This window comes from Triturus cristatus, chromosome 2_2, assembly GCF_964204655.1.
Source record: "Triturus cristatus chromosome 2_2, aTriCri1.1, whole genome shotgun sequence".
Lineage (NCBI taxonomy): Eukaryota > Metazoa > Chordata > Amphibia > Caudata > Salamandridae > Triturus > Triturus cristatus.
In genome coordinates this window covers 29,740,735-29,812,823 of record NC_140582.1, presented here as the reverse complement: position 1 = coordinate 29,812,823, position 72,089 = coordinate 29,740,735, and the positions used below count along the sequence as shown (strand labels likewise).

The 72,089-nt window shown below is 45.2% G+C and overlaps 1 protein-coding gene across 2 annotated transcripts; it reads left to right on the top strand.

Moving 5' to 3' along the window:
• Positions 1 to 22,304: 22,304 nt before the first annotated feature.
• Positions 22,305 to 66,254, top strand: CCNG2 (cyclin G2). Of its 2 annotated transcripts, XM_085640957.1 has the most exons (8): positions 22,305 to 22,842; positions 27,276 to 27,419; positions 45,378 to 45,515; positions 46,408 to 46,658; positions 49,737 to 49,815; positions 50,825 to 50,923; positions 63,489 to 63,694; positions 64,717 to 66,254. In XM_085640957.1, the coding sequence occupies exons 2-8, from the start codon at positions 27,282 to 27,284 to the stop codon at positions 64,856 to 64,858; spliced, it is 1,053 nt and encodes a 350-aa protein (XP_085497083.1). In that variant the 5' UTR covers positions 22,305 to 22,842; positions 27,276 to 27,281; the 3' UTR covers positions 64,859 to 66,254. The 2 variants fall into 2 exon arrangements, with proteins under 2 accessions (XP_085497083.1, XP_085497084.1); XM_085640958.1 differs by lacking the exon at positions 50,825 to 50,923 and having other exon boundaries at positions 22,306 to 22,842.
• Positions 66,255 to 72,089: the final 5,835 nt, after the last annotated feature.

Genomic DNA, 72,089 nt, shown 5'->3' with positions numbered 1-72,089 from the left:
GTCCTTCCACCATTAGATCCCTGCACCTCTTCCAATTTTGATCTGATCCCTAGTGCCATTAGGGACTCCTTTTAGTAAATGCTGCCGTCACCACGGGAGGGGTGGTGGGTGGGTATGGGGGGGTTTATTTCATTTCAGTTGTCCATGGTTAGGGACATGAGTATAGGTAAAGTGTATGCATCCGAGGCAACCTCTTTCAGTTGGGAAATGTACGGACATTGCCACCACAGGACACAGAAATGTCACCTAGGGACTTGCTTGCTCATAATCTCTGATCCTTGCATTTTGCACCAGACTCCAATATTCTTAGAAACTGTAATTTTCAATTGCGCTGCTCGTTAGCTAGGAGTTGGTTTCGCGTTGTACACTATATGCTAATCAGCGTTTATTCCCTGTTCGATTGTGCTGCTCCCCTGCGTGGGATGTCATGGTGGTATTCTTCTCGGATGTATGTTGAAAATTTTTTAATAAAAATATGTTGGACAAAAAAAAGAAGAAATCAAAGAAAGGAAGGAGAAAGAAGAAAGATTAGGCTTTTGTCTCTAGTTCAGTCCGCGGATCTCCCCGGGTTTGTGCTTTTGCTGGCTTCTCAGAGTTAATTCCAATATCTGCAAAAACCCATGAGCGGCACCCTCGAACCCCCCCCTTGGCCCTTGGCCTGGGCTGCGTGTGCAGGTGGTGGAGAAGGGCCCCACCCCGTGCACAGACTACCCGCCAATGGCAGGGCACAGGGGCGTGCACGTGGGTTGCACTGGGGCATGCTCAGTGGCTGCACACACTACAACCTGCACACGGAGAATACAAAGGGAACACGACTTTCATGTATCCTTCTAAAATATGAGCATGCCTGTGTACCCCTCTCTGTGTGTACTCCAATGTACCCCTGTGTGGTCTATGCCCCGTGTACCCGTATATCTACCTCCCTGTGTGTACCCCATGTCTTTGTGTGCCTCCCCTGCATTGTCTCGGCACACGGGGAATACAAATGGATTGCGACCATCAAATATCCTTCCAATGAGTGTACTTGCCTGTGTACATATCCTCGCGTGTTCGCTCCATGTCTGTCACCTGTATGTGTCTCTCCTAACAATGCGTGACTCCCATCTATGCGTACGGCATTGTATACCCGTGTGTGTAACCCTTTGTGTTTTTACCCAAGTTAGTGTGTACACGCTCCTTGCTTATGTTTTTGGCAATCTGGGTAAACAGTGAGCGCATGGCGGGGACTAAGGTTGGACTAGCCAACCTCTCCCTGAACCTCAGCAGGAACAGTAAAACACCGGACGAATTTCTTCTGTTGCTATCTCGCAGGCCCAAAAATCCTGCAGACAAAACCCCAAATTGAACACCGTGTCTCCGATGGAGAGTGCAAGAAGCCCTCAGAGTTGGGAAACACTGCAAGCGCTGCATGTTTTTGTGCCCTATGTTGCCGAGTGCATGGACTGTTTCACGCGTACACTCAAATTATGTAAATGAGTGTCGGAGTCTGCACCACGGAAAACAAAGCAATAAAAACGGCGGTGGAATATTATTACCGAGTAACCATGAGAAGTGGGGAGGTGTAAAGTGCTCCAATAAATCAGCTTTAAAGTAAAAAAAATAAAAACAACGACATGGCAAACGCAGCTATAAAAGAGTCTGTGGAATATGATTACTGAGGACACATGAGAAGTGAGGAGGTGTAAAGCACTCCAATAAATCAGCTTTAAAGTTAAAAAAACAAGTGCAGCCACGAAAGTCAAGATAATGATCAGGGAGGAATGCAGCTGGCACAATGTGCGCCGCTGCGCTCGCTCCTGAGACCGCTAGGCCATGGGAGTGAAAGTTTTGAGGAAAGGCGGGACATGCACCCGTCTTTGGCCATTTGCTTGCTTTCATTATTGAAAGCCACACCCAAAGGCCAATGGGATGTGTGGGAGGGGCAGACCAACACGGATAAGTCTCTTGGAAGTCTGAAGTGATTCCAAGAGGCCCTCTCATAGGGCACAGCATGCGCGCTGCGCTAGGCTCGACCTAAAAATATATGTTTTTAGTATAAACATGTGATGCGTCCATGTTGCATTTTGGGCTGTTTTCTGTTGCGGGCACTAGGCCTAACCAGACAAGTGAGGTACCACTTTTAACAGAAGACTTGGGGGAATGCTGGGTAAATGGAGGTTTGTAGCTCTTTGCAGATTCCAGAATTTGTCATCATCGACATGTGAGAACAATGTGATTTTTTTGTCAAAGTTTGAGTTTTGCAAGGGATTCTGGGTAAAACAACCTGGTGAGAGCCACACAAGTCACCTCACCCTGGATACCCCTATGTGTTCTGTTATGTTATGTTACTGGGTACTTATAGAGCACGCGGATACTCCCAAGAGTGTCCCAGCGCTAAGGAAAAAGAACCAGTGACAGAACCAAACAGGACGCCCCAAGGCCGCTGAACTATTGTGCGAACAGCCAGGTTTTTAAACTGCGTCTGAAGCTGAGGAGGTCCTGCGCCTGACGCAAGGCTGGAGGCATGTTATTCCAGAGCCGAGAGGCCACCACCTGAAACGACCGTCCGCCCAAACGAGAGCAGGAGAACCTTGGGATCTGCGAGAGTAACAGATTAGAAGACCTCAAACTTATAGATGGAACATAGTGCTGGCACCTGTTTCTCAGATTTAAGGCCCCAATATTGTGGAAGGCCTTATAAGCCAGCACCAAGGCCTTAAAATGTACCCTCTTGCGTACTGAAAGCCAAGGCAAGGACTTCAGGTGAGGAGTCATGTCAGTCCTGAGGTCCACCATAAGTATGGTTCTAGCCGCGGCATTTTGTACCACCTAAAGGCGGCTAATAAGATAATCCGGAAGGCCAGCCTAAAGAATGTTTACATAATCAAGACAGGACAGAATGAGTGCTTGTACTACTGTTTTCCTGTGGGAAACTGAAAGTAACGGGAGGAAGTTATGCAGCATTTTCAGTAGGCCAAAACATGTGCCATCCGCAGCCTGAACCTAGGATTTCATGGACATATCCGTGTCTAATTTTACCCCAAGATTCTTGACAGTAGTGGCTGAGGTAGCAGGAGGAGACATGTTCTGTGGACACCAGTCACGCCACTCTTCCCCCGGATTGTGACCGAAGAAAATAATTTCTGATTTCTCCAAATTGCACAGTAGTTGATTCTGTTTAAACCACTCAAATACTGCTGACAAGCAGATGTTTATCTCGTTCCCATTAAGGGCCTCATCCTTACCACACGTAAACAACAATTGTGTATCATCGGCGTAAGAAATGATTTTAGCGCCATAGTGTTCTGCCAGTGGCGCCAAATGGGCCATAAACACATTAAACAAAGTGGGGCTTAAAATAGATCCCTGTGGGACACCTACATTCAGTGGCTGGATAGGGGCCGCAAAAGGGGGTGACCAAACTGTTTGCTGACGATTTTCCAGATAAGATCTGAACCACTGCAGGACCGTGCCCCCAATACCACATCCTTGGAGTCTACCCAAAAGGAGTTCATGGGGTACGGTGTCAAAAGCTGTGGATAGGTCCAACAATATCAAAACTGCCTTCCTTCCTTTATCAAGTGTGGCTTTAATGGATTCAGAGATTTCCAAAAGGGCTGTTTCCGTGCTAAAATTAGCTCGGAAACCGGATTGGCTTGGATGTAAAACACAGTTGGTCTAAACAAACACCGCAACAACCTTATTTACAAATTTCTCCAAGACCTTGGAGAAAAAAGGCAGCAACGAAATTGGCCTGTAGTTGCTGGCTACAGAAGGGTCGGCGGAAGATTTTTTTTTAGACGAGGAAGAATTTTCCCATGCCTCCAACTATCAGGCATCACTCCTCCAGCCAGAGAGAGGTTCAAAACCTTGTTGACGGCCGGGTTTATCACCTCTGCAACAGATGCGAGAATTTTTGCAGAGCAGGGGTCTGAGGGTGAGCCTGATTTCAGTGATCTCAATATCTTTAGTGAGTCATCCAGCTTGATTGGAGGAAAGTGCAGTGTCTATTTTTCAAAAATTCTACTGGTTTGCTAGGCTTCCCTATGTGTTGGCTGAGCTACAGTCCAAAATCTACAGCTAGCCACATTGGAAAAAAAGTGTCCGTTTTGAGTGGGAAAATGTGATGCGTCCATGTTGCATTTTGGCCGTTTCCCACTGCGGGCACTAGACCTACACATACAAGCGAGGTACCATTTTTTTCGAGAGACTTGGGGAAATTTCCAGGTAGAAGGAAGTTTGTGGCTCACCACAGATTCCAGAGCTTTACATCACAGAAATGTGAGGAAAATTATTTTTTTTGTCAATTTGAGATTTGCAAGGCATTCTGAGTAAAACAACCTGATGAGAGCCACCCAAGTCACCTCACCCTGGATACACATAGGTGACTAGTTCTTAAAAATGTACAGGTTTGCTAGGTTTCCCTAGGTGCCGGCTGAGCTAGGGTCCAAAATCTACAGCTACCCACAGTGGAAAAAAGGGGTAAGTTATGAATGAAAAAATGTAATGCGTCCGTGTTGCATTTTGGGCCATTTCCTGTTGCGGACAGTAGGCCTATCCAAACAAGCGAGGTACCATTTTTATTGGGAGATCTTGGGAAATGATTGGTTAATGGAAGTCTGTGGCTCCCCGCAGATTCCAGAACTTCCCATCACCGAAATATTAGGGAATGTGTTTTTTAGTCAACGTTTGAGTTTTGCAAGGGATTGTGGGTAAAACAACCTGGTGAGAGCCATGCAAATCACCCTCCCTGTATACCCTTAGGTGTCTATTTTTCAAACATTTACAGGTTTGGTAGGTTGCTTTAGGTGCCGACTGAGCTAGGGTCTAAAATCTAGAGCTACCCACATAAGGAAACAAGCATTGGCATAGCCAATAGGTCTCGCCTTTGGGACCTTATAAGTGTTTAGCCATGCAACACTTGATGTTGTTGCACCAAGGATATTGTGCTGGATAACTAAACACTTATTAGGTCCCAAAGGCGAGACCTATTGGCTATGCCAATGCTTGTTTTGTCTGGTATTACCTCCTTAGTGAGCCTCGAATGCTGCCATTCTAGGCTTATGTTGGACACACAGCTTGTACAGCTGTTCGTAGTGCGCATATGATGTGTCTGTGCACTGCTGTAACTTGTGAATCACCACAATACATGTGTGAAGGGAACGCTGCATTACTTACTTGTGTCCATGGCATGTGTGTGATATGTGCGTGAGCCCAGCGTGTACTGCTGTACCATGCGATGTACCATTTGTGTGGTCCGTGTACGGGAGGCTGCAATACTTGTGTCAGTGGTGTGTGTGTGACTCGTTTTCACTGGCAACTAGTGATGTTTTAGACTTTGTGTAAGAAAAGTTGAATTGCTACTATCCGTGTGGTATGTAGGATGTCTGTAGGGGTGAAGTGTACACTTCTGTAACACCGGAGTTGCTATATATGCTGTGTGTGAAGGGAGCTTGCATTGGTGATGTGAGCGAGAGAGAGAGCGAAGCCTGCGACTGACAGGAAAGCCATCCATTCATGAGCAAAAGTTGACTTTGTGTGGTATTGTATACAATGCAGTCTTCAACGGAGAGCTGGATATTTTTGTAGCGAGATCCCAAAAAGGAGTAGTCCAGCATTCCAGTGCAAAACAGTCAGTGGGTGAAGTGGGCTGGTCCATTGCCGTATCATGAGGTGGGTAGAAGCAAAATGTGAATGATTCTTGAACAGACTAATGGATGATAGATTTGCTGCTGTTTGAGATGCTAAAGGTACAATAAGGCTCTGCCTGATAATAAAGTGTGCTGTTTATCATGTAGGCTTTAAAATAAAAGGTAGTACTTTAGGACTGCACAGGGAGGTAGAAGGAGACTGTGTTAGTGTGGATTGGTTCTTTATGTAGGTCTTCTGTTCTGGGACACTTTGCTGTAATGTTTGCTAGAGCGTGGTGATATAGATTGTGATATGTACGTAAGTAAAAATCTATGTCTGATTAGGGTCTCCTGGCTCGTATCCTCTGTGGCGTAGCCAGTGTGTCCTGAGCCCTAGCGCAAGGACTGATATAGGCCCCCAGACCGCTCATTGAACTGTGAAATACAGCAATAATCAAGGTTAGTGAGCCCCTCAGTGTCTGGTCCTGGTGTCACTGCACCTGCTTCACCAATGGAAGCCACGCCACTGTGTGTTGTCTTCCGATTTCTTTGCTTCCTACATAGACTCTACTTTGTCTCAAGCTCTCAATTATCAGTTACCTTGCTATCTTTGTTTTATAGTAAACTGCACCTTATCACAACTGTTAACAAAGTAGTAACCTGGTGGAAAAGTAGCAAGCACAGTACCCAGCACAACATGCATGGGCAAAGCCAATAGGTTTTGTCTATGCGAGATCTATTGGCTTTGTCAATGCTTGTATTACTATTGTTTAAGTATTTAGAGAACAGTGCATTGAAATAAACTGTATTTTGAGATTTATTAATAAAATAATTTGTAATGTGCATGGCTACTCCAGAACGTAGTGTTCCAGCGCTAGAGAGCGGACATAATAAGCACAAGATAACCCAGTTTAAGGGGGGTTGTACTCTAAATAAAATAACCAGGTTTAAAAGATTCTTTTTTTTTTATTCTGGTACAGGGGATGAGTAAATTAACAGTGAGCAGGAAAGGAGGTGGTGGTTTAAAATTGGGAGATGAGGTTGTTAAAAAGAATGGTGGTGGTTTAACACAACTAATGCATGTCGAAGGCAGAGCTGCCGACCTTGCAACTGGGGGACTGGGTTGGGATGTATGTCGTTACAACGCACACTTTTACAACGCATGCACTTACAACGCATTTTTTACAACGCAACATCCATTACAACGCATTCCATTACATAGCATGACACTACAACGCATTTTTAAAAACTACCTTTACAACGCATTCCATTACATCGCATACTACCTTTACAACGCATACCATTACAACGCATAATATTAAATTGCATTTAAGGTAAGTATTAGATAGTATAGGGGTAAAAATTACTATTCTAACTCCAGGGGGTGCAACAGTAGGGTAAGTGTTGGATAGTATAGGGGTAAAAATTACTATTCTAACTCCAGGGGGTGCAACAGTAGGGTAAGTGTTGGATAGTATAGGGGTAAAAATTACTATTCTAACTCCAGGGGGTGCAACAGTAGGGAAAGTGTTGGACAGTATAGGGGTAAAAATTACTATTCTAACTCCAGGTGGTGCAACAGTAAGGTAAGTGTTGGATAGTGTAGTGTAATATTATGCGTTGTAATGGTATGCGTTGTAAAGGTAGTATGCGATGTAATGGAATGCGTTGTAAAGGTAGTTTTTAAAAATGCTTTGTAGTGTCATGCTATGTAATGGAATGCGTGGTAATGGATGTTGCGTTGTAAAAAATGCGTTGTAAATGTAGTGCGTTGTAAAAGTTGCGTTGTAAATGTTGTTCCCCACTGGGTTGGAGTCTTGGCGCTGGCTCAACATCCAGTGATCCTGGACAAATCACTTAATTCCCCCTTCACCGTGTACAATAGGGATAACATAAAATGAAAGTGCCTGTGCTCATGTAAAGCACTCAAATATCCCATACTTTCGGAAACATGAGTAAGGAGATTCACTTACAAGAGACTTCTTCCCCATTCACTGAAGTGTTGACAATAAACGTTTAATGGAGGCAGCTCCTCGCCTGTCTCCAGACAGAGCCAGGAAGCTTTACACAGACCCTGAACTCAAGCTCCCCTTCAATGACCTCTCCTTGCACCGCCATGTTATAACAAAAAGATCAAAAACAACAAAAAACTACTTTTTCCCCTTTTCTGTAAAACATGCACATGTTCTCAGCTCAAGCACCAGCGCCCAGATCTCTCCAGTCAGTACTGGAAGCCTCCCCGTTTCCGATCACCGTTGCTTAAAAAAATGTTAAATACAGTTAATGCAATATTAATCACCTTTGGTGATATAAAATGCGATATTTGCAGGCGGCTATCTAGCTTTTGTAGACAGTGAGCTAGTGCAAACAGCCACAGCCCATTAGTGAGGAGGACGAGCCTGGTATTTTCAACTTTTGAGTGGATTTTGGGGAGCTGAGGCTGATGCAGTCAGGGTAAGACTTTATTCCCTCAGCAGTCCAGCGCCGGTCAGCAGGTGGGCCTGAGAACCTGTCCAGGGCTAGTTAAGAGAGAACCCCAGGACTAATAGTGATTTATGGGGAGGGGGCACACTGGCAGAGAAGGGCACGCTCTGGACAGGAGTTGGAGGGACAACTTTAGAAAAGAAGTTCGATGCATATCCTTCCCGAACTTTCGAGACAATGGGAACTGCAGTCGTTTGGTTACTTTTCTGACTCATTCTAGTTGCCCTGAATGGAAATTATTCGACAGCAATTTGTGGGAGCCGGTGGCCCCAAGTCGTACCATAGAAGTAGAAACTGGGAATATTTTGAGTTGAAGGCGAAGGAGGAAAGAAGACGGCCTGCAGGTGTCCTCCTATGGAGTGCTCCATAGCAAACATTTTTACAAATGTCAGCCGCGCAGCTGCAAAAGTGACGCGGCCGGACGAGAAGGGCGGGGGGAGAAAGGAGGGGGGAGTGAGGGGGTAGTGCAAGCAGAGCAAGGCTTAATGAGATAAGCATGGCAGATGGCGGCTGCGCGCGTTCACGTGCACATGCACGCAAGCGTTAGGCCAGGAAACGCTTGTGGGTAGGACTTTGAAAAGCCCCTTACTAAAAGTCGAGCAACAGTGCATGCGCTGCTGTAGGATCGACCTAAAAAGGGTCTGTTTTCAGTGGAAAATCTGATGTGTACATGTTGTGTTTTAGCCCATTTCCTGTCGCAGGCATCAAGCCTACCCGCATAAGTGAGGTACCATTTTTATCAGAAGACTTGTGAAAGCATAGAATAGTAGACCATTTGTTAGCAGCACCTGGATTTTGCTGCATTTGTGCCTTTCAAATGTACGCCAGTGTATAAGAAGATATTTTGAAAAATACCCTCTAAAGCATACGCTAGTACAGGTACGCACAAATTCAGAGATGTACAAATAACCACTGCTCCTAAACTCTGTATCTTGTGGTCATTTCAGAAATACATAGGTTTCCTTGATAGACATTTTTCACTCTACATCTTTCACTATATGCATTGGTCTATACCCGGTACTCATTGTACGGTGCAGCTCAGTTGTTGGCTCTGGGTACAGGGCACAAGTCAGGGGTACACGTGGGTGGACGTTGTCCACCCACTTTTTTCACAGGGTGGACGCCGTTCACCCTAGCAAGAAGTTGGGCCCCACTGAAAAAGATGCTGAATTCGCCCCGGTGAAATTTCCAAACACCGGGACACTTTCAGCAGTGCCTGCACGTTGTTATCTGCTTCGATCCTTAACGTGCAGGCGAGTATGGGATGGGGCTCTCTTATTTCTGACTCCTGCTGGGCCCATAACAAAGACCTAATGTGAGGGGTCATCAGGCCTCCTTTTGTTCGAGTCTCCTGGCTAGCAGCAGTCAGGAGCCTCTCACCTAGAAGCAAATGCAGCTGAGGGGAAACAAAGGCTCACACCTTCTTTGCACTTCACACATACTTAAGAGGGTCAGCTTTTCACTTTGTTCAGGCTCTGTTTAGGAGACATGCATGCACTGTAAGAACCTTAGATGTGCTGAACTTTCCCAGTATTTGCACAAAATAAATATCATTTATATAGCGCTTACTACCCCTGAGGAGGCGTTGTAATAATTTAAATATCACTATTTTTTCTTTTAAAGCACTATGGCTAGAGGAAGCTTTACACTCACAAAAGGCAAAATTGTTTTATGTGTACAAAAGTGTGAATCTTCTCCCTAAATCAGGAGAGTTTGCAAGTAAACTCGAAATGTGACCAATTTACTCATGATACACCTGTTAAACATATATGTGAGGGCTTAAGATCTGATGCCACTTCCTGTGATATCACACGTGTCACGCGCCATGATGTCATGCAATGTGATGCCACTTGCATACTGATTAACTAGGTTAGCCCCCCCACTTCTGATTATATGACTTGTGCCCTGTCTGGGTACTTTGTGAGTTCTTGGAGAACGTGCAACCCTTATTTATCCCCGCAACCAGAAGGGTCTATTGGACTTAACGGTATATTGTTTTGTAAATCAGCCATCGTGACAAGTAGTTACAGATAAAAATGTTGTTACAAATGGCTGTTTTTTCCTACTCTTTTTCAATATTTCTTTATTTCAACAGTTGCTTTTCTTGGAAAAATGTTGCGCGATCTACACATATAAAGGATTGATGAATTCAGAATATTGACAACTTTTAAGAAATCTATAGCTTCCTTAATCACCCATGGATTTCACACAGGAGCACAAAAAATAGGCAAAATGGAACACCTTTTCCAGAAATGCCAAAACTGTGGTACAAAATGAGTTTGTTTGATTCAGTTCTGCATGTTCCTGAAAGCTGCACAGATGATGACTTTAATGTAGCAAACCGTTCGTTAATGCCATTTTTAGGAAAAATAACAGACACTTTTATCTGGAGTACAGTTATCCTATTTTTCTCCCAAAACTCACAATGTTGCTATATTTTGAATATTTTTGCGATCCCTTCCAGGAGCATCCACAAACCCTGATTAACTTTAGAATCCCCAGAATGGTGAAAAGTAGGATGCAATGTGGCATACATAGCTTATGTGGGGAAAAATTATGAAGCCCTAAGCGTGAACTACCCCAAATATCCTAAAAAGAGCTCAGCACGGGGAGGGGGGGAATCAGTCTAAGGCATGGGTCTTCAAACTGTGGGGTGCGCCCCCCTGGAGGGCGCAGCATCCCCTCAGGAGGAGCGTGCACTCCACCCCACCACTTCACCTTCCATTGTTGCCTCCAGGCGACAGTCGTGGGTCTCAGCCATAGGTAGAGTGGAGATGCAGAGGCTCTAGGAAGGGGTGAAAAAACAACAAAGCCTTGTTAACACATGAAAGGTCTTTTAAGACCTGTGAAGTACTCAGGTGCGGCTGGCAGCTCAAAAACTGTGTGTGTGCCTTGGAAGTTCCCTCAGCCCCGGCTGACACACACAACTTCAACTTGTCAAAAGAGTATGCCTTTGTTCCGGATTTCTCTTATCTCTGATCCACACTTTGGGGACCCTCCTGCACCCACAGGGTGTGTCCGTACTGCGACACTTTGCAAGTCCGAACCGGTCAGACAGGAGGTCCTGTCTTCTTTTAAGGCCTTTGACATGGCTGCCGCCACCGATTCAGATACTGTCAATTCTAACATGATGATAAAATCCGTGGCCACAACATATCTTACTGTTGTGTCCTGCCTCACGTACCCATGCTCTTCAGCCATGTCTGCATGGAGGTGAGTTACAAATGGGGACTAAGGATTATCAGAGTTCAGCAATGCAATCAGACCCCACGGCCCTAGCTGCTGTTGAAACTTGCAGGGAGGGCAGAGATTGAAATGGGACAGCTCACAGGGGAGACTGCCCACTGGAGCTCTCCTCGATCCATGTGACGTGTAAAACCGGAAGCGTGGCCTTCTGCTGCAACATGTGCTGAGGCAGTGGCACGTGTCGCAGCATCACTGTAGCAAACCACAGTTGCACCCACAGTGGCTCCACGTCAAAGTGGGTGCTGCACAGTGCCCAGAATGAGATGCCAACAGACTTTATTCCAGAATCAAAGATAAATATTACTACATTTATCACTGAAACTTTAAACTAAGAAAACAAGGAATGGCACTTATGTCGGCTAACACAAGCAGCAAAGAAGGAGGACTAGAGAATGACGACATTGTCCCCATCTGCTTCTTTATGGATGTTCATTTGTTTACTTTGATCATGTTTGCTGTAACTATCATACTGGAATGCTGGGTATTGTAGTTTTTACTAGCGGCTGTGAATTCCAAGAAAGTAAAGTCTAATTTGAGCCTGAATCAAAGTCATAAAAAATTAAGGAAAGGCTATCTAGTTTAAAAGTTGCAAATTGCAGACAGCAACCAAAGTTAAAGATTATTTTTCTAAAAGTGAATTGGAAAACTTAAAAACACAAATGATTCACACCAGAGGCGCAACAAGAGCCAAACTTTTTTTCGGGGATGGTGGGGTGGCTAATAAACTTTTTGGGGAGGAGGGGCTAATTCAGAGGTGAAAAAACAACAAAGCCTCGTTAACAAGTAAATGGTCTTTTAAAGACCTGTGAAGTACTCAGGTGCGGCTGCGATAAGACGGACGCCAGATCAGCCAGCCTACAGCAGCTCAAAAACTGTCTGTGTGTGTGCCCGGGAAGTTATCTCAGCCCTGGCTGACACACACGACGGGGGTGGGGTGGCTGAAGCCCTTTGAGCCCTATGGGGGTTGCGCGCCTGATCAAGACCATGCGTATATTTACATACCTTTGTAAACGGATTACAGAGGCTGTTTGTTTTCTGGTTCCAGTACCCCCTGGGGCCCCAATCTGCCTATTTCTTACATTTGGATTTAACTTTTTACTGCCTTAGTGTGAGAATGCATTTTATTAATAGGAATATAAAGTACGGCCATGTGTTGTTTAAAGAGCCTGCAAAGGCCTTGTCTTGACACTGAATAGGGTTATAAATGAAATAGTATGTATTCATTTGTAATGTGACTTTTCAATCTTTGTTCTCTTTAATTATCAGTCATGGATCATTCAGGCAGCCTTAGAACACAATTAAAAATTATTTATATTTATTTTTTCTGGTCCAAGTATGCACAGATAAGTGCTGAAAATAGGCTGTAGGGGACTGCTTATTTTTTGTACGGTCTGGGACATCAATATAATGAGCTGGCAACCCTAATCGCAAGACTGGAAGTTTGTTGCAGGATGAGCACAATATTTATTTCCTCCATCCTTGATCCCTGGAGCCTGAATAATGCCATAAAAGCAATAGTTTAACTTATATCTGAAACCCTATGCCAAGCCTAAATAACATGCTGAGTAACTTCAACTGTGTCTGGGAATGCACCCTGCATTCAGACAACTTACTCCTCATTCTCGCCCTTCACTTTCACACTCACCCTGCAACCACAGGGATCACAATGTACTCACACTGATCACCATGCACTCACACCACCCGCTCACCCTGCACTCACAGTGACCACACTGCACGTATGCCACTCACCATGAACTCACACCGTTCTCCCTCCACTTACCCTGCGGTCACATGAACACATCGCACACTCTGCACTCACAGTGATCACTCTGCACTCACAATGCTCTTGCGCTGTTCCTCCTGTACCCCACCCTGCAGTCACATGAGTTCACCCTGTACCTCACCCAGCAGTCACACGAGCACACTACTCACTCTGCTCATGTGACACTTCACTCACCTGTCCCTCTCATGTGTTCGATCAGTGTTAGGGCCAGCCCTGGCTGGGAGTCTTAGCTCCCCCCCCCCCCCGAAGTTCGGGTATAGTTGCACCCCATGTTGCTTCCTACGTCGGAAGTACGTTTCACTGCAAGGAATTTACAATAGTTGTATACTTCCTGAAGATTCCATTCTCTGGCAGGTAAGAGTGAAGAGCTTTTTGTATTATTTTTTTTAAAGCCCACTACTAGTGGGAACGTTGGATGTTTCAAGGAGGAGCGGATTTGGCATTAATGCCATAGGTGCTGACTTTGGTTATGGGGACCCCGGTTCGAGTCTCGGTATCGGCTCAACACCATGTGATCCTGGGCAAAATCACTTAATTCACCAGTGACTTACGAAAAAGGAATTTGACCTTGATTAAAGTCGCTGGTGCTTGTATAACATGTTCCAATCCCTAGAGCTGAGTCCACAATCTTAATTTACCAAATATTGTGAAGTATACCTACCATCTGTCGTCACTTCTTTCGTAGACCAAATTTAAATGTTTTCTTGTGCGGCTATTTCTGAAGCTTTGGAAGGCAATCTTCTTTATAAGCCAACTATGCTAACAAATTGACTCTTGATGCTGCTACGGAATAAAGTAGGAGTGTGAGGCAACACACTTTCTCCCGGTGCCTGTGGAGGGTGAGGCTGCAAAAGACCATTCAGTCTCTTGGTCGCGCATTTTGTCCTCCTGTGTCTGGCAGCTGTGAGATCTCAGATTCCGCCTCCCGAGGTAAAACCGCTCCCATTGGCAACTCTAGCCATCACAGTCAAGCCCACCTCTTATTGGGATAGCTAACGAGAATGAGATAGCTCAGTGGGTTGGGCGCCTTCTGCAGAGATCTCTTGGAACCCTGCACGTGAGGGATTGAAATCCTGGCATGCACGGCTCAGCATTTCATTCTACTGAAGAGGACACAATGACCACCATTTACTAGGCTACAGCAAGGCGAGACCTAAAGAGTGAGATGTGGAGTCAAAGAGGAAGAGTGGTACAAAGTGAAAACAGTTTAAGAGAGAGAAAAGCAGCAGGAAAAGAACAAAACTATTAACAAACATTGGCAAAGCCAATAGGTCTCGCTTTTGGGACCTTATAAGTATTTAGTTATACAACTGTTGCATGGCTAAACACTTATAAGGACCCAAAGGCGAGACCTATTGGTCATGCTGATGCTTGTTTTCTTTCTAATCGCGTCACCGGTGCTTTACTTTTAACATTAAAAGTAAAGCGCGGGTGCCGCGATTATAGCAAAAGTAAAAAAATAGATGTTTGTTACATATAGTGCGACCTAGCACTCATTACCGCCCTGCTCTCGTTTTCAAACTGATTACGAAAATTACAAAGCTCTTCATTACCATGAAGTGCCACAAATATTGACACATTATTTAATGCTGTCAGTCTAAAAGGTAGCGAAAAACACCCAACGTCTTCAGAACAAAACAGGAGAACGGTCCTATTTTGTTGCTTCAAATACACATGTTCGAAACGATTACTGACAGCGCCCTAAGTTGCCTTCCGGCATCCCTAGTGCATAAATAAGATTCAGGTTGGTTTTATTGCTGTTTTTAACGTTGTTTTATTAACTGTTGAATGAATTTGCCTGAAAAGACTGGGACATGACGCAGGTTGGCTCCACTACGCACTATCATGGCGCATGTGCGGTCCAAAGTTTTGACAGGAAGTCATGCCACTCCAGACAGCTCTATCATCTGGAACTATCTCCAGATGACCCTCCAACTCGGAAAGAAAGGTTGGAAGGTATAGGGACAATGTATAAATGTATTTTTTCGGTCTACGAGTTTCAGCAACCCTATTGACTGCTTGCAAATGCAGCCGAGGTCTCAAAAACATGGGGACTGCGTTCCATACAGGCTGCCCGCAAAACAGAATAGCGATACATACATATTAATTATTATATTAATTAAACTATTGAAACGGATTCGGTTCAATTACATAACAGCATGCTGTGGTATTCGAAATCAAATAAAAGTAAATATATCCTTGAATGTAGGGGCAGCCCCGAGCTACAACCCCCGCCCCATCGCAGTAAGCGATAAGGCAAGTTAAGCTCTCGTTGATATGAACTGTCGGGCAAACTTTAATTAACAAGCATCAGTCCGATTGCATTGCAAATGCTTAAGTTTAAAACTGAGCGCAGCGCCGCTTCACGGACACTGAGCTCGGTTTCTTTATATATTTCTTAACTTTAACACTGAGCGCGGTGTCCTTGAAGCGGGTGCTGCGCTCAGTGCTAATGTTAAGAAATATATAAATAAACCGAGCGCGCTATCAGTGAAGCGGCGCCGTGCTCAGTTTCAAAGTTAAACAAGCGTGGTCCCGAAAGTTAAAGAGGAGCTCACTGCAACCGGAGCATGGGGATCTCTTTTCTTTATGGGGCCATGTGTTTCTAATTAGAAAAACATGGCCCACTAAAGATAAGAAATCGCGTTACGACAGAAGGAAAGCAGGCGAGCCATTCCGGGTGGGCAGGACAAAAAAGCGAAAGGGAGGCAACCCAGAAAGCTGATTTCCAATGGCAGCCCACCATTTACGATAAACGGTGATGCAAGCCAATGGAAATAGGGGCGGGCTTCAAGCTCTTCTCTTAAAGTCCTCCTTGACAATAAATTGCGGTGAGCGAGCAGCGCATGCGCTGCAACGCTAGGCGAGACCTAAAAAAGAGGGAATACCAGTTTACTCGAGAATATTCTAAAATATTCAGGCCAGCCAATCAGGCCCGGTTCTAGCGGGTGGGCGGGGTGGGCCAGGCCCACCCAAACATGAGCCTGGCCCACCCAAACAGGAGCCTTGGCCCTCGCAGTGAGGGCTTGAAGGCAGGCGCGCAAAGCACAGGTTGTGTGTGTCAGCTTCCCAGGAGCGCACACACACAGACACTTTTCGAGATTATCGCAGCCGCACCCGAGTACTTCACAGGTCTTTAAAAGAGCATTTACATGTTAACGAGGCTTTGTTTATTTTTTCACCCCTTCATCTCCACATGGCAAAGGCGACAAATCCTTTCTTTGGCAACAGTAACCTTTGCCTACTGTTCTGCTGCGTGGATATTTCTTTTTCTATGCAGCGCAGGAGAAAAGAAGTTTGTTTATTCGTATTCACCTTTCCTGGCCCCTGCAGCTGCTTATCACATCAGTCTGTGACACAATGTTTGACTAATGGAGTAGGTAAGAGAATGTGTTACTATTTGTTTTTCTTTTTAAAATCTGCACAGGCCCAGCAGGACACATACTTTGTGTGTGCTTCATTTAAACAGTTTTTATCATTTTCATGGCCGATGCAGGACAACAATAATACAAAATGCCCAGAAAACGCTGGTGATAAATGATCCTGCTGGAGAGCAATCATTTGTCTGTTAGTAGTTTTTAAATGCAGGTGAACTGTATTTTATGTGGAAGCTCAGTGGGTTACTGCCTCTGTCACAGAGATTATTGTGCTACTTGTAGTTCAGAAGTTACAATCCTAACATAGGACAGTGACCAATGCACTGTCATCAAAGAGCTGTATACAAACATGAATGGTATAGTTAGAACTTCGCTTTTTTTGTTTTGTGATATAGTTAGAACTTCCCCAGTCTTTCATTATTCTAATGTTGCTAAAATGAGTATGTTTGGGCAGATATACATTTTTATCAGTAAAGCCAACCCCTAACCACTGGAGTACTCTTTAAATCCTGAGTTTGTGCTTCTCCAGACCAAACCCTCTTGAAATATACTGCCCACCAGTATGGATGGCATGTGATACCTACACCTTGTAATCCTCATTGGCTTATGTAACATTCCCTGTAGACTGATTTACATACTTGTATGATTCATAGTCTCTGTATAATGTGTGGTTGGTGTAAAGTACTGACACACACTACACTGATATGAGTAGCACTATACAACAAATTAAATGCATATGAGAGAGGGGCTACGTAAAGATGAGGGGCACTGTTGGAGGGTGGCAGTGAGGGAATCTAAGGAAGAGGTCATGGGGTGGAGGGGGAGCTAGGGAGAGATGAGGGGCACTGCTGGAGGGTGTTAGTGAGGGAGTCTGAGGAGGAGGTCATGAGGGGGGTGGGCTACACAGAGATGAGGGGCACTAGTGGAAGGTGGCAGTGAGGGAATCCGAGGAGGAGGTAGTGGGAGGGGCTATGGAGTGATGAGGGCACTGTTAGAGGGTGGCAGCGAGGGAATACGAAGAAGAGGTCATGGGGTGGAGGGGGGAGCTAGGGAGAGATGAGGGGCACTGCTGGAGGGTGGCAGTGAGAGAATCTGAGGAGGAGGTCAATAGGGGGGGCATGGAGGGATGAGGGGCACTGTTGGGAGGTGGTAGTAAAGGTATTTACGGAGAAAGAGGTTTTTAGTGCGGTGCCAAAAAAGACTTTCGCATCAGCGCTGAAGCCGGCCCTGTCATGGCCTTTCTGTTTTTGTTTATTTAATTAGCAGTCGGGTCATAAGGGCTACTGTGGAACATTCTTTAAAGTGCGTGCTAATTATATTTACTGCTATATTCAATCTTTTAAGTTTGAAGGTTATTTTACTAATGTTTTTACCGGGAAAAATTAAAGTGGAGCCCGATGGAGCCTGATATGGGGCTGGGGCCCAAGGTCAGCTGTGAGAAAAGGTGCACTGGAGAGGAGCAGTGGATAATCAAGCCTGTATGGGAGTGCGTTGCAGAGTAATGAAGAGGGATTCTCCCTGAAGGCTCGCACTGAGGGAGCCTGAGAAGCATCACTTGCCTGACACTTCCACCTCAGAAACCTCCTCTTGTTATGTTATGTTATGTTAGGAACATTTGTAGTGCGCACAGCTGCCCCTGCTAAGGGGCGTCCTGGCGCATGACAAGGTAAAACACAACTAACACTGAGCATGGAAACAGAGAAAAGGGCACAGCTAGTAAGAGGGAAAAAATTAAAACAAGAAGGTTTTTATGACTTTACGGAACAAAAGAAGGTCTTCCATCGAGCGAATCTCAATCGGAAGAGAGTTCCAAAGCACTGCTGCTTTTACCCGGAAGGACCGGCCACCAGCTCGGCTGAGCTTAAACCTCAGGACCACAGCGAGCGCTTGGCCCAGTGATCTCAAAGAGCGGGTTCGGAACATAGCAAGACAAGAGATTCGAGAGGATCTGGGGGGCTGATCCCTTCAAGATCTTAAAAGCCAGACATAAAACTTTAAAATGAATTCTTGTCTTAACCGGCAGCCATATGCAAAGATCGAAGGGTACTAGAGACAGAGCAGGACCTGGGCAAGCCAACTATGGCTCTACCTGCGGCGTTTTGGACACGTTGAAGGTGAGTGATTTCTGCCTGGTTTGCCCCTACCAGGAGAGAGCTGGCATAATCCAGACGAGATATTACTGTTGCCTGAACCACCAGCTGCCTGGTAGGGGGGTCAAAAAACTTCAGGACAGGTCTTAATCCCCGAAGGACCCCAAAACAGCAGGCCGCGGTTTTCTTAGTGTGCCCGACGAAGCTAAGAGTGGGATCCAACCACACTCCCAAATTTCTCAACTCCGTTACCGGAATTGGAGACGGCCCAAGCTCCGGAGGCCACCATCTGTCCCCCCAGAGTTCCTACCCCTTCCCGACAACCATGACCTCGGTCTTCTTGGCGTTGAGCTGGAGACAGTTGGCATTCATCCAGCTCGCCACCGCCCTCAGTCCACTCTGGAACCTAGGGGCATCCTGCTCAGCATCCCCGCTGATAGTAACCGCTAGCTGAGTGTCGTCGGCATAAGAGACCATAGTCATGCCCCACTGCTTGACGACATCAGCCAGCAGTCTCACGTAAAGGTTGAATAAGGATGCGGTGTGAAACAGTATCGAAGGCGGCGCTCAGGTCTAATAATACTTGCGCCGCCGTCTGTCCCACATCCAGCACCATACGCAGGTGTTCGGCCATGGCGAGAAGGGCTGTCTCCGTGCTGTGCCCAGCACGGCACCCGTTTTGGGTAGCATCCAGAGTGTTGGCTCGGTTAAGATGGTCAGAAAGAACCTGGTTGACGTGGGCCTCCACAACTTTTGCCGGCCAAGGGAGCAAGGAAATGGGCCGGTAGCTCTCCGGTTTTAAAGGATCCAATGAGGCTTTCTTCAGGATAAGAGAGACCACTGCCCGCTTCCATTTAGCTGGAACCGTGCCCGTAGCCAGCGAGATGTTAATCAGGGAGCACACCATGGAGCGTCCCACAAAAGACTGGTCCCTGAAGAGGGCAGGTCTTAACGGATCCAAAGGTGATCCAGATTTGATTTTCTGGGCCAACCTATCAAATCCCTCAGGTAGAAGCAGGGGAAGAGAGTCCATAGTGGGGAGGCCAGGGATAATATCCAGGGCCCCCGGTGGTGGCCCCGTACAGGGAAAAGCCCGGTAGATGCCCTGCACTTTCTCCAGAAAGAAAGATGCCAAAGCCTCACAGTGAGAGGTAGAAGCCGTTGCCGGGGAGGAAATTCTTTTTGCCAAAAGATCTTTGAGGGCCTTAAATATGGATTTAGACGGGTTAGTACTGTTGCGGAATTCTACCGAGTAGAACGCCGCGCGGGCTCTACAGATGGCGCGGTGATAAACCTTAACGAAAGCCAGATACAACGCTTTCTTGGCAGTATCATAAGACCTCCGCCACTCTCTCTCGGCCCGCCTACAGCTCCCTTTCAAAGCACGAAGGGCGCTGTCATACCAGGGGCTCGACTCTCTGGAGCTAAGTTTGCTTGCCATGATGGGAATCAATGAGTCAAGCGCCCTGGTAATCCACTGACAGAACTGGTCATAACCCGTTTCTACGTTGTCCAAGGGTTCTAGCGGATCTACAGCCAAAACGTGGTGTAGGTCCTCTAACCTAAGTTTGTTCCAGTGCCTTCTAGGGACTAATCTAGCTGGGGGAATAGAGGGGATCTCAGGCAAAGGGGCCCGGATAGCCACTAAAAAGTGGTCCGTCCACCCTAGGGGTGAGATGGAAGAGACTGTGGCTTCCGTTAGATTGGTAAAAAAGGGGTCCAGTGTATGCCCTCCTACGTGGGTGGGTTGTGATACCTTTTGAGACAGCTGAAGGGCCTCGAGATCAGCTAGAATATTGATGACAGCCGGCACGCTCTGATTGTCAAAATGGAGGTTGAGATCTCCCAGGATGTAGAAATTGGCGCAGCCAATTGCCAGAGAGCTAACGGCGTCAGGGAAAGCTTCTCTGAACGCAACGTCACTGCCTGGGGGTCGATATACCACCATCCCCGAGATCGAGAACTGGGGGCTGATCAAGATCTTAAAAGAGGCGCTTTCGCACCCAGCAATATTTAAGGCATTCCAGCTACAGGAGAAGCTAGATTTAACAGCAAGGGCAATACCCCCTCCTCTAGTTGGACGATTTAGATTGAAGATGGAGTATTCAGGGGGGGGAAGGCCAGATTAATAATGGCTGCGTCGTCCTCCTGCAACCAGGTTTCCGTGATGGCAAATATATCTGGGGTCTCATCCTGCATGAAGTCCAAGATGGCTTGATGGTGTTGCACCAAGGACCTGACATTCAGGCTAAGTATTCGAAGTACATGCGCCGAGCCATTGCTCCGACAGGCGGTGTTGGAAGGCCTCTGGCGGATGTGAACGGGAGAGGCAAGTGCCAATCTCATGCAGGCACACCAATATGGGCCGCTTAGAGGATGGATATGTGCCTGATCACACTTTGGAAAGGTCAGTCCAATGGACCGCAGAGTCTCATTGGAGTAGGTGATCATCACAACACCAGAGAGAAAAGTGCCAAAGAGAAACCCGCTGCGCCCCGCGCGTCCCAAGCGCGGACGGGCAAGACTCTGGCAAGACTCTGGCAAGACTCTGGCTAAGCGACGGCGTCCCACTGCGCGGGGGGGAGCGACTTTAAATAGGCGTCCCGCGAGGCTGTCCGAGCGCAAGAACGCTCACAATGGCGCCCGCCGGGAGATGCAGTGCCCAAACAAAGATGGCGCCCAACCAGGACTACCCACGTGACCCGGACCCACCAAAACGGCGGTGTTTTTTCAATCTATTAAGTGCGGTAGGAGGGAGGGGGAGCACCCAGCCTGGTCCCAGTTTAAAAGCAGGGACAAGTAAATTAAATCAAACACAAATGCAAAAAACGGGAATTTTTAAAATAACAGAGCGCTAGCAGCAGCGCGAGCGCAGCTATGCAGGTACCTCTTCCCATCAAAGGAACATTACATGGAAAAAACACTTTTTGAGAGTGATAATATTTAGAAAGAGATTTGGAAAAGAGTGTGTTTTACTGGGCCTTGTAAGACTAAGAAGGGCTAAAGTAGGGCCCTGAAGCAGGCCTGCCTAGACATATATGCGACAAATCGAGCCCGCAGTGGCCCACCCAAATGCACCCTTGGCCCACCCAAATAACAATTCCTGGAGCCGGGCCTGCAGCCAATGCATTTCAATTGATCTTTAAAACTGGATAAGCAGTCCAACGGCACCCGCACGTAATCATTAGCAGACACAGAGCTACTCTTTTGTTCTGCATTAATCAAATGACACTTCTGCCATCCATGGCTCCACGTACCCCTAAATCGGAGCAAATACAATTACGGTAATGGCCAGTTTGATAAAAGTCCCGAGAGCGAGACGGTGTATCAAAGAGACCTATTGTGGATGGCTAATAGACTCAACATGGTTGTGTGATATTACTAAAATAACAACAAAGTTACGGCTTCGCTTAAGCTTTCGTGCAAATTATAAATTCAAACGTTAAAGAGGGAAGACATGCAGGACAAGTAAAAACACTCTCTCGGGGTCTCCGTCGAAATAAATTGTTTTATAGCGCCTATTGAGAAGAGGACCGTTGAACCCAACAGATGTTCTGCGCAAATCTCTCTGCTGTGCGCTGCTGTGGTGCCTAGCAATGCGCATGTTTAGGAAGGAGCCAAGCGACAGTCACCTCCTCTAATCTGGCTAGTGACAAAATCAAAACAGCCAATCCTAAAGCATGTCGGGTCTCGGACCAAAAACCAATCACAGGCTAGAAGAAGCATATGTTTTTCGACTCGGGGCACAGCTACCAATCAGAGTCCGTTCTTTTTTTCACTAGACTATTCGAACTTGGACCTTTAAAGTCGTGATTGAGGGGGGTGGGTTTGATCTTCTACAGAAGGGTCGCAAGTTACCAGCGGGACGCAGACGCCGCCTTCGAAACCCCTCTGCATTCTTCTCCACGGTTTGTACTGTAAAGTCCGGATACCTGTACCTTTGAAATTCGGGACTCTTTGCGGGAAAATAGCGCCGGGATCCCTACGCGTTGCTGACGTCGCTCCCTGGGCGTTGGAACTTGGAAACAGGAAAACAAAAACAAGCAAAGTCAAAGCGGCCGAGACTAGATCCGGGCAGCAGTTGCCGTCGTCGGAGGAGATTCCATCGCGCAACCCACTTAGAACCATGGCCTTGTGAGGCGGGGAGCCCGGCATGGCCCGGCCGCTCTGACCCGCCGTAGGTATCCGTTTATTTTGTGAAATCATCCGGATTAAAGGCGGAGGAGGAGGAGCGGCCGAGACCCAGTGAGCAGGTGAGAGTTGCTTTTGGGAGCTAAGAGGGAGGAATGGGAGTAGTTGTACCTGCATATTTCATTCTGTGATTTCCTTTCTGTACCTCCTATCTTATGATTAGCTGGGGTGCGAGCTCTCCTCGCCATTGACATAGAGGTCCTACTGTTAGCCGCCCGTACATTTGGGGGAAGGTTCTGAGGGGTTTAATGCGTTGCATCAGAAGCTGTGTTAAGGAAAAATCGTACATGTTGGTTAATCTCCCCTTGGCAAGTAACCGACTGACGGGCTTGGAGGCTAGATCACGCCCTCGTCTCGGGTCGAGTAGTTTCATCGGGATAGTCCGCGACCCACTCTTATCTGCATCGTTAGCTAGACTTCGAGGTAAACAACGACCGCTTGATCAGCTGACCGCCCCACCCCCCTACTGCTGTCTGGTTGTAGAGTCTCCGCCTCCGAGAAGCGGACGAATCTCCCTTTTGCAGTTTTATGTAACTCCAAACACGGCTCTAAGGTATTTGGAGCGCTTCACATGAGCAGCGGTTACACTCTACAAAGACACACATTTTATGGGATTGGACTCTAGGGGAACCCGCCCGTCCCTGCTTTGTGTTTGCGGACGTGAGGAACGCTAGAGAGGTGAAAACGTCACGACAGACGCCCCTCCCTCTCAACGCACCCCTAACGTTGTCATCACTACGATTGTTCACCTCGATCTCAAGGTTAAGAAGCAGAGGTTAGGGTCTTATGCTGTTCTTTCCCCCATATTCGTACAATGCCCACAAACTGGGTTTTGAAATTGATCGAATACAATGCGGAAATGAGGAGAATTTTGTCACACTTCCATGGAGTCTCACTTGGACATGTCACTGCTTTTATTAGCCAAAGCAGCCAACATTCCCCTTTTAAAGGGACATGCATGATTGACTGCATTTTGTTGCTGGCCTTATTGAGATTACGGGACTGCTCTTGATGAGCAGGGAGCAGTGTCCGAGACCAGTTAATTTGGGTCTTGCCTACGGCCACATTTTAGCTGTTTTGTCGAAAACCAGTTGTGAATACTACTATTAAGTAGAGTGGGCTTTGGGTCCGCCTATTGGTTAGCATTTGCATGCTTTCTTATGTTCGTTCCTTCCCTAGAGCAAAACTTCTTTACTATCCTTTTGATTGGATGGCGTGTATTGTTCTGCAGCTCCGCACCAGATAACTGCTGTTTTTGGTTTTGCTTTCAGAGCTCCATGCGACTAAATGTTTTTGATAGACTTCTAGCTTCAGATTCCTCCTCTTTTAAAACTTGTCAGGCATCCGACTTGATCTTGAAACCTTTCTGCAGTATCTTGGCACGCAGCCCCCCTTCCCAAAAAGAGAAAAAAGCAAAAGACGGGAATTCGCCTGAGGCCCTGCCCCCATTATCCTATACTCTGTAAACGGGCCCCTGGTGCGCTCCTGGTCGGGGGATGAAGCCCCCTTGGCTGCTGAGAGTCCTCGTGTTACCCCCAGTAAGCCCCATACAGTGGGATTGCTAAGAGTACTTTGGAGGCCATGTCCCCTTTCTCCACCACTCAGCAAACACGGCTCCCGGCGCACTACTGGTTGGGAGATGGAAGTTCATTTTACTCCTGAGGGACCTTGGGGGCCAGTAATCCCTCCTAATTTCGCCTGTAAGTCCTACACAGCGAAATACCAGAGAGCTGGTCGGAGGCCCAGTTCCCCCTTCTCCTCCACTCTGCAAACGGGACTACTACTTTAAAAAACACAGAAATTAATTGGGAAAAAAACAAAGGTCACTGGGACGTTATAGTTAAGAATTTGCATTTTTTTTTTTACTTAGAAATTCACTGAAAAAACCAAAGAGGTTACAGGGACGTTATAGTTGGGCATAAGGATTTATAAAACCGTAGAAATCCACTGGAAGAACCCAAGGTTACAAGAACGTTATAGTTGGGCTGACACTTCACTTGTACAAAACCAGAGAAATTTAGCAGTTCATGCCCTGCAATGCACTGCTTATGACCTCACACTACACTCATGACATGGTCAGTGACATCACTGATAACATCCAGTACCTGTGTTTTTAGAAAGCTTATCAGCAAGGTGTATTGGTGAATCAGTGGCTGTATGAGTGCCTGCATGGATGATTCAGTGGGTACGTGACTGACTGTATAAATGAGTAATGAGTTGTCTCAGTGAATGTATGGGTGAGTGACTAGGTTGTGCGAAGGTCTTTAACAGTCTGTCAGTTGGTGTCTAAGTGGCTGTATGGGTGATTGGTGACTGTCTGAGTACTTGTATTAGTGTCTGGGTGTGTGTGACTGCCTGCATGGATGAGTTAGTGGGTAAGTCAGTGACTGTATGGGTTAGTGGGTGCGTCTGTGAGTTGCTGTATGGATGACTGAGTGTGTGTATGGCTGTGTTGGTGAGTGAATGGATGTGGCGTGGTATATGGGTGAGTAACTGCATATGTGAAAGGCAGTATAGGTGACTGTTGGGAATATATGATTGACTGAGTGATTGCAAGAGTGGCTGTATGAGTGATTGTGTGCTTGTTTTAGTATCTGTATGAATAAGTGAGTAAAAGGCTGTGTAATTGACTGTATGGGTGTGTGGGAGTAGCTCTATGGGTGATTGACATTGTGTGAGTGCCTGTATGGGTGGATATATCAGTGGCTGTATTAGTGAGTGAGTTGGGGCATGTGTGGTTGTATGGATGACTGAGTGGATGTGTGTGTAGTCATGAAATAAGTGACTGGGTGCGTAAGTACAGGTTTGGGTGTGTCAATGGATTTGAGAATGCTAGTGTGGAAATTGGAGTGGGTGTATGAAAGTTTATATTTGGGTGTGAGTGGGTGCATTGGATTCTGTGGATGTCATTAGTGATGTCACTGACCATGCTGTGAGTGATGTAATATGTGATGTCGTAAGGAGTGCATTGCGTAGGCACGAGTTATAGTTAGCTCAGCTAACTAACTGCTGAATTTCTCCGGTTTTGTACGAGTGAAATGTCAGCCTCCCTATAATGTCCCTGTAACCTTTGATTTTCGTAAGGAGTGCATTGCGTAGGCACGAGTTATAGTTAGCTCAGCTAACTAACTGCTGAATTTCTCCGGTTTTGTACGAGTGAAATGTCAGCCTCCCTATAATGTCCCTGTAACCTTTGATTTTCTCAGTGAATATATCTATCTCGCTCTCTCATCAGAGGCCTCTGGTCTCAGATGGATTCCTGGCCTTCCTTCTGTCCATCACGGGGAGGCTGGTTCAGGTGTTCAGACAGCAAATCATGTGGTATTGCAACAAACTGAGCCTGCTGGGGTCTTAGACCCTATGCAGGAGGTGTTGCATCTCTAACAAGCATTGGCATAGCCAGTAGGTCTCGCCTTTGGGACCTTATAAGTGTTTAGCCATGCAACAGTTGCATAACTAAACACTTCTAAGGTCCCAAAAGCGAGACCTATTGGCTGTGCCAATGCTTGTTTTAACTGCTGCAATCTATTGAAGCCTCACGGCCGCGAAAGTGATCGCGATCAAACATCAAAGCGGCCGTGCGGCCTCGAATGTGGAAGTAATAGCGGTAAAGCTCGACCCGCGCACATGCACTGTAGGTCTAGGCTGGCCTGGTAGCACTTTTTGGAGCCCTCACAAAATGTCTCGCCAGACCAGCGCTTGCGCTGGGTCAGGCGAGACCTAAAAATGGCTTGCCTGCCAAGGAAGTTTCTTGATGGCAAACTACCTGATATGCTCTTTCAATACCAGGCTGTCTGTTCCTAGGGGATCACAAGTGGTGGTTAAACCCTGAGGTGGCGTAAGTCCTCTTACACGTAAGGGGCGAAAGAGAAACCTTGGTTCTATACTTTTGCCTCTGCTAGGAAGGCACAATGTCAGCGCTTCTGTGCTTGTTCGAACAGTAATGTAACTTGAAAAAGCTCCAGTTTTTTACCTCCAGACTCTAGTGATTGTTGGAAAAAAGGGTGTGTATGTATATGTATTATATAGTTTTTCCCCGTTCTGTCACGTGGTGTTATAACATTTCACCTTCTTTGTGCAGGCGCAGTGTCTTGAGTTTAAAAGGAAAAAAACAGACCAAAAACGTAGCAGTGGTTACTCCAGTTAGCTTCCACTGGGACAGGGTTGTAACTGTGAAGCCCATATTCTGCTTCATTCTTTGTAATATGTTCTGTCTAAATTGGTGCTTGTATATTTGGTCTGTTAATGTTAGTGTGGATGCCTGCGTTCCTTAACATTCTGTTTATGGATGGGTTTCTGTTATGGTCTTTGTATGTATGCACTCCTTTATTCTGTAAGTTGGTTCTTGAACTTGGTCAATGTCATACTAATTTTCTACATGAATCGTTGTTTTTCTAGGCTGTGTTATATCATGAATGAATATAGTCTTTTAATATAGTACTTTGTTCCTGCAAGATTGTTATGTTATTTATAAATTACCTTAATTTTCATGTAGGAGAAAATGAAGGATTTGGGGGCTGTGGAACCGAAGACTAATGAAACCTTCCGCTTACTCAGGCAGTTAAATCTTCATTTGGAGCAGGAATCACGGTACCAACCTAGGGAAAAAGGCCTTAACCTTATTGAAGCCACTTCCGAGGTGAGCAGTGTCTCCCCTACCTCCCCACCCTTTCAGTTGCATTGTTACTTTCTGACGTGTATTAGTTTTGTGAACATTTTTGAAATGCTGGTTCTTGTACCCACAGTATTTGCTTAGCAATCGTTGTTCATGGGCTAAAGTGCCTCCATCAGTACAATATTTGGGTCTGTCGTGTTTCTGTGACATTCCGTCAGATGGCAAATCTGTGTGATGTCCTAAAGATATGATACCGGCTCTTGATATTGTGAAATGGGGCCAATCAGCAGGTGTCGGCTTACCGGGGATAGTCATCAAGGGACTGTTAAGTTAGGCTGAATGATAGTCAGAGTAATATTCTACCTGTGGAAGAATACGGATTAGAAATTAGATTGTCTTAATTGGGCCAATTGATTCGGGCATTACTTGCCAGAACAGGAAGTTACAAAATTCCATGAGAATTTTAAAGTTATGCATATAACCTAATATAGCAGTCGAGTTAATGTTTAGAGAGCAATGTAGGAATACAGTTTCATACGGAGGATTCTCAGGACCCATCTGATAAATTGAACGTAGTGCGCCTCCAAGCCAAAACCAAACCATATGATAACAAGCATTTACAATGCAACGGAACTTGAACTTACCTGAGCCGCCACCGCCAAGAGTCCGTGCAGTCCACGCCTCAACGCCGCCACCGCCAAGAGTCTCTTCCAGCTAGAATCTGCGCCGCCGCTCGGGACTACGAATCCCGGCAGCACTCGCGGCGGCGCACAACAACGCACGCACGCGCCAACAGCGCCAGGAGGCGCATAAAATCAGCGTCAGGTCGGCGGAGCGGGGGGAACTTGAACTTACCTGAGCCGCCACCGCCAAGAGTCCGTGCAGTCCACGCCTCAACGCCGCCACCGCCAAGAGTCTCTTCCAGCTAGAATCTGCGCCGCCGCTCGGGACTACGAATCCCGGCAGCACTCGCGGCGGCGCACAACAACGCACGCACGCGCCAACAGCGCCAGGAGGCGCATAAAATCAGCGTCAGGTCGGCGGAGCGGGGGGAACTTGAACTTACCTGAGCCGCCACCGCCAAGAGTCCGTGCAGTCCACGCCTCAACGCCGCCACCGCCAAGAGTCTCTTCCAGCTAGAATCTGCGCCGCCGCTCGGGACTACGAATCCCGGCAGCACTCGCGGCGGCGCACAACAACGCACGCACGCGCCAACAGCGCCAGGAGGCGCATAAAATCAGCGTCAGGCCCGCTCCGCGGGACGCGTGCGGGACGCCCGGAGCGAAGCCCGGGCAAAGGGCGGGCCCTCAGTGACCGAGGTAGGCCGGGCCGGGCCCGGTCCCTTACTTTATATTTGTATTATACTTTGTTACTTCTTGAGTGTTTGTTTGCAATCGTGCCCAATAGAGTAGTAGGGTTATGTGATGCAAACACTGTGATAGTTATACTGCACCCTTCCTGCTGTGCCAGTGTCTGAATCAACTCCAGATTTTATCTATTTTACATTGCTATATTTCTTACCAATTACTGTGGAAAATGTCTAAAACTTTACGCTCAGGAAGAGTAGTGGGAGAAAATCCTGCCCAGACTACAACTACCTTCCATATAAAAGACAAGGATGCAACCATTCCAATTTTAAAAAGACAATGTTTGTTACCTGAACTTTGGATGCTATCTGGTATTAAAAAGTCAAAATGCGCAACTCCACACGACCTTGATACTAAAGCCTTGGAAGTATATGCTCCAACTACCTCTGTGCCTCGATCTTTCCAGGTCCAGCAGGGGGCCCCCCAAATTATGGTAGAAGGGTCTCCCGTGCGGGACTCTACAGATGGGAAGTTGTTGAAGATAAGTGACCCAGTGCACATACCATCGACCCCTCAGCTCTCAATGAATGACAGGCAGGGGGATGACCTGTCTGCACTATCCATTGATTTGGAACTTTGGGGACGTTACGTAAGCCCTGCCAAAGTGGAATCCCTGGAGCAATTTAAAGGTCAGGGGGGAGCCACCCCATCAGGGTTAATGCTGTATAGCAGCACCCCGTTGCTAAATAGCCATGAGATTTCTGACTTGTTAAACTCGTCCAAGAGCCCTGACCTCAACCTCCTGGATAACATCCGTACTGCAGAAGCACGAGAAAAGCCGATCTCCGAGTCTATGATCGCGCTGGAACAACTCCTTGCTTCCATCCTGCTGCTTTTAGGGAAGTTTGTTGGCAGCTCGGACTGCGTCCTTGATTCAGTTACCCAGATTTTAAAGGTATTGCTGCAGAAAGTCCCGGATGCGAGTAAGGTCGTTCCCCCTAAGTCTGAACAAGCTGCATCTGAGAGGAAACTTAAAGATAATAAAAGCGAACTAAATAAAAAAAATGAAGAGTCTTCTATGGTCCCTCATAAGGAGTTGACCTATACTGCAGCCTCTAACTGTATTAAGAATTTAGTCCTGGAGATAGAGGAGGAGGATGAAGTTTTGCCAGGACCCAAACCGGTTCAGGAACTATTCCCAATCTTTGTCTCGGATGGTGCAAAAGACCTCCTGGTTGATAAATTGGAGGTCAACAAAGAAAAGAGAACATATGGTAAACAAAAAAGTACCAAAGCCAGCAAGAGGAAACCCACACGAAAGTATAGAAAGAAGAAGCAACGAAGGATCATTTTCCAAAAAAGCCCAGAGACAAGGGAGAATGAAATAAAGAAGGGGGAATCCTTCTCTACTGCTTTAAAAGTGGACATTGGTGTGAATTTACCCTCTTCAGCTTTGGTGGAGGAGGAATTTGAACAAAGCAACTTGCCTCCCCTGGAGGATTTACCACTTATTGGGGGCTCCCTCCCTGGCTCTCCTTCTCGGAGTGCTTGTGTAGGTCCAACTTCTAACTTATCTGGGTTTTTAAACCCTTTGGCCCCCCCCTTTGTGGTAACTATTGACTCTGAAAAGACTTGTCCTCCAGCCCGGTCTGCAAGTATGTTTAAGGCTCCTGTGGATGTGCGTGTATTAGACTTTGTCCCATTATTTGATACTGACCTCTTATTGAATAGAGCCTGGCTTCTTAAGTGTTTTAGTGAAATTGAATGTCTCTATCACATCCAGTCTAGAGACATTGAACTGGTAACTTTGTTGGGTAGTAGTCGGGTTCTGAGTACTCGGGTGAAATTTTACTCTCCCATTATAGCAAATCTGGTACTAGAACAGGCCGAAAACTTTCAACGCTTAGGTATTGATATACTACCTATATCTACCCCAGGCAAGCCAAATTTTTTCGATAAGCAGGGGTTGAGGGGGGGTGAACTAAACGGGGTAACCTCTCCTCCTCTGAGAGACCTGAAAATTTGGGTAACCAGGGGAAAACGTATAGTATCGCACGTGAAGCCTCTTCCACTAATTGAGAATTCTATACACAATGACGATAATAATCGGTGGAATTGGCTACATAGTGCACTCTCAACAAAAAATAAGGATAACCCCAATTTGTTCCACCATCTTTAACCCAGCCTTAAATATAATTTCCTGGAATGCGGCCGGATTCCATAGCAGCCCGGAGAAAATGACTTTTTTATCTACTCTGGAGGCGGATATACTATGCATTCAGGAAACATGGTGCACAGATAGGTTAACGCCTTTAAAAGATTTTTACGTTCTGGAAGTTCCGGCTGCGCCCTCAAAGAAAGGGCATGCTAGGGGGGGGCTTGCCTGTTTACTATCAAATAAGTTTCAATGGAGATTTGCACATTATATTGATCCCAGTGGACTCTTCCACACAATAACTTTAGAAAATATGTTCTATGATAATATAAAACATTCCATGGTAATTTTTAACGTGTATATTCCGCCTGAGGAATGTTTTAATGATAATTTGCAGCGGGTTCTCCTGTACATGGATAAGATAAAAAATTCGCCTCCTTTTCCTGTAACTTTGCTTATCGGTGACTTGAACTGTAAAGTTTCAAACGCTAGTCTAAACCTTTTCAGGGATAAAGCTAAGGAGGAAGCATATGGCATCCCCCAGACGCTTTTCCCTGAAAATTTAAAGACAAATAAAAGGGGGAAGATTTTGTTAAAAGAATTAGTGATCGGGGATGGCATTATTTTAAATGGTAGATTTCCATCCGACGCCCCCGCAAGCCATACCCATAAATCCCCCTTTGGGTCATCAATATTGGACTATGCTATCGCCAGCTATAGTCTTTTCCCCCAGATTCTTGACTTAGAGATTATACCCACGACCCTGAGCGACCATAGTATATTGTCATTATTAATTACATTAAACTCTATGAATACGGCGTCCTGGTCGCTAAACGGCAGGGAGGCTACCTTCCAATCGTCAACTGGAAGATGCTTCTGGAATAATGCTGCCATTAATGGGGTCCAGGAGTTACTGACCGATACCCTTAGGGAATTAGAAGAGTGGAACGGAAATGAAATAGTTTGTTTTGAGGAACTCATGGCAAAAATCTTATTGAATGCTAATAAAACCATTCCCCCCAAGAAAAAAGGAGAGGTAGTTCCTCTAACTCTCCGTAAGCTGAATAGGGAATTAAACAAACTTATCCGGGCACAGTACCTTGAGAGGATATTGGAACGTGGGAAAGATATCGCTAGGTTAAAAAGAAAGAGAAGCAGACTTAAGAGAAAAATTAAAAGGGACAGGGAGGATGAAGTATGGATTAAATTAAGGGAATCCGCTGCTCATGGCAACAGTAAAGATTTTTGGGCAATAATCGGGAAAGGATGTGGTACGCGTCACTCTCCTACTCCCGTAGCTATATCAGAAGATCTATGGTCCTCTCATATTCGAGAATTGTATGCAGGAATTGGGACCATGGGTGTGGATAACTTCATGCATGTCGCACCTGAGGCCTCAGTCTTTTCTCCCTCTGAGAAGGACATTGAGTTGGCTATAAAAAACATGAGAACCTCTGGGGCTATGGGACCGGATGAGCTCCCGATGACGGTTCTAAAACAAGACCCTTCAACCTGGAGTAAAATCTTGTATCCCCTGTTTAGGGCATGCCATTTCTCTAAATGTGTCCCCGCATCGTGGAGGGGAAGCATTCTGGTCCCTATCTTCAAAAAGGGAGCAAGGGACAATCCCAGTAATTATCGTATGATTGCGCTCCTCGACTCCATCGGAAAGGTCTTTGCTAAATGCCTCTTGAGATCTCTCTCCGATTGGGTCGAGGAGCACAACATTTTGCCTCTGGAACAGACTGGCTTCCGCAGGGAACATGGCACTCTGGATAACCTTACAACCCTTCAGGTTATCACTGACAAATATGTCCAGGTCAGAGGGGGTGTTGTATATGCCGCTTTTATAGACTTCTCCACAGCGTTCGATAAAGTGGATCGGGGCACGCTGTGGAGAAAATTGATGGGGATGGGTGTCCCTCCTCCCCTACTGGACTTAATACGGGCTTTACACACTGAGACCTGGTGTAGGGTCTTAATGGGGGGTGAAAGGGGGTTGTCGGCTAAAATACCATCTCAGAATGGCCTTAAACAGGGCTGCTTATTGGCGCCCCTGCTGTTCTCCCTATATACAACTGACCTCCCTGCAGCTGTGTCCCGTAGTGTGGGGATCGCACCGTTGATAGGAGGGGTGCCAATAGCCTGTCTGATGTATGCCGATGATGTTTTATTGCTCGATTTAACTCCTGCGGGTCTGGCCAATAGGCTTCAGGCTCTTCAGGATTTTGCTGGCGAGCATTATATGAAGATCAATATTAATAAAAGTAAAGTGATGTGTATTGCGGGTAGGAAGAAATGTCGCTCTACAAATTTCGGTTGGGCCATCGGAGGGCTTAGATTGGAGGTCGTAACTTGTTATACGTTTTTAGGGAAAATATTCTCATCCAACATGAGTGAGAATCCTCATATAGAGCATTGCTCCTGCAAAGCTCTTGCCCAAGGTAATGGGTTAAAGTCCCTATACCTGGCAACGGGGAAAAGACATTTTTCTAGTCTTTTAGAAGCATTTAGAGCTAAAATCCCCGCTACCATCTTGTACGGTATAGAAATAATTGAGATAAAATATTGGGACTTTTGCAATAAGATCGAGGGAAAACTCCTAAGATCTCTCTCGAATTTTAATAATGCTTGTTCACTGGCTGCGTGTAGGCTGGACCTCGGACTCAGGAGTGCCTGGGTTCAGGGGCTGTGCGCCTTAATAAGGTGGGTCGCCAACTTAGCCAGAGCGAGAGAAGGAACCCTGCGAGTCCTACTCAAAAATGAACTTTTGGGCAATTTTAAGGAGTTCTCTAAACTTGTTAACAATTTTAGAAGGGCTGTGAATATCCTTAGATTGGATGAAAGCGTGCTTTTCTCCTACTCTCCCACGCAGTTAAAACAGGTCCTTAGGGAGGCCTCGTGGGAGTATTGTTTTCAATCCGATAAAAAAACAGTTGGAGATAAAAGGAATGTGGAGCTGCTGGTCTCCTCCTATAGGTTGAAACAGCCCCAACCGTATGCCCAGTGGAATCTGCCACATGGGATTCGTAGGTTTTGGTTTTTATTACGTTATGACTTAATCCCTCTTAATGTGTTGTTGTCTAAATGGTACGGCACTTCACCGTTGTGCAACCTATGTAAATTAAATAATCAGGACTGTATACATGTACTTTTGATTTGTCCTATGTTACGAAGCCTGCGCAAGAGATGGCTTAAAGTAATTTGTCTTCGCCTTAGCATTGTCACTTTACAAGATTTTCTTCATGCACTTTATTGCCCACCAAATGAAATGTTTTGTGCCTATGTTTTTAACTTTTTTAAAGGATTTTTAGATATTTATTAAATTTTCTGGAACATTGTGCCGGCCTGGCTATGTGGGACTATGGGTTTGCAGTGTACCTATTACGATATGAATACCATGCCTTATATTTTTGTATTGTTGTAGATTGTGTTGTTTTGTTTGTATATGCTTATGTGGCCCTCTCGAGAGCCAAAACATAATAAATAAAATAAATTTGATTTACAATGCAACGGTCTCGGCATTGTTAAAGTTAGACCTATTGGCATTGCTCATGACAATGCCGTTTCTTTAAATGTTTTAAAAACAAAAACCTAAACAAAAATAATGTCATGAGCAATGCCAATAGCTCTAACTTTACCAATGCCGAGACCATTGCATTGTAAATGCTTGTTTGCGTAGCAGTGGGTAACATCCAAATAATTTTTCGTAGCCATCTCAAGATGGTAAAACATGTGGCCGCGACCCGGACGGCTTGTTGGTGCCAAGACAGAGTCGTCAATGTAGACGCCGAAATTCCGGACATGGTTAGACTATGTTACATAGTTTATCACAAATGAAAATACTTTAAATAGTCAACACGCTATAAAACCTGTTAAAGGCCACTTGCAAACTGGGGCTCTCTACCCATATTCTTGCCCACCATATGGCTGACCCTAATTTTTAAACAGTAAGGCGGGCAGATATTAATGCCACAACAAATTAGACGGGTAGGTACTAAAACTACACCCTGAGCACAGTTTTATATCTGGACTTAACAAGCAAATTCTTTGTAGGGAGCTTCGACGAATATTAGGTAAGTACAAAAAAAGTTATAAAACATCCTGTCACTTACAAAACTTAAAATTGCAGAAGTGCGGTACAAAGCACTATATAAAAAACAGGTTATTTTATTATTATTCACAATCCATAACCCCAATGCAATCACTTATACACTAATCCCTAGACAGGTGCAGATTGCTTGGCGTCCGGGCCACAAATGTTTTACCCAGAAAGAACACATTGAGAAGACTTCAGTATTTACTGGCTGTGCAAGTTGTACTCCATTTCGATGTAAGCTCCTTGGACCAGCGGATAACTTTCTAACATATTATATTATTCCCCACTGAGAGGAAAGCAAACGGTGATGGGTGCTTTATGCCACGGTGATTTGTGCCATGTTTTACCTGACAAATTGTGCAGGTAAAAAACGAATTGTGCCCGTTTACTGTGTCGAATACAAACACCATTCAGGGGTACATAAAAGTGTGTGTCAAAATCACGATGTGCGCCTCCCATAAGGAAGGACCTAGTATTCTTCATTATCCCATAACAAACTATTCCACAAAGCAATCCCTCAAAGGTATCCACCAGTCAAGTGTAAATACAACTCTTGTGCACAACTAAACCCGAGGCTGCGCACATCAAGAGTTTTTGGCTCCAAGTCTACATCGCGCATTTCTTGGGCGGCATCTTTAAAAGCACTTCGCAATATTTTCTGGGATCATGAAGCAGAAAGTGTCAACCCAAGTTCACTGTAAAGCATAAGAAACATTATCCATATGCCATACAAATTTTCAAATTGATCAGTGTAAAACTAAACTGCTGCTAGAAGTACAAGATGAGTCAGATAAACAAAAGATTGCGATGAAATGTGTAAAGTATTTAACAGAAAAACGTTATATGGCATATTATTCAATCCCCATTCATCTATTAAAGGAAACCGACCTAACGACCGCACAGCTGCCAAGTGAAGCTCTCATAAAGGGCATGCCTTTTTAAATTATTTTTTTAAGGGAATGATGGATGGGCAGGGGGGGAAGCTTCTCAAAACTGCAAACAATACAGTGAGACGAAGGTAAAACTTGTGTCACCACAGGGGTCATATGAGTATGGACCAAATCTTCAAATCAAGTTAATATTACCGCGCAATCCGAGTTTGAGTGAAGATTAGAAACCATAAGACCAGCTGGGTACCTGGGATAGAAAGGGAGCTGGGTCGGAGGAATGAGTGGTTTAGGCAGAATGCTACTGTACTTCTTCTAATAAATCTCTGGGGCCCTAATAATATGCTATCTCAACCTCTACGGATAGGAAGGGTAAGGGATAGGTGCTATGTGGCCGGCTGGGTGATTGGAGGACGAAAAGATTGGGTGAGAATGGGCATGGTTCGAGACAAAAAAGGTGGGCCTTTGGAGAGGGGAAAAGGAAATAGCAGGGTCCCTCACCAGGGATGGTTTGTGAGAGGCAGGTGAAGGTTCCTGGGATAGATCAGCGTTAAATGCATACGAAAGCTTGGGCAAGAGAAAAACAACTTAGTGTAGAATGATGAGCCCCGGCTGCAGTCGGGACCAACTGGTGACCCAAGTGCCCCCAGACCCAGTTTCCTTCAGTCACACCCCACTTACCATGATGGGACCCGTCAAGAGACACAGCTAGAGCCACTGGGATCATGTGACTGCCGCCCCGCCCAAAAACAGCCGTACACTCCCATTGGACCAAGTCTGACATGACTCGTAGAAACGCACCCATCCATTGGATAGTAGGACGCATGTGTCATTTCCAACAGAAACGCGTCTTCCAATTGGAAGGTCATACAAAACAGCTGCTCTACCAAATAGGGGCGTTTTCATTGAGCTTACAGTAGCAGTGAGTTTGTACTTGGAAAGTTAATATAATTCTTGTAATAAGAAAAGTGACGACTAATGCCAAAAAACATGGAAAATCCCCAAAAAATTAAAAATACAATCGAACCAAAATAATTGTGTGAAAAGCAGAGGTGCTTAATACTATTTAAACGGGTTGTACGTTCTGATACAATCTTTACCACTGTTGTGCCCTCATAAAAATTGTGAAAAATGTTCCATAATTGCTGGAGATATTGCGCTGTATATGAAATTCCCATAGTAATTTCGGCAACACTAAAAGTGCTAACGACTTCAAGATGGCAACTATGTCCATTCACAGCCCCGGGTGGTTCGTGCTTTTCTCTTTTACATTACATGCCACTAATAGAGGAGCACTATTTCGACATGCTAAACAAACATTGGCAATAGCAAGCCTATAGGTCTGCCAGTTGCATAACTGAACGTGCTTATATATTGACCTGCCAATTAAAGATTTATGATGGGAGGGTGGTGAGGTAGAAAATACAGTTTGCTATATCAGTGCAAATGTAGCTCCAACTGCAATGGCAGCGCACTGAGCCTTTCTTGAGAGATGTGCTTCTCTATAGTAATTTGCCTACGGCCGTTTATCGGTATAGACACGACTCCTTTCTCGTAAGACAAAAAGTAGGTGTAGCAGCGCATATTGTTTGTGTATAAACTTTCGGTAAGGTGGCGGCGGTGGCCTTAAAGAAACCTTTAACAGCAACAGCTGACAAGCAATATTATCCGTACACCAGATAATATTTTTTAATCTGCAATTTTGCACCGCGTAAGTAGACTAAATCCTAATATTTCAAGTCCAACATGGCCACCAAGTTTGTTTTGGAGAAATCGGACTTGTCCTTTTCCGTGTTTCTTGTTATTTCCAGCCAATGAATCGACATTAGATTGTCAAATAACCAATCAGAACCGCGGCTGTAGCTTTTCCCGCGAAACAGAGTTTGCGCTTTGGGAGGACGAACAGTACACCACTGCCTTTCTCCGAGGCAGAGCAGAAATGCCTCTGAGAAAGGCAGTGGCATTTTCGGATTCGGGGCGTGTTTGTCTTTTCTCTCCTCCAGCCATTGGCTGGAGGAGAGAATGAGACTTCTTGCAAAAAACACGCCCCCCGATCCGAAAAGGACGGGGCCTAATCGGAATGACTGACCTCTTCTCCAATGGCTGGCCAGCATTCAAGAGGCCAGCCAATGGAGAACAGGGGAGAAGAGGGGCGGGTTCAAGCCCCTCTTCTCCAAATCATTAAATCTCGCGAGCGAGACTGCGCAAGCGCAGCCTTCGCTAGCCGAGACCTAAAAAGTAGCTAGGAGTAAACTCGCCTGGTTAGTTAAAATAAATGACAAGGTGAATTCCATACACTTGGACCTAAATAGATAAGTAAAATACTGGGGGGCATATTTATTAAAAGTTAACGCATCTAAGAGCAGCAATAATGTTTCTGCGTTGTGCGAACGGGAGAAAGCTGTAGGGCTCCATATTTACCAAGATATTGCGCACTTCATCTTTCTCATTGCGCTGGAGCTTGAGGCTGCCGAGCTCTAATGCAGGCCCGTAGCACCATGCTGCAAAGGTTCCTAAATTACGAGCCGGATTGTTTTGTGCAGGCCTATTTCTCTTTCTGTGTGTGTTGCAGAATGAACCACACATGCAAAGGAAGTAACAAAGAGAAATAAAGCCATTTCTCCTCACACGCCTCTTAGGTAGGCGCACCATTTTGCCGCCAACCCAGGTTTACAAAGCTTTGTATATGTGTGTTTCCATCAAAATACATGGCTGAATGCATGGTAATGACCATGCAATGCCTGCCCAACGCAAAGTAACACAAGCCTGTGCAATGCATTGCATATACCATGCCAAGCAAAGTGACTTTGGGTGGCTTAGTAAATGTCAAATGATTTTGCGATGGAGCTGCACCAAAAAAAAGTAATGCAACCCTGATGCAAAATCATGGTAAATCTGGGCGTAGATCTCATCACACAATATATTAATGTGCATGCCCCCAAATGTTATAGGAAATGTGCCAATAAATGCATACAATTCATAGCCCTAATGCGAACTGTGTGGATCAGGTGTTAAATTGCATAGTTGTAACGTGATGGCTGACAGCTGTTGAATATAAATTTGCATGTTATTTTTGAAGGTATACAACGTTTATGTAAAGCTGATTAAATTTGGTTTTAAAAAAGAACAGTTGATTGTCTGCTCCAACCTGTTTCTGCCGTTAGCTCACCGACTCATCATTAGGAAAATATGTAGAGTAAGCCACACCTGAAGCTGTGCCATTGGGACTCACTCAACTCCTTAAGTAACACCAGTCATATAATATCATTGCAGGATGTTCCAGTACGCTTTTGTGATTCGTACAAAAGTTAGCACAGAAGTGTCCTACACTTTTGTCTACAGCCATAGCAAGCGCCGTTAATTTTTGGCACGAGCCCGCATAAACCCGGGCAGGATAGAGGTTAAGATAAAAATTAATCCCAGACACAAACTGGTTCCGAAGTAGTGAAAAGGCAACATATTTAGCGTGTTCTATCAGCAGTAAATAAAAGGCTTTTTACATAGGGGTGTGTCCAGATGTTCCTTCACAGTACCGCTTGCTAGGGCAATGAGCGTGTTTATCTACCATGTCTATCTCATTAGACCCTGTATGAGGGGGTGCACTCGAGTCATAACACATTAGATAGTATTGTTTTGGAAGCATAGACCTTGCTCTGCTTCTTATTGGACTCAAATCAAGGCCAAGAGTACAGGTTAGCACGTGTTTAGATGGATTGTGCATAGTTAATGTAAAGGGAATGTTCCTTCACTGTACTCAAAATTAATCTACACCTTAAGTGATGGACAACCTCTCGTTTGGTACTTTACTTAACTGTATGTTCAGCTAAGGCAGCATTGGAAAATGTGTTCTTGGAGCTGTGTGGAGTTGAAAATGTGTTCCGAACCAAATTCTGGCCACTAAGGTGGCTTACGAATTGTGTTGTGAGGAGGATGAGTGCACAGGAATGTGTTGTGGTTGTAATGAAAAAGCATTGGGCAGGCTGGCGCTCCAAATGACTACGGAACTATTATCATGTTGTGTAAAAGGTCGCTTTAATGAAACGGGGCAACAAAACTACAGTAAAAAGCCCATAACCTGGCTCTATGTCATACAAACTATTCATTGCCTTGGCCTCACTAAACAGTTCATTAACTAACCAAAACCCCCTCCCCTAATCAAACCCCCTTTTTTAAAACCAAACCAATCAAACTCCACTCACACCCATCTCTCATAACTCCCCGCATCATTCATCTTACATCCACCTCTGCTGTAATCTCACTCCACAAAAACCCCTCCCCCAAAATTGACTGGGTCTGAGAATTGACCCGTGTTTTTAATTTCCAAACCTTTAAACTGCTGGAAAAAACCCGCCACCGAATTTTTCTGTTAAAAGGGCCCGCAATGCAACCTAGGAGAAAAAAAAACTCATGTTATTGTTCATCTTGTAAGCGCCACCCCAAACGCACATAGCGCTGATTGCAGTTAGATCGCCAACGCCCCACCTTCTGAATCTCCCCCGCCGCCCAACCCCTGCCCTCTGCCTCCATTGCCATCCCAATCCGGAATGAATGCGTCCCGAACTCCTTAGCCGCGTAACCCAACAAACCCAAGGTTTTCCTCAGGACCCCCAACACCTGCGAAGCTGAAAAACGCTCCCCATTCTCATGCAGAAAAATCTCCTGCTTCACTCCCCTGCTTCCGCAACAGAGTCCACCATATACATGGGCAAATCAGCGGATCAGGGTAAGTCTGCAACATCACACACAAACCCTTGCCCGACTGATCTGTCTTGGACTTGGGCACCCCAATCTGCGCAGCCCCTTCACGCATACGGACCTCTTGCCAAAGCATTCCCCCCACGTGTCGCAGAACCAACCACCTCCGTAACCCGGAAAGCGCAAAAAAACAGCCTTACCATGATCACTGAAAAAACACAGCATCTCCCAAGCACTCCGACACACCCTAGGGCGCTCATCAATCACCCGTTTTAAAATATGCAGAGTAATGGGCCATCTCAAGTGGTCCCCCTCTCCCTCGACCACCCCTCCAAAATGCGCTTCCCTACATCCCCTGCCAAAGGCTCGTAAACACAAAGCAGCTTCCCAAAAAAGGCTACGCCCGCCAACTTACCCGCGATCTTGACTGCCGACAAACCCTTGTCAGTCAAAGACATGATGAAATTTACCACATCATCCTGGCGTGCTCGACCTCCATCCGATACACCCCGGGGGACCGCCCTGACCGTAGAAACTCCTCCCAAGCCAGCCCATAAGCTTTATGCCTAGAGTCCGAGAGCAAACCCAGGATCAGTTACATCACACACCTTCGCCTATGTCCCACAAGTAGTCCGGCATCAGTCTGCCGCCCCGGGCGCCAACCCACGGAACCTCGTCCACTGAAACAGAGAGATCAGCAATTTCATTGTGCACACCAGGAATGAGTCGTGCCTTAACCCGTTCCGTGCTCATGACGGAACCACTCCGTCATGAGCCACGGGCGCCGTGTGCTCATGACTGAGTGGTTCCGTCATGCTGCGGCCGTTGGCGGCCGCTCCGCCCACGCGGCGCTAATTCCCCGCCTGTGTGGGCGATTAGCGCCGTGGGCGGAGTCACGACGGAACCTCTCCGTCATGAGCACTGCTCGCCCGTGACTCATGACGGGAGTGGTTCCGTCATTAGCACGGCGCCGCCGCTGTGCCCCCAAACCCCCCCCCCCCATAGACATTGTAACACACACTCTCAACAACTGCCTCGCTTTTGGCTCCTTCGCAGACTGCCGGTAGACTATGTCCACCGCCGCCATATTATCCACGTTGAAAAGGACAGTCTTGTTCGCCAGGAATCGCCACCACAAGCAGAAAAAATTCCAGGAACGTGATGCTACGCCCTCCCAGCTTCCATGCCTCCGGCAACTCCTCAGCACACGACCTCCTCTGCCATGAAAATGACAAAACCGAGGCCTCCAGCGGCGTCAAACCACTCTACCGATCACTTCATCCGGTCCCAAAGGCCAGACATTGGAACTCTATTGCACCCGAACAGAAACTCAAGCTAAACCATCAGATCCTCACGAACCCCTGCTGTGATCCTCACTCTGTGATGTGGCATGGAAGACCCAGACAGAGCCCAGCCCAACCTCCTACAGAACGTCCTTCCAGCCCTGACTGACTTACATGCGAAATTCAGGTGCCCTAACAAGATCTGCACATCCCTAACTTGCACTTTCGACTTGGCCAACACAGCATCCAAGAGCTCCAAACAACGCCTCTTCATCTCTTCAGGCAGGTGAAGTTCCATCTTGTCCGAATCCAGCGCCACACCCAAAAAGGTAATCACCGGAACAGGACCCACTGTCTTTTCCGACACTATAGGGACACCCAAATCCAGCATCAGCCCCTGGAACAGCCGCAAACTCTCCTGACAATCCTCAGAAAACGGAGCCCCCACCATGAAAAAACAAGCACTGGCATAGCCAATAGGTGTCGCCTTTGGGACCTTATAAGTGTTTAACCATGCAACAGTTACATAACTAAATACTTATAAGGTCCCAAAAGCGAGACCTATTGGCTATGCCAAGCGGCCCTGCGGCCGCGAAAGTGATCGCGATCAAAGCGGCCGCGAAAGTGTAAGTAATCGCGGAAAAGCGCGGTGCCCGCGCACATGCACTAGTTCTAGGCTGGCCTGGTAGCACTTTTTGGAGCCCTCTCAAAAAGTCTCGCCAGACCAGCGCATGCGCTGGGTCAGGCGAGACCTAATCATCCAAATAATGAGTGATCACTTCCTTTCCCGCCACGTGGACAATTATTTTTCAAAAACTAACTGAAAGCCTCAGAGAGAACAGGAAAGAGAACAACCCATAGGCAAAGCCTTGTCCACAAAAAACTGCCCCCCAAACTGAATGCCCAACAACTCTAGGTCCGCAGGGTGAACCGGCAGCAAATGGAAAGCTGATTTGATGTCACATTTTGCCATACGGGCATCCCTACCGAACTTGTTGACCAACTGAACTGCTGTGTCCACAGAGGAGTACTGCACCTTACTGCACCCTTCAGGAATGAAATTGTTAAACCACGATCCCGCAGGCCAGGAAAGGTGATGAATGAGGCGGTACTCCCCTGCCTCCTTCTTGGGCACCACCCCGATAGGAGAAATCCTCAAATTGACAAGTGGCCAGTCAGAAAACGGCCCTTCCATTCTGCCCTCTGACACATCTTTTGCTAACTTTCTCCAGATCAACGCCTCATGGCCCTTGACCGATCGCAAGTTCTCCGCCCACTGTCGCACCCTGGGACCCTCATAACACAAATGAAAACCAGACCACAACAATACCCTTTCCCATTCTAACCCCAGCAGGACCAGCCATCTGTCCAAACATACCAGCTTAATCGACGTAAGTGCCTTTCCCCATGGAGTTCTGCCCACCACTGTCACTGAAACCAGTCCATTGTCCCCCCCCCCCCCCCCCCCCCCCCCCCCAGACTTCCTTGGACACCACATCGGGTAAGCATATGCTTTCCGCCACATTTTGAACATTCGTGGTGTGATTTACAATAGTCCCGCAAACACTGTCACCCTTATTAAATGCCCAGCATGCACCAGCCAGCGCGGACTATCCTCGACCCGCTGTACCCACCCCTACCTGGGTGGGACGTCCTTGAAGGACAGGTAAATAACTGGCCAGCCACTCACCGTATAAGTCGATGGGGCTGGCCTCTCCGGCGTCCTAGTTTGTCAGAACAACTCCTAGTCCAATTGCCCCCACACCCTATCCTTCTCGTCTGCCAGGCGTGCCCGAACTCCTCGTCATAACGCGCCCACGCCCACCCTCCAATTGTCATCTGTGCCTTTCTCACCATGTCCAAATATTTGAACAGACTGCTCTGGATATTTCTCACAATATACACTGGCATATGAGAAAAGCCGCTGTCCAATTTTCAATGTTAACGGGCACCCTGGGCCTACGCGATAGCTCGTATTCCTCCTCCTTTGACCCTGATCTCTCGATGCAGCAACTTAACCCCACAAACTCCCCCATTTCCAAATCCGCTCTTTAGTTGCACCCATTAAATGCGCCCCCAAAGGTTTAGTAATTCCCATATAAGGCATCTTCTTCTTCCTCACATCTTTGCTCTCTTTCTTCCCGCTATCTTCCTCCGCAACTGTGCTCCCGGTGGCTCGCACTGCCTCGACCCCCAGCTTCCATATCTGTACCTTGATCCTGTACATACTTACCCTTCCTCAACCGAGGACCCCCCCCTTGAACTCCCTTATCACTTCCCACCTTCACCTCTGTAAAACAGCCCGCTCTACCTTTATTTGCCGCTACTGTACCTGGCTTCAAGATCGGGGCACGCGCCAAGCTGTCCGTCCTGCTGCCGCTGCCCTCTCCTGGTTCAACCCTGCGTTCGCTTCCTGCAAGACACCAAAGCTACTCCTCCAGTTAGGTGCCTCCTTTCCCCTACTCGTCGGGGGTTCCGCCCACCACTCATCCTCGCATTCACCATCTAGCATCTCACCCCATCCACAACCTCTCCTTCTTCCAACTCCCCTTCATCATAATCCAGATCGCAGTCTCCCAACTACCCCAACCTCACACTGGTACCCGGCACTTCCCACATCGCCTGGGTGGGCACTTGGGCCGCTGGCCACGGACCCCACCCCCACCCTCTCCCCCCAAAGTGCAACCCGCGCCCTGCAGTTTTGGGAGGTCTTCCCACCCCCGCTCTCACTGGCCCCACAACCGACGCGTCCGCGACCCGGATCCAATCCCAAAGGACGGCCTCCCTCCACTGTGCGCAACCACAGGCCGCTTCTTGACGCGCACACTCACCCCATTTTTTGGCACCTTACGGGCGGGCGACATACAAGCCGATAACCACTTCAGGCGCTCATCAGGGGCAATGCCCGCCTGAACGAGCGCCCCATCCGCCAGCAGGTCGGACTTGCCCGCTTGCTGAAGCAGCGCTTGCTGCACATCCCCAGGAACCGCAATGCCGCCAGACAACCGAGGGCAACAACTGAGGGAAAAAGCAACCTGTCCCTGCCAACCGGGGCGTGCTTCTCTAAAATGGCACCCAAACCATGGTAACGGTCGCCCAAAACATAGTCTAAGCCCTGCCCCATGGCCAATCTCTAGCTCCTACGCCCCTGGACCCTACCACCTGCCCGAAAATTCTGGGAGGGTAGGGTTTCGCCCACCCTCCCAAAACCATCAATTTGAAACGCAATGAAGTATTTGTCTACCATAACCGAGCGATTTCCCAATGTGTGGAGTAAATAAAAATAAAGATGTCAAACAAAGCTAGTAAAGGTTTTCTGGTTTAGTAGAGAGGAGATCGTATGTGAAGTGCTCGCTTCACGGTGCACTTTGCTAATACAAGTACAAACTTACGAAATACCGCTTTACAACATTGACATACCAACACTATGTTTTCCTTCTCCCCCAGTAAGCACACGCAGCCGTTTGAGAAGTGTTGCAATGTGTACCTTGTGCGTCATAACAATCTTATGCTCTTTAAAGTCCTATGGTGTTGATATAATTTTTTTTTCTTGTAGAATGACGCGACTATTTGTCCAAGGTTGCGAAATGCGAAAGTTGAAGATTTGTGGACCCTAACACACTTTTTTGGCCTTCAGACCGAAACTTTTGTTATTGCTATAAACATTCTGGACAGATTTTTGGCCCTCATGAAGGTATTTGATAGCTAGCCTTTTTAAATCCTTTCTGTCAATGATCCCTTATTTGTCAATGGAATGGATGCTTATGCTTCAAATGTAACTGTATTTCTGTTTCCTGTTCTGCTTCAACAGTAATGAATAGGTCACTCTTAACCAGAGCAAATGGCCTTCTGAGAATTCAGATTTGCGTAGGGGTCACTTTTGGATATCCGCATTGTAATATTCTATATTTCGGCTACTGTTTGATGCCTAGGGCATTGGTTACATCTGTACTGCGTCTAGGCATGCCATCTAATCTTAAACATTCATCATTCTGAGATGGCGAGGTATCAGATCTGTTGAGCATTTATTTGATTGTTTAGAGCACCCACCAAGGCTGGGGCTGAGAAGGGGAGTGGGGACCATCTAATGCACATAAACAGGGTGCTAGAGGTGGGAAACGTAATTGGCCGCTGTGGGCGGGTACTTAGGGTTTGCTGGAAGCAACTTTTCCAGGTACTTCAATAAAAAACACTTGCTGTCAATGACACAGCTTGTGTGATCGCAGCGCTGAGGGAGGCGCAACGTAATGGAGGTGTCGAGAGCTTTAATGGTACTATGAATGGAGTAGCTCATAGATGCATGTGAAAAGTACCGAATTGCACTTAAAATTCTGAAGCCATGGTACTAGATTAAAAAAAAATGCCAGCTAGTTAACCTCTAGTTGCTCATGCCAGTGAAAAAGTGTCACAAGTGCTTGCCAATTTTGTGGCCGGTGTGGTGTAGGTTTCTGGTTACTAGGCAAGCGTTTTGTAGCAGACATTGCAAAATCGTCCTTAAGTACAACTGAAGCTGCCTATTTTTGTTGCTCTTGTGCTCTTACTGTTTTAAGCGTTAGTTTAACCATCCCGTGTTTAACCGTTTCCAGGTGAAGCCGAAACACTTATCCTGCATTGGCGTTTGCTGCTTTCAGTTGGCTGCTCAGGTTATTGAGCAGGAATGCGATATCCCGTCCATCCATGACCTCATTCGTATCAGCCAATGTAAATGTACTGCATCGGACATGAAGAGGATGGAGAAAATCATTTCAGAAAAACTGCACTTTGAATTCAAAGCTACTACTGCCTTAACTTTTTTGCACCTGTACCATACTATTGTTCTTTGCCATACCTCAGAAAGGTGAGTGGTGCTAAGCATTTACGTGTTGGTTTATTTAGTAGAATTACACAGCAGTTGTTTTTACCACTGAAACTGTTCAGGAAAAAAATGGACTCCTCCAATGTAGTTTCGGTAGTTCAAATAAAGTGCTTTCAGTCGTTTGAAAGGAAGAAAGGATGTCTGAGCAGACGGTTTCTTGTTTCAAAAATTGGTGCTGTAATTGTTCCCTTGAAAATTTTGGAAAGTTGCGTTCAATTCATACATGTTTCTGTTTTCACCTATCTGTAAACATAAGGTTGAACTTGAGAGCATCTTTCCTTAAACGAGCAATCCAGTAATGCACTTTTGCTTAATGTTTGAGGGTTTTCGATCTTACAAGTCTCCCATATGGCCCCCAGCGATTGACCGTTTATTTGTTACTCTCCTAATTATGCTGTTGCACCTAATTAAATCATCGCCTCTAGTGGAACAGTAAACGTGTCAAATACGAAAAAAGGAACCCGTGGTAGCCACCAAATATCCCTGTCACTTCACCCATCACAAGATGATAGCGATGACTTTTGATTAAATTCATGAGGTTGACTTACACTGCTGACTGCTACTCTGCAAACAGCAGCAAGAGTGATAAGAAGTTCAATGGAAATAGGCAAATTACATGCATTGTATTTCTCCTTTGTAGGTACATTTATTGATTTGGCATTACTGATCGTAAACCTAATATTGCAATGCAGTGAAGACCTTTTCTGCTTCCACAACTGGAAAATGACTGTGACTGCTAAAACGGACAGCTCCAGAAATAAAAGTAGTGGCCTTTTTACTAAAACAAAGACTGAAGGGAACAATGGTCACAGAATAGGCACCACACTGCTCGCAATGCAACCTAAGTCTGACAAGATGCCCCCTTGAGATAATGTTATTCTTTAAAACATATACTGTTAACTTATATGACTGATTTTGTGTCAGGGAAGTTTGTAAGTTATAGAATAACTGGATAATATTATAACACCTTTGGAAGTGAACTTGAGAGCTGTAATCAGGATGCAGAACTTGATGACCGTGTTGCTAGTTTTTGCTGTGTCTAATTGGTTCTTCGTGCCTTGATACCTGTGATGGCTATCCTGCCTGGTATGTAATAACTGCTATATGGTCTAGTTAGTGATTTATTCATGTATGAATCTACTTTGTAGCTCTAGCTTACTAATGAGAACTTTTATTAGCCATACCTCCAAATGGTGTACTGATCTGTTACACATGATATTGCACCAACTGTACGATTGTCTGCTTTGACTGTGATAAAGCAAAGCTATTAAAGAAAAATAATTATGTTGTAAGTTGTGGAGGGCAAATAGACCTGCAACGCTGGGAATCCCTGAAAGCCCATAGACTGTTGGATGATCACCAGATGTATCTAGTTTCAAAAGGAAATCTGAAACAAAAGTAGTCCAAATCCATAAGAAAAATCATTCTGATGTTATCAGACCTGCTCACAGCATTAGGCTTACCAACACTACATTAATTTGCTTTAACTCCCAACATAGGATTTAAAAATAAAGATTAAGAATATGCGTATAAACGTGGCAGAAACCTTGCAGAGATTAGTGGGTACCAAAGTTACTGCTTCAATCAATGGCTTTATTCAAAAGTATAATGACAATCATAAAAGCACGAACAGTAATCAAATATAATTCATAGTAATTCATAACAGTTCAAGCAATAGTGAAAAGGTTAAAGCATAACAATATATGTTAAAATAATTTTAAGACCACATAGACCTATGAGGTCGCACAAAAGATTAAAAAAAAAAAAGCCCCGACATACAAGACAATTTCACCATTGGGTAAGGTCATTGGAAGTCTGAGGGTGAACCTACGTTGGGCAAAACTTTGAAAATACTTTTAATTTTTTTAAACCAGGATTTAAAACAACCTCGTATACCTTACATAAAATTTGCAGAAATGGGTAAAATGGAGCATTGCTTGACCTGAAACATTCACACGGACATGATACAGCCTCTAAATTATAAACCATGCCCTGGGGGAAGCACAACAGGTATTTCGAATTACTGCGTATTTCCAGGCCACAGAGCAGCTTCTGTACCTGTTAAGTCTTCTTAGTAATCTTAGAGCACAAGTAGTCCATGGGTCCCACTGGTGTATGTTGCGGTTAAACTTTATTTTCTTACTTCATTGGGTCCATGCTGTTATTTGTCTTCTGCGCTCAAGGGGATTTTTTTTTCTGTCTCTCTCCAGGGCTACTACAGTCTCTAGTGCCCTGAATTCCATCCGTCTCAAGCCTCTGCAACCGTGTCTCCCTAACATTTCATGTTGCATTAAAATTCCACTCCACAAATCATTGGGCCTTCCAAACATAAGCTCGGTCAAAACTTTTTGTTGGAGATGCATACAGTCTTGCCAGAGATCTTTAATCTGTTAACAGACTGCAGGTTCGTTGTCTCACTTTCCCCTCAGACACTTACTCCTTACATGTATTTGCAATGCCTTTTCCAGCAATACAGTACAGCTGTTAAGTGATCTGCTGTTAAAATCCATTGAGCCCTTCATTCAAAGGGGCATTCGGACATCAAAACATTTACTGTAGTAAACCTCTTCAAAGTCCTTCACCTTTCAGCATCCTGAAGCCCCTCCTCGCATTGCATTTTTTGAAACCATGCTTACACCAATGTAGCAACTTAAAAATGGTTCTGGAGCATTATAAATGAGTATTGTCTGTCAGCCCCCTCAATTTATAATGTACTCGAGGTCTCCAAGGAATGCAGAATATTCTTTTAAAAAAAAAATCCAAAACGTAACCTATGATCATTGATAAAGATGTGAATGCATTCTTTTACAGTGCCCACCGCTCCCAGCTTGATGGTGGTGTATAAAACAACAATTATTACTTGAATGAGGTTTACTTTAACTGCAGGCTACTACTTTCAGTTGTATCTCCTGAGATCAAACCCGGCTCCACATGATGTAGATATTTACATTGACTTTGCAACAAGTAATTGGAGTCTGAGACTCGTCAGCCTACCGTATATGTGACACGTAAATTCTATTGGGTCTTGTTGTGTTTATACTTTATTATTCTAATCTACAGGAAGGAACAATTGAGTATTGATAAACTGGAAGCACAATTGAAAGCCTGTAACTGCCGACTTGTATTTTCTAAAGCCAAAGTAAGTAAAATTCTTTCATACAAGTGTTACAAAACATTAAATGACTTTATGACTTAATGAAAGCAGTAATTGTGATTGCATTTATATAGCGCTTAGACCCCTGACGGGGCGTCTAAGCGATTTTTCTGCGAGTAGCACACTACTCCAGAACCCATTAACTCATTGCGTGTTTAACATGCATGCTCGAATATGCCAGCATGATGATGGTTATGCTTGTCATGTGATCAAATCCCCGCATGCCTACCTCAGCCATCGAAATTTGAGGTTCATACATTAAGCTACATTAAAACTGAGTAATAGTAACGCACTTCTATTACACCTAATGCTTAACAATGTTAAAACTATTGGTAAGAACTTTGTAAAAGTAAAACCTGGATAAAAACGTTTGCTATTGGGTAGCTTTTGTTCTGCAGAAATCTATTTTTTTCTTTCACCACTAGAGTCCTTCCTCTTCACTTTTCTCTGCCTCAAATATTATTTCTTCATCAGGGGCTACAGATTAAGTGGAGATGAAGCCTTTTAATGCTTCTCTCCTGAGAGTTGCTGTGAGTTGTACACACACTGGTGTAAGTGATGTATATATTTTGTTTGTGTTGGAGACCCTGTATCCAGGGATGTCTTTAATACGGTTGGTACCCAGCATAAATTGTCTATCAGAGGAAAGTAAACGTGAGACTGGCTCCAGGGTGAATTTTGCTGGACTTAAAAATCTGCTTTTTTCATATCTAGCCATTTTAAAGAGAAGGCATAAGTAGCTACCTTGTATATAGTTCTTAAAAGTACGTGGTGTAGATTAATTTCCCCCCTTCTTTTTTTTTTTTAAGCTGTGCATTATCGTAGGATGGAGATGGTTGTGGGGCATACATGTGTTTAGAGTTGCTTTCTCCAGAAATTCTTATTTGCAGTTTTAGTGCACGTTTATTTTGTTTTCACTCTAGAAAATGTGGAATTGAATGTACCCTTTCAAAGAGTGCAGCTTGTATAACCAAGTGCTATTTTTGTCCTCTAGCCCTCAGTATTAGCTTTGTGCCTTCTCAGTCTGGAAGTCGAAACCTTAAAATCAAATGAACTGTTTGAAATTGCACTCAATGTTCAAAAGCATTCAAGGGTAAGTTTTCAACTGATTTAGAAAAGTTTTTCAAAGAACTAGCTTAGCTTGGTATGCACTTGGGTGAGGGGTGTGTGTGGTGTTGGTCCCACCCCCCTTTCCTCTTGTGGGTTGCAGTGCTCTAGTCACGTTCAAGTCCCAGCTTGTTTAACCGCATTTATTCTCTGTGTGATCTGTGCTCGAAGGAAAAGTTATGGTTTGACAAATTCTTCATCATCCTTATTTTGTGTGTGTGTGTACATATTTCAATGTGTTGCATACATGTTTTATTCAGTAGAGTGTACTACACCTTAGTCTTGGTTTATATATGTGACTATGATAATACCTTAACAGTTTTATGAATCTTTTGCATTGACTGTACATGTACAAAAATTACTTAATCTTTCAATGGTATTATGGTTTGAATGATCTAAACTGAGGGCTTAGTGTGCAGACCCTGGACACACCCACATGATGAGTCCGCAGTTAGACCAGCTAGCTCTTCAGTGCCACTACCACCACCCTGAATTCTACAGTGCTGTATGTAGTTTCAGGCAACCACTGAACATGACATCCCTGATTCCTCGTGTATCGTGGAAAACAATACTGTAACTTTCACTCAGTCACTCGTGCTTATTTTTCTCAGCATACACATAAAATGACAATTGGAACGGTTTCCATAATTATTTATTGATAAAGCGTCAGTCTAGTATAAAACCTATTCGCTGCAACAATCCAGACCGGAGCAGACGTGATCGCTAGCACCAATATCTCAAATAGTAAATACATTTCTACCAAAGTGCTAATAAGAGGAATAAAAGCAGATTATATAAAACCATAGCATTGCTGTAATCCGATACGTATCCAACCTAAATGTACCTAGCCTAGAAATGTAGGTGAAGCATGTGTATGCAAGTGGTAGGATATATCCTAATGGAGCCAAGAATCTCCTGGGAATGTGCTAACCCCTCACCTGATGGTTCTGAATGAAGGACCCCGTCTCTGCGTCAAGGATGGCACCCCTCAAGGGATGACCGGTCTCTGCCTGTCGAAGGATCAGCCTGCTGAGACTTGGACCAGCCTCGAAGGAATTCTCCTTTCTAAGGGGAGTGAGGGTATTTTTATAATAAAGTGGGCACTCCGGGGTTTCTTCTAGAAACAATATGTTTTGAAAACATTCACAAATCCTCTGCTGATCCTTTTCTAAAACAACATGATCATGCACAGCTGGCTGTTGGCCATGGATGTAAAAAGTGATAACCCTTATATAGAATACATCTGCTGTGCCTGGGGACATGTTAATGTACGTCAGGTACAGAGATTAGGATAGTGTGCCAAGAGCCTGATGTCGGAGAGACAGAAGTAAGCTAGTAGGTAAAAAGTCACCTGTGTAGGACCTTTATGTCGTGTGGATGGGACACAATGTATGTAATTGGTATGTACATGACTGGACTATCCTAAAGGACATGACAATGTTACCTCCAAAATCATTGATTTTTGTCCACCTTTGTCATCTGCCTGTTTCCAATGTCTTTAGGACACTGGCAACATATGATTATTACCTCTTATTACCTCTTCCTGTGTGGGGTATTACCCCGCCCCAAAGCAGTTTCACGAGGCAAGAATCCTCTTAATCTGTGCAAGGACATTGCATATGCTCTCTATGTAGCAGCATGCTCTGATGTTAAAATGGTAGACCTGCAGGAGACGGTTAGCATTATTGTGATCTTGAAGCGTAGATTATTTTCAATGATCTTGTTGATGAATGGTAAGAGTGTAATATGCCAATACTTGGTGAGATTATCAGGGTCTGGTTCAGGAATCTTTAGAAGTGGAAGGTTCTGTCCTGTTTTGAACGCTTTTGGGAAGATGCCTTAAGTGGGGAAGGTGATAACAGTGGTGAGTAGGGTGGAGAGCGCTTTGAAGGAGTTTAGTAAAGCCACAACTTCATAACTTTTGTTGGCTTATTTGGTGCATGCGCAGAGAACTTAGTGGGGCTCCCAAATTGAACGAGAATCTCTTATGCAGGCACCATTGATGGTGACCTCCTCAGTAAAAGCTGCGGGCAGGGGGTTAAAGGACTGGGTTGCAAAGAATCTCGACAGTGCATGACAGCTCGTCATGAGCACAGCTCCACTGTGACTCATGACGAGCTGAGCTAGTCATGAGCACGCAACGGGTTAAGAGTGCCTGTCAGTATCTTCCTGATGTCCTGGCTACAAAGAACCAATTAGCTTTGATCTCTCATTAATAACTATTGCGCGACCACACGATGTCGCTTGCCGCATCTACCGAGTTATGTTTTTTTGTATTGCAGAGAAATGTTCGTTCTGCGTAAATAATTTGCAGGCAAAATTAATAGTTTGCCACACCAGTGAGTATAACAGGCAACATACAGTAAATATCATAGTGAGAAAAGGTGATGGTCAGACAATGTAAATTAAATGCAACCCAGAAAGTTCACCAACCATATTGTAACCCTTAAATACCTTAAAGCAAAGCATGCATCTGTGCAGTTGCAATTTAAAGGGTGGAAAAAATGTATCCAACCTTATTTTAGTAATGACAAATAACATTGCTCAATCAGGGGAATTATAAGCGAACTACTCACCCGTGAGGGTCTCAAGGCGTGGGGGTCAGTAGATCAGTTTCATGCGAAAAGTCAGGTCTTCAGAGCCTTCTTGAAGGTGTTCAGGGAGGGGGTGAGTCTGATGCCAGTGTGGAGCTTGTTCCAGGTCTTGGCTGCAAAGTAGGAGAAGGATATTTCATCACTCCCCCCCCCCCCCCCCCCCCTGTTCTGGCTCTGCGGATGCGCGGGGTATTGGCGAGGAGGAGTTTGGTGGAGCAGAGGTTTCGTTTGGGTACGTGATGGTCTTTGAGGTATTGGGATCCGGTGTTGTGTAGGCATTTGTATGCGTAGGTGAGTATCTTGAACGGGACTCTTCGAAGGGTAGCCAGTGAAGCTTGCGTAGGTTTTGGCTGATGGGTTTGTGTCGAGGGATCCCGAGGATGAGTCTTGCAGAGGTTTTCTGTATTGTCTGGAGCTTGCGGAGTAGGGACTTCATGATGCCGGGGTAGAGGGCGCTTCCGTAGTCCAGCCTACTGATGAGTGCGTGGGTGACTGTCTTCCTTGCCTAGGGTGGGAGGGGGGGGGATCCATTTGAAGGTCTTGCGGAGGTTGTTGAAGCAGCTGAAGGTGACAGCCTTGACCTGTCATTTAATGGAGAGAGAAGTTGGGTAGTTTCACAGCACAGGGTGAAAGTGGTGTATGCGGGACTACGACTGCCAGCATTCCACCAATTTAGACAGCTGGGGGAGTTTATATAAAATATTTAAAACCGCCTAAAAACACCTAGAGGGTTTTGTGCTGGTCAGTTTGGGGGACTTTTTTTGCCCCGTACCAAGGCTGCTTCCTTAAAAGTGGCTGTAAGTGCCTCCCTGATTACATGAGCAGTGGGAGTCCAAAATGCAATTATATGCAGATCTAAATTAAAATACACGAGGTACGGAGTAAGACGATTAACGTTTCACCAATGTAGCCCTGCTACTGGGAAATTAGCTGAAGGGCTGTAGTCATCCCAAAAACACTTTGCTGGTGCTGTGCTTGTCAGCCTGGCGAGAGTGCTTTTGCCCTGTCGAAAGACTGTCACCTTAAGAGCGCCAGCTATTGCCTCGCTGATAAATGCATTAGATAAGCACCGATAGTTCAAAATACTGTGATATGCAGCTATAAACAAGCATTTGCAATGCAATAGGTCTTGCATTACTGAAAGTTTGAGCTAGTGGCGTTGCGAATAATAATGCAACACCAATAGCTCGAACTTTCAGTAATATGAGAGCTATTGCATTGGTAATTTTTTTTTCTTTTATTTATTTATTCTTAAAGCAATCATGGTACCTGCGCTTTAGCTTAAGATGTTTAAAGCTAAAGCGAGGGTGCCGATTTGTAAGTAAAGTTTTTCAAAAATAGAAAAAAAAGGCTTGCAGCTGCATTTTTAGGCCTCGACCTTGCTATCGCGTAATCGATCGCAAAGCGAGACTATAGAAAGCGGGTTTGAAAAGTGCTCCCAAAAAGCGGATTGTATGGCTAGCACGCGCACAATCGCGCGCATCGTGCCGCCATGCAATCCGCCATTTGGGAGCACTTCAAAGGGTCCGCTCCCCCGCCTGGAATGCGCTCCCCCGCCCCCAAGCGCGCGCGTGCCACGCTCCGCCGGGCTTGGTTTCCTTTCACTACACGGTGGTTGCTCTCAAATCAGAACTCACCTCCAGGTCACAACACTCTTCCTGCGGTTCTCTCCCCCTCCTCCTTACCGCGTTCATATGTGGGGGCTTCTCGGCTTCGCCTTGTAAACGTAGGGTGACTTTCTCAGTTTTAATAGGATTTACGGGGCTGGCAGAGCACACACCGCTGCCTCCTCGCGGGAAGCCGATTTTTGTCGCAGCGCGGCGGCTCCAGCTGAGCCGAGCCGCCGCTTCAACCCAGACTTCTCCCAGTGCTCTGCTGTGACCTCTGGCCGCCAGGAAAAAGAAAACGCGATTTCTAAATCCGAGTCCTGTCATAAACTCCTATTTGTGTTGAACCTTGTTGACTATGCAACCGAAAGACACGGTGCTTACAGACCCATTAAGGCACTATTATGTGTGTTCATGCAGAAAATGTATACATTTTAATCATACGGAACCCATAAGACACACCACATGAGCTGGTTTGTAAACAAATTCACCAAGGCACGACGGCTTTATTTGTTTGCGTAAAGAGAAGAAGGGAAAGTTGTCGCATAACAAACATTTGCCTCCTGGCCTCTGCCCCGTATGTTTTCGCTTTGGTGGAAAAGCCGGTCCCTAAAAACAATTCAGGTAATGGTACAGAAAATATTGTTGCGGGAAATATTTACCCCCCCCCCCCCATATCAGCCGGGGCTAGGAGTTGGGTACACAGTCACTGACAACAAATACGTTGTTTGCTTGTGATAAAACTGCTCGAGGCATCGGCAATCAATATAATAGCCGAAGTGAGAAGGCTGTAATTGTGCAGAAATACTCGGGGCCGTAATGAATGGCCCTGGCCCTGCCTTTGATCCCGGGCAGTCATTTGTTCATCCTGTCAGTATTGGCATTCGAGCACCGCTCCGTGTTGTCCATCTTCATCTGTTTTTAAACAGTCCTCCCGCGCCAACGCTGACTGACGGCCGCGAGATGAAGGAGAAACAACGCACACGCGCGCACAAGAGTCCAAAGAGAGCGTTTCATCAAGACTGCGAGAAATATTGTAAACACCTAACAAATATGGACTTTTTATCCTCCTAAATAAAAGGAGTGCCCCCTTTTTAATTAAAATTGGGCACCGGGAGGGAGTGCAGCGCGGGGTTGTCCGGGTCGCCGGAGCTAAATGAAGTAGGTCCGCCTTTTGTGTGCATACAAATTGATGTTTACTCTGAGAACGATTTATTTCCTTAAATTGAAAGGCTCTTTTGAAAGGAGACTTCTTGGCGCTCTCTCTTCCTTCGAGTCACACCAGGCTTGTAATCAGCAACAAAAGCGGACATGAATCAAGGGCGGATTGACAGGGGCTGACAAATAACTGATTGATTGCGGTCGGGCAGCACTGACAAGTGACGAAGGGGTGGAGATAAAAAAAAAATATAAAAAAGATGAAGGGGATATTTAAAACATGTGACCCTTGCATTCCCCAATCTCTGCACTGGGCTGCTCTTGTCATCACAGGCCTGATTGGAGAGCTCGGGCTGCCTCTCGAGGCGAATTGATCCTGTGTTTGCTGCATTGAAGGGCCAGGCTGGGCTCCGTCCGGTTGCGCTTTATTTTACCCCTGAGCACACAGGACGAGCTTTCTTACAGTGGCAGCACTGCTGCCGCAGCAGTAAGTTGTGTGGCGGTATTTAGGGCCACGCAGCAATGTAAAATGGACATCATCAGCCATTCTTACTAATTGGAACTACACGTCCCAGAAAGCAATGTGTTGATGACTGACTTACTAATGATGTCAAACATGATAGGAGAAAGACGCTTGGCAGCTGTGCACTGGTTTGATTCTAATGGAATGGGTAAAGCCAGCTTCTGGCCTAGAGGTGCAATATGTCCTAATGCAGGAAATTAACAAAGTCCACCATCCCCCGGTTTAAAATATATATAATTTGGGTGAAGCGGGCCCTTCACACCACTGGATCTTTGTGATTCTAACACGGCTATGCCAGTCGGTAGCCACTGTGTCATGTGCCCTAATGTAAGGAAGGAAAGGGCCCCATAGTCACTCTGTGAACCGTGAAATACAGCATTTATCAGGGCTCAGTGGAGTACTTGGACCGCTGGGCCTGGTGCATTTGCACCAATAGAATAGTTCGACCCTGAGTATAACTGTACCTTATTTGCCCCTGAAGTGAATTACTTTGTCCCCAATGAATGGTTCTGCCCTGGGAGGGGATGTGGTCCGTCGGCTGCGCTGCCGACTTTGGTGCAGGAAACCAGGGTTCGAGACTCGAGGTCGCGTCCACATCCTGTGATTCTGGGCAAATCACTTAATCTCCCCGTGCCTGAATATGTATGTAAATACGGTGCTCATGTACAGCGCTCCAATACCGTCGGGTCGAGTTCACGCTATATAAAAGATGCAAAAAAAACAAGCATTTGCAATGCAACAGGTCTCGCATTTACGTGAGTTTGAGCTATTGACGTAAATGGCAATGCCTTTTATTTATGTTCTGGTTTTTGAAACCTAAATAAAACGCATTGTCATTTACAATGCCAATAGCTCCAACTCGCGTAAATGCGAGACCTATTGCATTGCAAATGCTTGTTATTCTATCTATCAACTGTTGTTACAATGGTGGCACCCACGCTTTAGCTTTGAACATCTTAAGCTAGCTTTAAAAGTAAAGAAATAGTTTAAAAAGTGTGGGGACGCATTTTCTTTTATTTGTTTGCTTGTAAAGCAATCATGGCACGTGCACTTTAGCTTAAGATGTTTAAAGCTAAAGCGCGGGTGCCGCAATTGTAAGCAAAGAAATAGAAAAAAAACTGCAGCTGCGAGTATTTATGTACTTTTGAAGCAATTGTGGCACCTGCACTTTAGCTTAAGATGTATAAATCTAAAGCACGGGTGCCGCAGTTGTAAGAAAAGTAAAGAAATGGAAAAAAGTCATGCAGCCACAGGTTTTTTTTGAGTGCATTTTGGCCAGATTTGTCTGTCGATATTTATTGTTGAAAATTACGGAGGTGTAGTGGTAATTGCACAAATCATATGTTCAAGAGTTATAGTACATATTGCAATTAATCATGCTGAGCATAATAGGTGCTTGGTGCGATGATTCTTAAACCTTTTCTTAAGTGGAACAGGGAACAGCCACAATTAACAAAGCGCGGAATGGGGCACTAGTAGAAAAAAAATAGATCCCTAAACAAAAAGTTAACCTCCAGTGTAGGGAGACTGTAGTTGGCCGATGCTCTTCCGCTACAAACGGAAGTGATGTATCGGGAGCACCAGCCAATGAGCCGGGAAACTAGCACAAAATTTTTACCCAATGGCAAGCAGCAGCTGTAATCTCTCTCGGTAGAGTGATTACTGCAGGTCTTGCACTGATGGTCGACCTAATAAAAAATACACGATGCCTGGGAGTTGAACATTGGGGAATGAAAAAGATGTATGTGGCAGAAATTAATCCGGTAGGGAGTGTTTAGCTAAAGCACCGAAGACCGACAAACACTTAGCGTGTCCTGCAAGAGTGTTTTTGCCCCGTTCAAAGACTGTTGTATTGCATGCGAAGCTAGTCAGGTTGGCAAGAGTGGCCTTTAGCTGTCCAGACACTGCCACCATAATATCGCCTGTCCGTGCCTTGCTGATAAATGTTGTAGCCACAAAGAACAGACAAGCTGTTTGTAATAACAAAGAAATCCCACTATGTTAAAATGTTCGATGAAGTTAAATGTGATTATCCAAATGAGGGGCAAAAAACACAAAAGATGCAAGCTTAAGTCCAGTCGTGATGTCAACAGCTATGATAATACATGTGATGGCAAATCAAACTGATGTGCTTGGTAAAGAAATCCTTAACTTGATGTATCCAAGGTGCGATGGTTAGCTCAAAAACTGTGCTTAGTAAAAGTAGTAATGTTGAAATTAGTTTGCCATGATGAAAGAAAAACGGAACGAATATAGCCGGTGTAACAAAGTCTGCGTGTTTAAAGGTCAGTCACTCTAGAGGTGAAAATATTGATATTTCACAAGCGATGTGCAGGTGAAACCTAAAAATAGAGATCTTAGAATTTCATTTTTTATTTTTATTTTGGGTACTCAACCTGAACGCAGTTCATATTTGTATGGCTGTTCTGACTAGGCAAATAGTATACACCTGTTCATGTATTTTTATATTGAATGCTCACATGTGACTGGATTTGTTTTTTAGGGCTCGCACCTGCGTTGCAGTGCGTAGCGCAGCGAGAGCCCTTTTGTGTGGGGTTTTGAAAGCTGACCACACGTTTGTGCGTGTGATCAGCTTTCGCCGTCAGGCATTGGCTTTCGCGTGTTCCCCCCCACCCACCCACCGCAAAAAAGGCACGCGATTGGGCAAAGGCGGGCGCATGTCCTGCCTTTGCTACGCCCATTCCTGACAGTGGCTAGCATGCGCAGCAGCGCGCGTTCGCCTTGCTGTCGCTGCCACGCTCCCTCCCCGCTCCTCTGTGGTGCGCGCGCACCACAAGTTGTTGACAATAAGATCGCTTTCGGTGCTGCTTGTTTTCTTTACTTTTGGTATAATCGCAGCACCCGCGCTTTACTTTTGATGTTATAAATAAAGCGCGGGTGCCGTGATTATACCAAAAGTAAATAAATATAAAAAAACATCTATTTTTTGATGAGGTGCTGGATTCAGTAGTGGAGAGGTTGGTCCTCCTCTGTCCACAAATACACATTACAATTGAATTAGATGTGTTTTCAACCCTCTGCTCAATCCACCGGAGTTTGGTATATCCACAGCTACCTCCAGGACTCTTTCATAATTGACACTCTGCACTGATGACCCGCATGTTTTATTCCCAGAGGGTAGAGAGTAACAGAATGGTGCAGAAACGTGCAAATGTCAACTGAAATAAAAGATTGAAAAGCTACAACAAGACCGTGAAAAACTGATAATTTTTTCCTAATGGCTAGACGTTTATACGCCTGGTGTAGCTTCTGGATTTCAGCTGTGAGGAATGTACTGCTAGAACAGCTTGTCCTGTCCCTTAAGTGAATGAGCTGAGATTGTGTGAGCAAACAAAATGAGCCATGTTTCTTGCGAACACATCTTGTGCGGCTCTTCTTTTTGACCTAAGACGCACTCTATAGCACTTCGACCATCAGAATAAGGCTTCTAATATCACAGTAGAGCTGGGAATCCGTGACTCTTACTCTAAGCTACAGATGTGTGTGAGAAGTTTAGTCATTTTTGTCTCTTAAAACTTGTACAATTCATTGAAAATTTGGCAAAAATTCACTTTTGTAGACAAATGTGGTGTTTTTATTTGTTTTGTTTTAAACCGAGCATGCACCTTGTATAAAGTCTAATGACATACCAGTAAGAGTGTAGTTTAAAATGTCCCTTGGCATAACATTTTCTATACAAACCATTCTTCTGCTGTATCTCCCGTTACTTCGTAATGCACAGATCTGGGTAAACAAAGTTGCTGAAAATTGCATAATGTATAATTGTGAAAAATTCTCTAAGGGTTTGTTAACTTCTTGAGAGCAGACCTCTATTTTTATATATGCAGACAAGCATGTTCTGTAGATTCCAACAAATTTCCTTTTTTTAATAGCTTTAAAAAAATATATATATTTTATAAACATCGATGAGAAAATATACCACAAATAACTCATTGAACCTTGTGCCACAAATTCATAGCAGATCACCAAAGTCTATTCTCAGGTGTATTCCCTTTTACGTTTTAAAGGAGTTTTTCTCATGTCTAGTGAGATGTGTCTCCTGGGCTATCACTAACAAGCTTAGCGTGAGTTCTGCTGAAATGTATTTCTGCTACCATTTCCGGTTCACTTAGCACCCTAGCCCTAAAATGCTGCAAGCTTTGAACCCTTGTTTCCAATAGATACCTCTAGGCAGATTCCTCACCTTTTAAAATATTGTCATCAGGTGGCAGAGCAGAATGGATTCTGAGATTTCTAAGCTTGTGCCGCCAGGGGCATGACTCCTTAGCAACCTTGCACCACCCAGAAGTGACAGAGCAGTGCTTCATATAGGAGAAACCCCTGCCCATTGATGTCCGTGTCTTGCTTTTCCTGATCCTTCGACACAGATTAAGGAGCTTCACACCCAACTTGTTGGTCTTCTAAGGCCGTCTAAATTTTTCATTGTGCCAGAAAAAAATGTTTTCTGCCCCAAAACAACCCGATTCTGGACATGCTGTGACTCCACAATGCAAATGTTGATGACTGGCCACTGTGATGTCTGTGGTGTTTTGGCTCCAGTTACAACTTTAAGATGTGTAACTTGTACGCCTTGATACAGCGAAAGGCATTCAGAGAGCAGGAAGCACATACATAAATCACTGAATATAAGAGGTTGAACTAACACTGTGATTCCACGCTAAGATCCAGGGCCTGTTCCCCTCCTGAGGCTAGTCCGAAGCTAAATCTTGAACCTGCTTGAGGTCTGCAAGTAAGTCAAATTTCAAAGTGCATCTCGAGCACAGGAAGGCAAAGAGGGATTCATCACTGTCCCCACACCCTCACCACTCAGTCAGACAAAAAGCTGCACAAACGTCATGCTAGGGGACCTTCGCCTCCAGCATCCGCTGGTTCGAAGCTTATTGCACAGTAGTTGATCCCAATGTGCTGCACATTCCCTGGACCATCTCAAACCCCTCGTGTATAGAGACCTTCAAAGAGCCTTTGCTGTAGATTTTTAAGACACTGTTGGCTCTTTCTCAAGTGCCTTCGGGACCCATGGAGTCTCCAGTCGCACTTTCGCCAGTGGGCTCTTCCCTGGTTCAGACTGTCTCCGTGGGACTCCTCATCAGCCCCATATCGATGCAAGTCCTAACATCTACTTGGGCCCAAGGGTCCACACCAGTCCCTTCCATATTGGCACCAGTGTTGACTCCGTCATTTGTACTTGGCCTGGTCACTGTGCCAGTCTCTAACCCAGAGTCAAAGTTGATCCACGCCAGAGCTATGTCACTCTTAAGATATCACTAAGATGTTGCCTGCCATGATTGAACTTGACTCCAAGTCACTTCCACCGTGGACAGTGCTTTCTTTTTTTTTTTTTTTTTTTTTTTTTTTTTTTTGGGTGGTGCACAGAGCAGCAGAAGTCCTCCACCTGCAGTGGTCTACTGTAGAAACTAAATCCGATTTACCAACCGGAGTCTGCCTGTTCAGACTGGCTTCCACTGCGCCCCTATTGCTTTTAATGAGGTGCTCATGGGCACTCTTAAGGCCACCTGGATGAAATCATGCTTGGCTGTTCCAGTCAGTTGGCCTGTTGCCAGGCTGCCCTTGGTGAACCAACATTCCTCGCATAACACCCAAAGCCAAAAATTCTAGTGGTGCTATGATACAGGCTTTTAATAGTAAGATGGATCCTAATGTCTTTCCTACCCTCCCTTAGGGCAGAGAATTGAAGAATGTTGATGAGTCCCGGAAAAAGATATTTCCTGTAGTCAGCATAGCCTTACACACACCAAATGCATTCATCTGATAGACTTCTAGCTGCAGATTCCTTACCATAGAATATTCTCTAGGCGACGGACTGGATCCCGAAGTTGTTGAGCAACACCCCTGCGTGCCATCTGAAATTATATGCACGGTACCTATCCGGTCAGAGCTACCCTCCGTCTTTTTTGACTGGCTTTTTCCTTGGCTTTTTGACAACCCGTTTATGGGAGATTTTCTCTTCTGGTGTTTTAGAATGTCCCCTAAGAACTGGCTGGTTTCATGTGGTACAAAAGGGGGTGGTGATGGACGGAGCATCAGAACCAATCAAACACTCACACCCAGTCAACAGATCTGGGTTTGATCCATCACCGTTCTTTAGCCCACTCTGCCACCCCAGGTCAGACATGGCCATATGCAAATCAGTCTGACCCTGTGCCTCATGGGAACAGTCCAGCCCGAACTGCCAAGCCATGCCTTCCCTGGACCGGAAACAAGCTTCCTAGGACCAGTTTCTGGCATTTCAGCCGTCTTCTGCCAGGCTTGCTTGAATCCAGCGGCAAAGTGAGCAAGGGACTCACGTCTGAGCATACCCTGCCAACTTATGGCGAACAAAGCGGTACAAAAGGGTGTGGTGATGGACGGACGGAGCATCAGAACCAATCATGTGGTGCCTTTCAGAGGCAGATGTCTGACAGACTCCCACATGGTCTGTCTATGGTGCCTGGAGAAAGACCATAACTCCAACTAACATATAGCTAAAATACAATACTATTAGCAAAGCCAAACGCTCTAACTTAAACAAATGCGAGACCTATTGTATTTTTAATGCTTGTTTGATAGGTCGATAAGATCAGCTCAGCTCTTCATGTGACCAAAAGTACTGACGCACAAACATTTGTGGTGTTTTTTTTTTTTTTGCAGATCAACGATATGGACATGCTCTACTGGAGAGATCTTGTTTCACAATGTCTGGCAGATTATTCCTCTCCTGAATGCTCTAAGCCTGACCACAAAAAACTAGTATGGATTGTGTCAAAGAGGACTGCCCAAAACCTGCACACCAACTATTATAGTATTCCAGAACTACCAACCATTCCTGAGGCTGCTGCTCTAAATGAATGTGACAGGTAAATGAAACCTCAATTTTTTATGCCTTACAAATTTTAAAGAAATGTCAAGACCAATTGTGTACCGATCCTATAGTAATATTTTTCATGAATAATTATTGTACTCTTTCAACTTTGTAATTTGGCTTGGTTTCTTAAGTTGTGGTTGTCATTTTGCCACTGAAACTAATGTAATAAATATTTTTGGAGCTTTTGTGCAATTGCCTTTAGCTATGCGAACACCATTTAGTGCCAGCTCTCTCAATGTGCAGTTTACCGTTTATGCATCAAAGTGGTCCAATAAGCACTTGTTTCAATTTTTGCTTTCCTGTTATGCACTTCTTCCCCTTGTATAACCCATTCCACTCCCATTATACCTTCCTGAATTCTATGCACTCACTGGGCTGTTATTTTGCTCTGTCATATTCCTGGACTGGCTATTTTAAACAAGGTGATATTTTCGCTTTGTCCCTTTTGGCATATCCACTTTTCTCATTGTAATGTAGTTACAATTTTGTCCCAGATTCTCCTGTTTTAGCTTGGGTATCCTTTAACACTTTACTCTGGCTTGGTTTTGATTTGACATTCGGTACCTCTGAAACTATTTTCTGACTACTTAAGAATCATGTCACATGCTAAACCCATGCCTCTTACCTACCCTTCATTATAGGCCTTTTAGGCCCCTCATTTCACGATTTTTCATTTCAATTTTTAAAATTCTGCGTCAATTACTTCCTGGTCCTTTGCTATATCAGTCATCCATGATTTTTGTGTCTGCTAGTTTTAAAAAAAATCTATGTATAAATTATGCATTGTGGGGCCCGTGTGGTGATCTTTATTGAAGTCTTGCTAGGAGATCTGTTGATGCAAAGAGAACTGGCTTTTTGCCATATTAGTGTGCTAAACGTGACAGTTGATGATCTTGGTTGGAAAATTGACTTTAGGGAAAGAACTATGGGCATCTTGGCAAATGTTCTGAAATGTGGGGATAAGAGCATGAAACCGTAACTTTTCTTTTTTTTTTTTTTTTTTTTACCTGTTAGTGAGGACTCGTGTGAAGATATGAGCTGCGGTGAAGACAGCTTAAGCAGTTCGCCACCAAGTGATTTGGAAGCATCTTTTTTCTTCGACTCATTCAAACCGAAGTCAAAGCGGCGTAACCACCACCTGAAACCTGAAATGTAGAGTGCAAGTTAAGGTTTTTGAATGTAAACGCAACTTCCATAATGAATGAGGTTTCCATAATGTCTTCCACAGTGAGACCTATGTACCATCCATCACCTTCATTATTTTATATAGAGTTTTCTGAATATTTTATATAGTATTTTACAAGTATTGATTACCATAATCTATTTTTGGGAAATCAAAAAAAGGATGAATGAAACATCTGTAATTTTTTTTTCCTAAACCAGTGTGATTTTTCTGCCACTGCCTTGACTTGAGACTTCGCTCATATTATTCGTTATTCAAGTTAAGCTGTTAATCAGAATCATGTGTGTAAAAAAATTTCTTTGGCAGAAATCCACATGCCCTTTTAAACTTCGACCACGTTTTTTTATATATTGGAAAAACTGTTTTAAATGTAGTGAGTAATTTGATGTGTAATCAATTTGTCTGGGCTGCTTCTGAACTAACAAATGCATAGTATCCTTGTGCACGTTAAACATTCCAGGTTGATCACATGGACAGCCCATGATTTCTCAAGTGATTTTTGTTTTGCATGCTTATTTATGGATATGAATTTATCACAAAAATGCCATATTCTATGTTTTGCACAGAAAGTAGCATTAGTGCCACAGATTTCACAATCTTATCTTGTATGTTTATTTATCAGTGTCAATTAGGCTATGTTCCTGCGTGCCAAAAGATTTTGGTCAACTGTTTAGCTTGCCCATGACCCCAAGACATGTGAAGCTAGCCTGTGGGTTGTGGGGGGCGTAGAAATTATTCGATCCCACAATGACTCTGCCTCCTCTTGCAATATATTTTCTAAGTTCATACTTGGCCAGTCACAGTTATATAAAGTCATTGTGATAATAGCTAAAATTGCTTACTCTATGAGAGTACAATAGTTCGATGAAAATGATGCATGTTAACAGGCTTCTTGTGCAAATATTTGGAGGCGCTACTGCTTCGTGTTAAGGTGGTGTAACACCTATGTATTTGTATGTTACCATTCAGATCTTTCATGTACTCGCGAGCAGGCTTTTGCTTTTTTCACCCAAGATGAATTAAGAATGTTGCCAGTTGTGGAATGTGAACCAATAAATGACTGAAATGTGTTTGGTCACAAATGTGAGTATAGTGGGGCTTTTGTGGTAGAGATGGGGAGTGTGAATGTTTCTAAGTGTCATTTTTTTGTTCTGTAAAAATGTATAAAATGTAAAGGAAAAATTTATATAAACAAAGAAAAAGATAAAACCCAAAAATATCTATTTTTTTACTTTTTGTGTAACATGATTTTAAGATGTGGCATGTAGATATTAATTTATTGCATCTTATGTTAAATACTGTGTATTGAAGACTTACCTACTTTTTTACTCAAATGGTGATCTTCAAATAAAAAAAAATATTTACAGTGCTTTGGACTCCTTTTTTGGGGGGGGGGGGTGGAGTTAGGGGCTTAGATGTTTTACTAATAAGTGCTGCTTACTTTTTTCCCAAATTTGGAAAACAGAACAATGTCAACCAAATAAATGCACACGCCAGAAGCGTAGCAGAAAATGATTTTTAAGAAAAATTCAAATCTATTTCACAATAAAGCTTATCAAATTCCAGCAAATACTAAATCTTCTGCCTACGTTTCACTTTTGATTTTTAATGTTTGTACATACAACCCCCCTCTAACACATTTTGTACAAGGGAGTCCCCAGTTGAACCATGGCCTTCTAGCTGCAATTGAAACCTATAATTGACCCAGTCGCCCGAAGGGGAGTAGAGAGTACGGCCATATTCCTACTGGCAATCTGGAGAGTAGAAAAGTGGCAGATGAGAGGGTAACACAGATGGTTTGCATCCCCTAGAAGGTGAAGTTTCACATTCTTGACTTAGAGCTTTGTAATCCCACATCTCGAACTATATACATGACTCCTGAATCATTCTCTTATGTAGATTTTGGCTTCACTGCCCAGTGTAGCCTCCCCTTATGTCTGCTCCTCCTAGAATGCCTAATCTACCTCCCTGTATAAAGATGAGTCACAATTGTATTAACAGGCTCTTGGTAAAGTATAGGTTCAGTTGTTAATTATAATTTGTCGGCGTACAAGTATATCTTGGAATGCTCCTTGTATGTGCCCTGTATTACATTTATAGAGTGCGCGATTACACACCGGTGTCCTGTTGTCATCAAACTAATGCACTTTATAAACTAACTTGCATAATCAATTAAGGGCAGAGCCTGTGTAAATAAATGGGTTTGCAGAGCCGTACTAAGTTGTGAAATGTTTTGAATCTCAGCATAACTCAGTCTGCCTCACCCTTCGAGGTGGACTGAAATGACCAGTATGTCGTACCCATGTTCATGTATAATATTGGTTGCAAATTGCTGCCTTCCCATGCATAGATGTGACATCAAATGCCCATGTAGTGTTTTTACTATAAGCTATAACCTTGTGCAAGTTTGAGCTTGCATACTTCAACCTGCCAATGCTTGAGCATATATCACTTGAAACGTGTAGTGTGATTATCGTCCCCTGTCACTCCATCCTATGCACAGACGTAGGTGGAGTCCAAGAAAATTATTCCTACACTTAAATGTTTGATTTGTAAGTGTGCGAATTCCGATAAGAGTAATCCTGTAGCCATTTTACTGTGGTCAATCAGCATGCGATCAATTAGTAAATATCCAGTTTTACTTTTTCTGAAGATTGATTTTGGAAGGGAAGATGTAGGTTCCAAATGCCCAGAATATGCTCATGTTTGATCTCAAGTCAAATGTAGCCTCTCTTTGCATGTAGATATTTAGTTGAATGCCAATTGCTGTTTCCTCGCATGTGGATTTGGTCTCAAATGCCCAGTGCGGTCCTCCCAGTGTGCATACATGGCCTGAAATGCAATTTCAGTCCACAAATTTTTAAAAACAACCCTGCTGCTACTCCAGGGTTTGCCAGCAAGCGCTTGAGAAAGGGACAAGCGAACGGTGGTAATTCACTGAGCTAAAAGGAGATGGTGACTTTTTTTTTTTAGCCTCAGGTGGCACACACAGAATTTTAGGAAGGGAGAGTAATTAAATATTTGTGGCATGTGTAGCTGTAGAAACACATGCTGTGCATACTCCTGCTATCTAGTGTTTACCTTGGATGTATGCAACTTAATCTTAGAAGAAGCCTTTCAAGTCACGAGATACAGTGACCCCTATGACTGGTAATGCCCATGGGCATCGACTCCACTGTTTTTTCTGCAGTCTGGTTTGGGCGAGTTTCCACTGATCATTACGGACCGTGCATCAAGCAAAGGCTGATTAATATTGGCTGGCTAACACATGACTATGCAACATTGCATCAACTGCCTCAAGGCGCTCTCTATATAGGTTACATGTTTTCCACAATAGTGAAAGTACCATTGGATATAAAACCAAAAGGAAAAAACAAAAACACAGCTCATTGCCACGGAGCCTGCTTGCCTCCTTCAGAGTCATTTAGCAATGTTTCATTGTGAGTTTGTTTTCCCTCTGTCTCTTTCGTGGAGTTTCGGTGTTGCTAGTGCTTTTTGATGCCAAATGTTTCCCATCAGTTTCATTGTTTGAATTTGTTATGCTTGAGAGGAAACAGCTCACTCTCTGTGGTTTTGCAGCGTGAATCTTTCTGGATTCACTATGCTGTGCATTATTCCGCCATCTAGTGGTTGGGTCCGGAATTGTAGTCCTTTTTCTCTTTTTTTTTTTTTCGTGGCCCAGTTGGGTGTCGCCATACCACCATTTGGTGTCCTTCGTGACGTCGACTTGCTTCCCCCCGAAAGCTCCCACCCTTGGCTGCCATCTTCAGATTCTTTTTTCCACGGTTTGGTCTGGATCGTTGCCTAAGAGTTCCAAAGTTTTGGAAGAGGAATCAAGCAAAATCGACGCAGAATCCACTACACCGGATTACAGGTCAGGTACCCGGAGTGACGAGGGAGAAGTTTTAACAAACAAAACCTCGATGGAGAATGCGCTCGCAGGGGCACTCCCTGAGCTCGGGGATGGACAAAACACTGTTCAAGTTTTGTACCAATTTCCCACACCAGTACGCCCAGAAGGATCAGCATCCAGTCTGCAACCTCTGCCTGCCGCTCGACCATGGAAGCGAAGACTGCAACGCCTGCTCAGCATTTACACCCAAGACCCTTAGAGTAAGGGAGAGGCAGAGAAGGGCGAACCACAACATGCAGGGGCCACCTCCAACGCTACCAGATTTGGGCCTCTCCAGTGAAGGAGAGGACAACATCACTGAAGGACCGGAGGACTGCACGGTTGTCGAGGTCCATAAGACGACGTCTAAGGAGGTAAGGGAGTAGTCGACCCCTAAACATCCAAGCGACACTCGCAAGAGTGAAGCAAAAGCCCAGAGCGACACTCATAGAAGTGAAGCGAAGTCCTCGAAAGGAGCTCTGCCACCGAAACACTCGATGAAATCAACAGCCTCCAGGGACAGTCCACCGAGCCGATCTTTCGAAAAGGACTCCCAATCGGTGAAAACACGTCGACGGTTGCCCTCGAGAAGGACACCTTGGCGCGGAGGAAAGAAGGGCCGACCTAGTCGTCGACTGCCTCGAAGAGAAGCGCTTCGACGCCGAACATGCTGCCGAGATGAAGAGGAAGAGGAGGCTCGAGGCAGAAATGGCGAGCATCCTACAGTGGAAAAAGGATTTGGACGAGAATATGACCAGTCGAGGAACTGGGAGAAGGCGACTTCTATTTAGAGGGAGAAGGAGACTATGATCTGCAATCCAACCGGGACTCTGTGTCCTCGCAGGCACAAGACGTGGAATGGCAAGATCTCGACGCCGAATTGCCAGAAGAAGGCGTAGACACTTACCCTTCGAGGCCCTCGCCGCCAGATGACCTAGGGATCTACAACATGTTCGTACAGAAGGCTGCACAGACTTATGGAATGAAAATGGAGGAGAAGCCCAAGGCATGTTTCCTCCTGGAAACTACTGCCTCAACAGACTAGGAGCCAATTCCTGCCCATGCTCCCTAGTGTGCTGGACCAGGGAAGAGAGGCCTTTAAGGACCCAGCAGTATGCAAAGCTGTGACACCTAGAACGGAGAAGTACAAACATCTTCAAAGGACCCTGCATACATCCAAGGGTCTTTGCCAGCCGACTCCATAATTGCTGCAATGGCTAGGAAGAGGGCTAATGTTTCCACAAATGCCGTACCACATCCAGACTAGGAGAGTAGGAGGATGGATCTCACGGGGAGAAAGGTGGAGAGAAATGCGGCAATACATTGGAGCATTGCAAATGCCAACGCCCTGATCAACAGGCACAAATACGAACACTGGGATGAAGTGGGGCAGCTCTTAAAGCACCTACCAGTACCAACAAAGGGCAGCTCACCTGGTAGAAGAAGGAAAGAACATGGCGAACACATGCCTGAAATCTGCATTGGCTGCTGCAGAAATATCAAGCAGGCTAATGATAGGAGTGACTGAGAGAAGACACGCATGGCTCAATTTCGGGATTCAAGCCAGAGGTACAAAGCAACATCTTAAAGACACTACCAGTTCACAGTGTTGGCATTCGGCCTGTAATCCGCACCAAGGGTGTTTACAAAATGCCTGGCAGCTTTTGCAGCAAACCTACTAAGGCAAGGGATACAAGTATACCCCTTTCTCGACGACTGGCTCGTAAAGGCAAGTTCATACCATCAATGCAAACTACATATCCAGCAGGTCATACGAACACCGACAGGACTGGGCTTCTCGATTCATTGGGAGAAATAGTCCACAGAGCCAGAGCAAATCAAGATATTCTTGGGGGCAGAGATCGACACCATACAGGCCAAAGGGTTCCCCAGCAGGAAGAGAACATTGGCGATTACTGAAGGAAACAAGTCATTACCGCAAGGGGCAAGTTCTGACCGTGAGGACGGTGAGCAAGCTAATGGGAATGATGGTGTCATGCAATCACCTGGTCCAAAATATTCAACTACACATGAAGCCGTTCCAGGAATGGATACAGCAGCAATGGTCACTGGGAGTTGAGAAGATCTAGTGGTTGTCACACACGCAGTGGATCAGGAAATAGCGTGGTGGAACTAACAAAACCTATCTCGGGGGAAACCATTCACACAACCAACTCCAACAGTGACCATCACGACGGACGCATCCCGGGTGGGGCGCGCATATGCACAAGCTCTAGGTGAGAGGGCTATGGTTGCAACAGGATGCGATCAAGCACATCAATTACCTGGAACTAAAAACAGTGTTCCTTCACTGAAAGCATCTAGGAAGCAGCTGTACGGAAACTGGGTGTTGATCCAGACAACACCATGACCATGTTCTACATCAACAAGCAGGGAGGAACTCAGTCAGTAGCGTTATCGAGGCTAGCACAAGACTTATGGGCATGGGCCATCCCACTAAGGATAGACTTACTAGCAATACATCTCCCAGGGAAGGACAACGTGGAGGCAGACTGACTCAGCAGGCTGACGTCAGCATCCCACGAATGGGAGATCAACGAACAGGAATTACAGAGAGTATTCCAGAAGTGGGGTACACCGCAAATAGACCTATTTGCAACACACCAAAATGCCAACACTTCGCATCCAGACAACCAGACCATCGGTCACGAGGGAATGCGCTATGGATAAGTTGGTCAAAGACATTTGCATACGCTTTTCCCCCGATCCCACTGATACACAGGGTACTCAGCAAATGCAGGATCAGCAACATGTCGCTGATACTTATAGCGCCTCAGTGGGCCAGGCAGCCATGGTTCTCGCAAAGTGTGGAGATGGCGCAGGCATCAGCACACAAATTCCCAAAAAGAAGGGACCTATTAACAATGCAGAACGGAAGGGTGCTACACCCAGAGCCAGAGAGCCTAAGCCTGGCGGCATGGCTCCTGAAGACCTAGAGTTTGCACACCTCCAACTACCGGCGAGCACAATGGCAGTGCTCAGGGAAGCAAGAAGGCCTACCACAAGGAAATGCTAAGTAGCAAAGTGGAAGAGATTCCCAGAATGGTGCATTAGGGAAAAATTGTAAAGGAAAATCACAAGGGAGTCCACAGTGCTAAAATACTTAACACATCTACTGCAAAGCAAGCTAAGCTACACGCCCCTAAGGGTACACCTAGCGGCGATTGTGGCTTACACAAGAGGAGAAACTGGGAAGTTTCTTCACCTTCCAAGTCGTAAAGAGATTTCTAGAGGATTGCACCTCCAAACAGAATGCCAGCACCAGCATGGAACCTCAATGTAGTGCTGACC

Excerpts from the sequence above, each read along its gene's own strand:
- CCNG2 (XM_085640957.1), top strand. The coding sequence starts at position 27,282 with ATGAAGGATTTGGGGGCTGTGGAACCGAAGACTAATGAAACCTTCCGC. Across the intron at positions 27,420-45,377 it reads TTATTGAAGCCACTTCCGAG|AATGACGCGACTATTTGTCC; the intron begins GTGAGCAGTGTC and ends TTTTTCTTGTAG. Across the intron at positions 63,695-64,716 it reads GCTCTAAATGAATGTGACAG|TGAGGACTCGTGTGAAGATA; the intron begins GTAAATGAAACC and ends TTTACCTGTTAG.